Source organism: Hemibagrus wyckioides, linkage group LG17 (assembly GCF_019097595.1).
Source record: "Hemibagrus wyckioides isolate EC202008001 linkage group LG17, SWU_Hwy_1.0, whole genome shotgun sequence".
In the NCBI taxonomy this organism is placed as follows: domain Eukaryota; kingdom Metazoa; phylum Chordata; class Actinopteri; order Siluriformes; family Bagridae; genus Hemibagrus; species Hemibagrus wyckioides.
This window is the reverse complement of record NC_080726.1, coordinates 16443543-16504490: the sequence shown is the minus strand read 5'-3', so window position 1 is coordinate 16504490 and position 60948 is coordinate 16443543. Positions and strand designations below refer to the sequence as shown.

Below are 60948 nucleotides of genomic sequence, written 5' to 3'. Positions count from 1 at the left end.
CAAATTCTGAACACAACTGAACCAAAAAATCTCAATATCAAACCACTGGAATTTTAGCTGTGTGCCAGCTTGTACCGTTATATTACAAGCAATTTATATTACTGTGTGCCTGCTTGTACACTATATTAAATATATAATTAATCTATATAATAAAACACAGCCCCTGCCTGTAATAGTTTCCAGTTATAAATACTTAATTACGTTGCCTACAGTGATTATTTTTACTGACTCACTTTTTATAATTTAGACTATTAGCCATTGCTACGTTGTCTTATTGATTCAGTTGTTCATAACTACTGACTACTACTACGTAACTACTTTTTGCTTATGGCAGAAGTTTTCAATGCAGTCAGATTGCTCAAAGTAGTTAATCATTAACGAGATGATGAGTGCAGATGGGTTTAAAAAGGCATTTGTACTTTACATCTTTGCAGTAGTGATGGACTTCATCATGGTGGTCAGTCAGGTCCAGATAAGGAGAAGGCTGCTGTTAGCCACCTTCCTCTTTCTGTCTGTCTATGGACAAACTTCAGGACCGTAAGTATCATACAACTTTACATTGTTGTCATAAACTCTGTCAGATTGCAGAGCTTACTGCGTAAGCTACTGTGCATTAATATTCTTTAAAATATATATTAAATAATTGTTAAATTATTCCTAGGAAAATGTTAGAAACCATGTATTTTTTTCGTATTTGTGTTTTGGATTAGAAAATTTATTTATGAAAGCAGATAAGATTAATATAGGTAGCAGAATACCTGAAAGAACCCACAATAGATAACATTCTACAGAGCTCCAGTAACTAGTGCGAACAAGGACTGTGTTAACAAAAATGACACACAGTTTTTAAATGTTAAATTAATTGCCATTAACAATTTAGTAAATATCCATTATGACATGCTTGTAGATTAGTATAACTTTATTTCAGAACATAAAAGCAGCTAAACATTCAGGGTACTGAAGAATAAAAACAACAGAAGATCAATGACACTGAACAGATTTTACTGCATTTTTACGGCATTTGACTTGAGCACCAGCAATTAAGCCCCAGTAGCTGACAACAATGAATCACGAAAAAAAAAAAACAGTATGCCAGTGTACTATTATTATTAGTGTTATTATTAGTTCAGGGACATTAAAGAAACATTGACAGTTTATGTTTCAAGCTCTTACACAACAACACCATTACACATTGGTACTTATGAACATCTAAAGTATATCTTAATACTGAAAAGTATATTTTAATACTGAAAAAAAGGCTTTCCTTTTCAGGTGTTTTAGACAGTCATGCTGTGTGATATTAGTTTCTCTCATAACTAGTTGGCTGCATGATTTTATATATTAGTGAATTTTTAAACATTACACAGATCTTACACAGCAATAACAATGACTGCAAACTGCAGATAGGTACATAGGTCAGTGTACCTTAATGCACTTTGTATATAGTTTTGCAACAGTATTGATTGTTGAGCTGTGTATGGTTAAGTTAGCTAAGATTTTACTCAAACTATTGATGTAATCAGGCTACAGTAGTTAACTTATATAACTCGTTTATATTTTTAACGGATTACATATGAACAAATTGAAAAATAAATATTAATGTTTGTCTTTAGATATTTCATGGTAACATTTCCTGCAGTAATAGAGTCTGGCTCTCATGTAACATTCTGTGCGAGTCTTCTGAAGCCTAATGAGACTCTGCAAATGGATGTTTATCTGGTTGATGGCAACCAGAGTAGGACTCTTTTTCAAGAGACAGTGGAAAAGGATCTTCACCACTGCTTTAATTTTGAGGTCAGCAATTATATATCTACACATTATTAACTGAAGTATGTAGACAACTGACCATCACACCCGTATGTGCTTTTTGAACATCTGAAGACTTTCCAGTACATTTTCAAGTGTGGCTGTGGGAATTTGGCCATTTAGTCACAAGCACATTAGTGAGATTGGGCTCTGAACCAGTTCTTCTTGGCAACACTTTGGGGTGTGATGGCCAAGTGTCCATGCACACACACACACACACTATGCAAATAAAATAATGCATTATTAATGATTAAGGTGGTGGTTTATTATGGAATACATCTTCACAGGCTCCACAGGTTGAGGGTGAATCAGTGCAAAAGATCAGAGTAGAGGTCAAAGGGGAAAGTTTTAAGATGACAGAGGAAAGGAGAGTGATGTTTAAATCCTATGATACATTGACTTTTATCCAGACTGATAAACCCATCTACAATCCAGGCCAAACAGGTGACTAATTCCTACAATATGCCTCACAAGTTTCATGGTAACTTTATAAAGGTTAGTGATAATACAGCTCAAAACATCACATTACTTTTGTTTTTTAACAGTGAATTTCAGAGTTGTCACTATGGATTCTAATTTTGTCCCACTTAAACAAAAGGTAAGAGGAGAGTTTTACAGTCAGTTTACAAAACAACAGACCATTGTTGCTCCTGTCTCTGTGTAGCTTTTTTCAGTTATGCAAAATATGAAAGAATAAAGCACAGCTTTCTTGCTTGTAATGTGTTGGATCACATTGTCATAATGGGTTAAATTTAATGTGGTTTGATTACAACATTTTAAGCATTGCCTTTAACTCCACAGTACAGCACAGTGTTCCTTCAGGTAATATGGAATCCTACTCAACATTACATATTTTATGACAGCTTTGTTCATTTGTATGGTCTTGTCTATAAGTGTTTCTTATAAATATATATCTTTTGTGGAACCAAACAGGATAATCATAGGAACAGGATTGGTCAGTGGACAAATGTGTCCTCGCCAGGTCTGATACTGCAGCTTTCTCATGAGCTAAATGCTGAAGCTCCACAGGGAGAATATCAGTTACATGCTGAGATTGGAGACAGATTGATCACACACCAATTTAAAGTGGAAAAGTATGGTAAGTGACATTACTAATAACACAGTATGGTTTAATTTTTATTTTGCTTATAAAGATGTAATCATACCTAAGTCACTGTAATTATAATCTGCATCTGATTAGTTTTACCCAAGTTCGAGGTTACATTAAAAGCACCAGAAGAACACAGCGTTGATGAAGAAGAAGTGAAGCTAGAAGTTTGTGGAAAGTAAGTTTCACAGTAGTTCACATAGCTGAGTATTTAGCACACGTGTGATATTTATCTTTCATGCTGTATGTCATACATCGGATTCATGTGCATTGAACTGAAACTCTATGAAATGAAGGTACACTTATGGACAACCAGTATCTGGTCAAGCAGTGGTTCAGGTGTGCCGGCAATTTAGGCAGCATTATTATGAGCCACGGATGATTTCACCCTGTCTGAGTATGGAGGTATGTGTGTTACATTCAATTAAAAATCATTTCTTTCTACCTCTAGTGCTAATAATTCACGCCATTTGTTATTGGGTGTTCACATAGATGGATTTGACTGGCTGTGCACTTCTTGTCATCAATATATCAACCTTCATGAATAATGAATTTGAATACAGATTTGATGATCAACTTCAACTTTCTGTTACACTTACAGAGGAAGGAACAGGTGAGTCAGTAACAGATCCCTAAAACAAAGATAAGAAAGAAGCCAGAGCTATTAATAGACTGATTCTATGTTATACTTTGAATCTATTATTATACTTTAACACAGTTTTAGTTCATATTTCATAATAACATACTGTATTTTGTTTCTTTTTGCTTAGATAATTCCATACTAAAATCTGATAGGATAAGACTTACTTTCGAAATTGGTAAAGTGGAAATCCTTGATTCACCAAAAAACTTTGAACGGGAAAAAGCTATAGAAGGAAGTGTAAGTTTTTCTGTGTTGTTTTTTTTTATTTGCTTTAAAATTGTTTACAATGTTTGACAGGACTATGATAATAATTATTTTTTCCCTAATTAGATTAAAGTTACTACCTACAGTGGAACACCAATTCCAAACAAGAAGGTGTATCTTTCAGAAGGTGAACGGTGGTCACGAACGCAACTACTCAATCTTACTACAGATAGTAATGGTATGGCAAACTTCTCAGTCCCTTCACCTGAACATCCTGAAACAGAAATATTATTGAGGGTAGGTTATGACAAAATAACTTAAAAAAGGAAAAGAAAAGAAAGAACAAGATATCAATCTTTAGTACACCATCATGCAGTAAAGCAAATTTTTATTGATATTATTGTTCCTTTTTCACTGTTATCTAGGCAAGTGTCTATCCAGAGGAAAAATACCACCCATACAAAACACCATTCTTTTCAACTGCAGAAAAACATATACAGCTGCTCCAACCTGCTACACCTTACAGTCCAGTTTTCAGTGAACTCTCAATAGAGAGCTCAGAGGAACCATTTAAATGTGGTGCTGAAATTCCCATAACCATTAACTACTATATTGTTGGGGAAACTGCTGAAAATTACAGCATTGATATTATATACATGGTAAGTACATGCCTTATTTTTTTATTTATTTATTTTTTTAGACAGCTACATTGCTATCTGCCACCCGCATTATCTATCTTGCAGTAACTCTAAATAAAACACACTGGACAATTATTATATTTTTTCTCTCTCTGGTTCAGGTCTTATCTAAAGGAGCCATAGTCCATCATGGGCATGAGACTGTTGAAGTGGAAGAGTCTACGGGTGTCAGAAAAGGAAAAGTCTCATTTAACCTATCTGTTCATGTTGAGCTAGCTCCTGTAGTGCAGGTTGTAGTGTACTCTGTCCTGCCCAGTGAGAACATCATTGCTGCTAGCAAGAACTTTGAAATTGAAAAATGTTTCAGAAATAAGGTAATGTTAGCACCATCATTATGAACTTTTTTATAATCATTCAATTATTATGATTGCCCTGTTTAAACTTTTTTCATCATGGACTCCAGGTTTCGCTACAGTTCTCTCCCTCCAAGGCAGTTCCAGGTGAGAAGAACAATCTTGATGTTTCAGCTCATCCTGGATCATTGTGTGGCCTCAGTGCAATAGATCAGAGTGTGTTCCTCTTGGAATCTGGAAACCGCCTAAACGCTGACAAGGTAAAATTAGGATGTAATGAACTTGTACTGTCTAATTTCTAATGTCTAATTTTAATAAAACTCTTTAGGAACTATTTGTCTAGGATAGAAATCCTGAAGGTCTCAACAGTTGTGATGTATAACAGTTAGGCTGCACATACTTATTTTTCATTGCAAGAAATCAGTGAAATCTGAGATCTCCAGTGGTTCATCTGGTATTCAATGTGTGAATAAAACAGACTGATTCTGTCTTGTCCTTCATGTTAACAAAATCTTCCATGCACTAAGCTTACATATTCAGGTAACAAAGTGAACTATCCATGTGTATTTTATGAGATATACAAAATCATATAAAATGAAATCATTTTTGATTATATGTTTTGTAGATATTTAATTTGTTGCCAGTGACATCGGCATCAGATTATCCCTATACAATTGAAGATCAGCTGGAGTGCTTGCATGTTAGACCCCAGCGGCATGTACAGGTTGACCATGTATACAATACATTAAAGGTAATGGACTGGGTGGTTTTAAAATTTTGAATGTTATGTCAAAATAATTTGAATATTATTAAATTAGGAATACAAATCTAGACTATGACAAGAGTGTTATAGCTTACTGGTTAAGGTGTTGGCCTACTGATCGGAAGGTTGTCGAGTCTCATGAGATAGAAAAACATAAGTGGCTCTGGATAAGGGCATCTGCCAAATGTCAAAATTGTAAATGTATAGTAAAAATGCCATGTGTATTTTGTTTAATACTTGAATAGTACATTTGTTTGAAACTAAGTGCTTTTGGTTCACTGATCAGTGGCGTACTACATGGATGGCACTATGATGTATTATTACCTAACAGGGAGTGGGGCTGAAGATGGCAACAAATTTGGCTGTTAGACAACCTCATTGTTTGATGTACAAGGGCAAACAGTATCATCGTGAACGGATATATGGTATGCCCAGGATCTTATTTATATATTATCATTTGATAAATAGTGAATTTTTTATTCCTTTACATTTTAAGAACTATTATAAGAGTTCCAAAAATATACTTTTTCTTATATATGTTAGATAAACTGTAGTAGAATTAAATCCAGTACTCCAGTACATGGTAATTATAGGATAAGATATCTTTAATACCGATAGAATAAGATACACATAATGAGTTGTTTACATACATAGTTCTCATAGATATACCATCTGTTGTATGAATTCTGTTAATTGTTCATATTTTTGGATACAGGAATTGCATACAGGAATTTCGCTCATCCAGTTGCATTAGCAGATTTTCATCAAAGATATGAACCCATCAAGACAGTTCGTAAATTCTTTCCAGAAACTTGGATATGGCAACTTCTTGAAGTTGGGTTAGTGAATCAACATATTACATTTTTGTTTTACTTTTAGCATGTTTGTTTGTGTGCTGTACTGCTTAGAAAACTAATCAACTATAATAAACTGAAAAATGCTTTCATTTCATGATGTATGAAGATTAGTGTAATTTTTTTCCCACAGAGACTCTGGATCAGTACCGCTTCCTGTCACTGTTCCTGACACTATCACCACTTGGGAGACAGAGGCTTTCTGTGTGTCCTCTAGGGGTCTGGGTTTGGCTCCTCCTGTTCAGCTCACTGTGTTTCAGCCCTTCTTCCTGGAGCTCTCATTGCCCTACTCCATTATCCGGGGAGAGGTTTTTGAGCTGAAGGCCACTGTCTTCAGTTATCTTTCTAAATGCATTATGGTACTGTAAAACCAAGATATAATTTTCACAAATATTGTGACTTTTGAGATGCACAGTAAATGAATCACCTGTTCCTCACTGACAGGTTAAAGTGACTCCAGCCCCTTCCTTAGATTACACTCTGGAACCATCTTCTGATGGCGAGTATTCATCCTGCCTGTGTGAAAATGGAAGAAAGACCTTCAAATGGACTCTAATTCCCTCTGTGCTTGGTCAGACTTAAAACCTTTTCAGCTGAGACATATGTTTGTTTCTTCATTATATATTTATTACATTACATTTTTAAGAATTGATGAGCTTGTTATTATGCTACAGGAGTCTTGAATGTGACAGTGAGTGCAGAGGCAGAACAATCCCAGACCGTGTGTGATAATGAGATTGTAAGTGTTCCAGAGAGAGGCCGTATTGACACAGTTATACGAAGCCTCATTGTGCAGGTCAGCAACTTGAAAATCATCTTATCCGAAAATATATGCTTATTTTAATTGTTTCTAAGATTCAGTAACACTTTATTCTCATATAGGCTGAAGGAACCGAAAATACAAAGAGCCAAAGCTGGTTATTATGCCCACAAGGTTAGAGTTACATATAAAAACAACCGTTTTATTTCTCATTGTTCACAATTGCATAAAACTGGTGCCAACAGTACCACTAGGTAAATATAGAGATGTCCTTCCTTTTACTTACAGGCAACAGTGTTTCAGAGGAATTGGAGCTGACTCTTCCTGAGGATGTAATAGATGGATCAGCACGAGCTTCTGTTTCAGTGCTTGGTAAGAGATAAAAATTGCAGTTTAAACGTCATTTCTAATTAATAAAGATTGCTGGGGTTCAAACGCATTATTGGAAGCAGGGAAAAAAGAAGTAAGAAACAAAACACAATAACACAAATAGTGTAAAGGTATTTAAAATAATAGAATAATCCACCTTCCTGAGTCTCTCGTTATAGTTGCTTTGTTTCTTATCTTTATACAGCTCAAAAAGCTTAAACAAATAGCAAATGCAATATCCAAAATGTTTTAAATTAGGAGATTTTTGTATTATTACTATTATTATTATTTTTGTCAAATAATTTATTTAGGGATGCAGCTATGCATACCTTTCCACTTGCAACTGGCAACCATCAAGATTAAAGTCACAAAATATTTCTCCATGAGTGTTTTTGCGGTAACATCTTTGTAAAAGAGATTGCTTTGGCTGTGAAATATTTTAGACTATTTAATAACAAATCAATTCTTAATTCTAATCAACTGAAGCGATCTATATCAAAGAGATAACATTCTGTAAATCCAGCAAGCCTTTTCCAACACAGACTAGCAAAATGCAGTTGACTTTAGAATTAGCTTGATCTGGTCTATTATAATGATGGCTAAATATACTGCTCTAAAAAAATTAAAAGAACACTGTGAAAACACATCAGATCTGTCACAACCAGACTCGGAGGCAGAGAGAGAATCCAAACTGTCACTTTAATGACACACGCAGGCAGACAAATAAATAAGCAGGCTGAACGTAGCTAAAGCAACAGGTAAGGCAGGTTAAACAAGAAAGCAGATGGAGGGAACAGAACACTTACGGCACATGAGCTAACCAGTCTTAATACTCGCCGCTGCCCTCAGTGAGTGAGCGCTTTAAATAAACTAGTGGAATAGATGGCAGGTGGTGCTGATTAAAAGTCTGGTGATAGTGAGCACGGGGGTGCGGTTGAGGTAGGTGAGCCCGTGACAAAATCTCAATGGGGGAAATATATAATGCTGGACATTTATACTGATATGGAATGGGTAATGTGTTAGGAATGAATGGATGCCACATCGTTTGATGGAAATTATCAACCTACAGGGGGCTGAATTCAAAGACACCCCAAAAATCAAAGAGAAAAAATTATGCAGCAGGCTAGTCCATTTTGCTGAAATTTGGACCGAATGGACCGAAACATAATGTCCCAGAGGTATTGAATTTAGGTCAGGCGAGCATGGGGGCCATTCAGTGGTATCAATTCCATCATCCTCCAGGAAGTACCTGCATACTCTCGCCACATGAGGCCGGGCATTGTTGTGTACCAGGAGGAACCAAAGACCCACTGCACCAGCATAGGGTCTGACAATGGGTCCAAGGATACCTAATGGCAGTCATGGTTCCATTGTCTAACCTGTAGACAAAGTTTTGTTTGTTTGTGGGTCCCTCCATAGATATGCCTCCCCAGACCATCACTGACCCACCATCAAACCGTTTATGCTGAACAATGTTACAGGCAGCTTAACGTTCTCCACAGATTCTCCAGACCCTTGCATGTCTGTCATTTGTACTCAGGGTGAACCTGCGCTCATCTGTAAAAAGCACAGTGAACCAGAGGCAGACCTGCCAAGTCTGGTGTTTAATGGCAAATGGCAATCGAGCTTCATGGTGCAGTGAGCACAGGGCCTGCTAGAGGATGTTGGGCTCTCAGGCCAGTGTTTCTGATTGTTTAGCATGTTTCCTCCATTTTCCACTTCTGGTAATGGCAAGTGTTGATGTGCCATCCTGTAGGAGTTGGACTGCCTGTGCAACCTCTGTAGGGTCCAGGTATCACCTCATGCTACCAGTAGTGACACTGACCCTAGCCAAATCCAAAACTAGTGAAAAACAGTTTGAAAAGATGGCCTCCACCTATAAAACCATTTCTGTTTTGGAGGTTGTCTCATTGTTGCACATCTACTGTACCTGTTGTTAATTTCATTAACACCAAAGCAGCCGAAACTGATTAACAACCCCCTCTGCTACTTAACTGGCCAGAGCAATATCCCAGGAGTTTAATTGACTTGATGCTATACTCTGATTAAAAAGTGTTCCTTTAATTTTTTTTTTGAGTAGTGTATTTTGTTTTATAAACATCTCTTTCATAGACAGAAATGGCTTGGTATTGGTTACTGCCATCCACTGAACTTGGTGAATCCCAATTAATCCATTTGGACTAAGCTGTATTGATTAATTGAGCAAATCATGCGAATGAACACTGTACATTATTCATAATCACACTCTCCGATGTTTATAATAACTTATAAACACACTCTCCTCTGTTTATGGTTATTCACACTCTCCCGTGTCACCCAAATGAGGATGGGTTCCCTTTTGAGTCTGGTTCCTCAATGTTTCTTCCTCTCACCATCTAAGGGAGATTTTCGTTGCCACAGTTGCTTCAGGCTTGCTTGAAAGGGATTAGGGATTGATACAAATACATTTAAATATAAATCTAATATTAATCTTGAACTTTTTGTCTAACATTAATCTTGAACTTTTGTACTATATTTCTTATGTTCTGTAAAGCTACTTTAAGACCATGATCATTGTTAAATATACAAATAAAATAAAATTTAATTTAATTGAATGTTTTGGATACAGCTAACATTCACCATAGCATCATACATTTTGCAACCTAAAATGTGATCGCTTTTATATTCATTCAGTAGAGTGGAGTCTAGCTTCCAGCATTAGTTTCAGTCAGGTAGTCTGAGTATAATCCTGTAGTGTGTTCACCACTGCTAAATCCCACTCCTGCATGAAACACAGATCTTCAGGAAGCTTAAATGGCAAGCTGTCAGCACTCTCCACTAAAGTGAGCTCATTAATCTTGTTTAAACAATCAGAAGCTGTCACTGACAGAACATGGTCTAAGCTTCTAAGACTAAGCTTCTTATAGTCCCAAAGGCAGCGCATAAAACATTCAGCGATATCTTGTTTGTTTTAAATTGTTTGTGAATATTTTTTTTGTCAGGCACAGCATTTTTCGTAAATAGAATATTTTTGTGTTCATTTGTAGGAGACATACTTGGCCGTGCATTAAAAAATCTGGATGGACTGTTAAGGATGCCATATGGCTGTGGAGAACAAAACATCGCTATCCTTGCCCCCAATATCTACATTCTTCAGTATCTAGAGAACACTGAGCAGCTCACCACGGATGTCCGTGAGAAGGCTAATGGTTTCCTTAAGAGTGGTCAGTGATATTATGTTTCTCTTTTTAATCTTTACAGGCCAATACTAGCCATTATGAATAGATTTTTTTCTGAATAAATCAGAATTAGTAATTTGTCTTTAAACAGGTTACCAGAGGCAGTTAAACTATAAGCATTTTAGTGGTGGATATAGCACATTTGGCAGTGGAGAGGAGAACACATGGTAAGAATATGTGGCACACAGGTAGCATTAATGATGCAAATGTTTAAAAATGCAAAGCTTATGAATATACTTTCTGAATATCATGGGAACTGTTCCACAAAAATATTTTAATTTTGGACACAAATAAATCTCCACCCCCAGGTTAACTGCGTTTGTCTTAAAGACTTTTGGCAAAGCACAACATTTCATCTTTATTGATCCAGACATCATTAACAGTGCAAAGCAATGGCTCATAAGTATGCAGAGATCAGATGGCTGTTTTATACAACATGGAAAATTGTTCAATAATAGAATGAAGGTATGTCTTGTACTAAGGCTCTACATATTAAAAACATATTTATGTATACATTTACTAAATTCCTATTTTATATGTAAATCATTTTCATGTATTACAGGGTGGTGTAAATGATGAAGTGACCATTACTGCCTACATCACTGCAGCATTCCTTGAATTGGGCATTACAGTAAGAGTATGATACAGTTTAACATTTTGCTTTCAAATGACACTCTGTAGGCAGGCATGGTAAAAATAAAGTCACAATAAAGCTGAATAAAATCAATAATAAAACTTATGAAACTGAACTTTTCTTGAAACTTTCCAAACTATTGTGGTTCTTATTTAGTATTATTTATGCTTGTTTTGCAGGATCCTGTTGTGAATAAAGGGCTGTTGTGCCTAAAATCTTCTATTCATAACCTGACAAACACCTACACCACTGCGCTCTTGGCCTACACTTTCAGTCTGGCTGGAGAGAAGGAAATTCGGGAGCAGCTACTAAAAGATTTGGATAATGTTGCTATTGTTGGAGGTATGGAATAAGTAGAATAATTTGTAACATATAAATTTAAAATAGTTGCATAGCAGGACAAACATAATAATACACTCTGTAATATTTGAGGCATCATAACCTAATTCAGTTAGTAAGTTGGTATACTGTAAAAGATAAGGAAATATTGAAAACCTACATACAGATACACTTAAAATTATTCCACCCCCACAAGATACTAAGGGTTGAACATGAAAAATCATGTTTTTCTGAAGACCTGCAATATCTAAAATGACCTCTGTTTGAAGTTGAATGATCAAGTAAATCAATGATAATTGATAATTCATTTACTTAATCATTTAAAATTATATGATTCAATAGTTCTGAGTAGAAGGACATTTCTTTGGTTGGGTGTGGTGATCAGTGGTCTTGTGTCCAAATACAGCCATCAAGATAGCTAAAAACTTGTGACTGCAGCTATGACACTTGCTTAATAGGAGGACAGAATAGGATTACACAAATCCACATTATGATAGTGACAATAACAAAATGTAGACATATGGGATGTAAAAGAAGAGTGCTTTATTGATTTGTGGCAGCAGAGAGAATGTCTTATGAATGTCTCATTAAAGAGATATTCACATCTTACAGCTTAGAGGTATATAGTTAGCTATCTAGCAAGCAGGCGATCAGTTCTTCAAGCTTCTTGCTGTTATGCTATTAGTGTGAAACATGCTTTTGTTTGAGGTACAAAGCATAAGAGGAATGCCACCTATAAGCATGCACATCTATCAAGTCAGTCTTAATTACACTATATTGCCAAAAGACACCCCTCTAAATCATTGAATTCAACTGTTGTTTTTCAGTGGCTGGGCTTGGCCCCTTAGTTCCAGTGAAAGGAACTCTTATTGCTTCAGCATACCAAGACATTTTGGACAATTTCATGCTCCCAACTTCGTGGTAACAGTTTGGGGAGGACCCTTTCCTGTTCCAACATGACTTTGCACCAGTGCACAAAGCAAGGTCCATAAAGACATGGATGAGCGAGTTTGGTGTGGAGGAACTTGACTAGCCTGCACAGAGTCCTGACCTCAACCCAATAGAACACCTTTGGGATGATTTAGAGCAGAGACTGGGAGCCAGGCCAACTGGGATATCTATCTTTACATGAACAGCAATTTATAATCGAGTTGGCCCGCCCTTTGCAGCTATAACAGCTATAACTTCAACTCTTTTGGGAACTCTTTACACAAGGTTTAGGAGTGTGTTTATGGAAATTTTAGCCCATTCCACTAGAAGTGGATTTGTGAGGGCAGGCACTGATGTTGGACAAGAAGGCCTGGCTCACAGACTCCGCTGTAATTCATCGCAAAGGTGTTCTATTGGGTTGAGGTCAGGACTTGCAGACAGGCAGAGCAGTCAAGTTACTCCACACCAAACTCATTCATCCATGTCTTTAGGACCTTGCTTTGTGCACTGGTGTGCAGTCATGATGGAACAGGAGTGGGCCATCCCCAAACTGTTCCCACAAATTTGGGAGCATTAAATTGTCTAAAATGTCATGGTATGATGAAGCGTTAAGAGTTCCTTTCACTGGAACTAAGGGGCCAACCCCAATCCCTGAAAAACAACACTTGAATTCAATGCTTTGATGGGGTGTCCCAAAACTTTTGGCAATATAGTGTATCTTGTGTCTCTTTTATTTTAGATGGTCATCTTCACTGGTCTCAGTCAGCATTAGATGAGTCCGGGTCATTGTCAGTGGAAATCAGTTCCTATGTGCTGCTAGCAGTTCTTACCACAGGCCAACTTACTGCTGCCAATTTGGGCTATGCTAATAGGATAGTCAGCTGGCTGGTGAAGCAGCAAAATCCCTATGGAGGCTTTTCCTCCACCCAGGTACTCTAATTTGCATTTCTTTATTTAATTTCACTTCCAGCTTCACTGTCTTTTAACTTGCATCAACCAGCTCATAAAATACAGCCAAAACCATACCTCTAAACCCCACACAAAACACCAAACAACAGCTAAAATGTAGACCAAAAACTTTTGGGATCCCACTAAATATTAAGAATTCACTGCTAAATATTCAGCAGAGCAATGACTGTGGAGGTAAAGACTTTAAGTCTAGTCCTTCCACCAGTTGAGCTTATGTGTGGCCTAAAATTGGCCTTTTCCTCTTGTAAATGTCAGAAAGAAAATAACTACACAGGGTAATGTATGTGGCCTGGTTCCCTGAGAAGGGAAAGATATGCTGCACCATAGCTGACACTGTAGGAATGCTCCTTTGCGGAAGTTGTGTCTGAACCTCTGTGTGAAATCCCACTGATTTATCGGATTGTGTAAGTCATGTGACGAAGTTGAGCGAGAGGAGCAAGACCATGAAAAGGCATCTACGTCACATTACACCAGCTTCTATTTGTCTGAAGGAAGCGCAAGTGGACGCCTGGAGTGTGAAAAGTGTGACGTAGCATCTCTTTCCTGAGTTTTAGTAGGAAGTGTTTCAGCACTCGAAACACGGCCCCCATATTCAGGCAATTTGTGTGCCAAGAGAGACAGGAGCCCTCCCAAATGCCATGGGCAGGGTGGGCATCCAGGACTGCTTCCCAATCCAAGAGGGAGGTGTTCGTCAAAAGATTATCTTGCGATAATGACATGCCTTAAGAGTGGGACCCAAGGTGAGAAACTGGGGTCTGTTCACAAAAGAAGGGTATGAAGCTTGTGACATGTAACCCATGTGACCATAAAAATCAAGTCATGTCAAGGAGCTTTTATTGTGATTTCAACCACATATACCTGACACAGTACATAGTGAAAGGAAACAACGATTCTCCAGGACCCTGGTACTACATAAAAAAAAATACAACATATAATTACAACAGACAACAACACAAAGCTAGGACTGGAGTTTGCCCTAGCTACACTACCAGTCAAAAGTATAGACACACCTTCTAATTCAATGTTTTTTGTTTAGTGACTTATTTTCTACATTCTAGAACAATACTGGAGATTTCAAAACTATGAAATAACACACATGGATTTATGTAATCCATATGTAATGACAACAAAAAACAACAGTCAGTTGTTATTTTAAGATACGAAGGTCAGGTGTTCTGGAATAGTTCTTGCAAGAATAGTATTGTCAAGTGCATTTGCAAAACCCATCAAGCACCATGATGAAACTGGCTCACATGAAGACCATCCCAGTAAAGCAAGACCAAAACTTACCTCTGCTGCAGAGGAGAAGTTCATTTAGAGTTACCAGCCTTAGAATATCACCAATTAACAGCACCTCACATTAGAGCCGTTATGAAGGCTTTACAGAGCATAAGTAGCAGACATATCAATATCAATATCGACTGTTCAAAGGACATTATTGTGTATTTCGGCCACCTTCAGCATTGTTTTACGTTTAAAGAAATAAACATCAGGAAAGCCCATGGAATTAGAAGATGTGTCCAAACTTTTGACTGGTAGTGTGCATAAATTGTAATGTGTGCAACTAGGTGCAAACAGAGCAAAGACAAGACAGTGCAATAACTGGAAGTGCGAAAAACAACACATGACAGGGGACACTGTGCTGAATAAGAACATGTGCAGTGAAACAGAATGTAATGATGTTCAAACTTGAGAAACTGCAAAAACCAATGAAAAAAATGACAATGTGGGTTGTGCAAAAATGATGTCTGCAGGGGTGAAAAAACCCTGCTCCTGAGCCAGAGTTGAAATGGTCTCCGGTGTAGCAGACCCAGAGGAATAGCTTTGGCCACTGCCACTATGAACCAAGCTTCCTCTTTACCCAGGCAGCAGAGAGACATTGGCCTAGCCAGATGTCCATTACAGCAGAAAGGATGGAATCCCCCCAAGTGAGAGACATATGTGCCTGCATTGTGGCTGAATCTCAGACTATCCCCAACAAGGTGGTTCTCTGAGAGGGAGAAAGCACACACTTCCCTGGGTTGAGGATGAGGCCTAGGGACAGCAGGCTAGCACATGTGGGCTAGCACAGCATCTCACAGCCTAGCTGCCATGTCCCACCACTGAGCCAAAATGTGCCAGTCATCTGGATAATTGAGTACATGGAGGCCATGGGGTGCAATGATGCCAGAGCAGCCTCCATGGACTTGTGAGATTGAGCAATAAGACTAAACCAAAAGGGAGAACCTGGCACTGGTATGTTTCCCCCCCAAAAGCAAACCTTGGCAGCCCTACTGTGCTTTGGCAAGATGTCTATGTAAAGATAGGCATCCTACATCCTATTGTTGCAAACCAATCCTTGGACCTGATCTGCGGCACAGTGACCTTGAGTGTTAGCATCTCGAACTTGGGCTGCAGTGCTAGCTTTCTTTTCCTTCCTCAGCAGGCCAGGCTGGGGCTGGTGGCTACTGTTTGATAGGCCTAGCTTCATGCTATGGTGAGGGAAGAATAGGCATTTAGGAGAAATTGGAGCATCTAAAAGAAAGGTTTTGTCCTTTTTTTTATCCTTTGCCTTTCTGTGACAACCCATGCAGCCATAGGATGGTCAATTGTCCATCTGCTTTGTGGCACAGAGGGCTTAATCTGTGTCTTGGCGGAGTTCAGACCTTATTGTTGAGCCCCTCACTGCAGATGACCTTCTTCAGCAGGGCAACCTGGTATGCCTTCAAAACCACCATTGTGTGCAGCGCTGCCCTGGCTTGACCTGCAGCCATGTAGGCCTTCCCTATGAGTGCCAGACTTTCACCAAGAGGCCAATGTAGGGGAGAGATAGCTTGAAAGCATCTCTTCAGCCCTAGGTGTCGCCGCATACCCGTGTCCGTCTAAGTACACAATGGCTAAATAGATAGCAGTGGCCTAATAAAGATTATTCCACGACCTCGACACCTCAGTAATATGACAAAGATGCCCTTTTATGGTATTGTTGCATTCTCTGCTTCATCGCATGACATACCTGAGCTTGTCAGCATTTTTGTCACTCATTTTAGAGTAGGACCTTCCTTTTTTAATATCATTGTTTTCCTCCTCTTTTAATTAGGACACAGTCGTGGCTCTCCATGCTCTGGCTTTGTACTCCACTAAAGTGTTCAGCTCAGAAGGCTCTAGCACCGTAACTGTAAAGTCAGCTGGACACAGTCACAACTTTGATGTGAACCAGAACAACAAGTTACTGTACCAAGAAAGATCATTGCAAGATGTTCCTGGCAGATACAGCATAGACGTGACGGGCTCCGCCTGCGTGTCAGTGCAGGTCAGTGTTTCTAATGCTTCCTGTCATACAAGCCTTTATTTGACTGACTGCCCAGGTTCCCCAACAAATATTTTATCCAAGTATATTCAATATATGTTTTTATTTGATTGCTTTTTAAATCAAATCTCTGCTTGCAGACAGTACTTTTCTACAATGTCCCCACACCTACTGAAATCAGTACACTTGACGTTACAGCGAATACTGAGGGAAACTGCACAAAATCATTTGGTCACAGTTTGACCATCAGGTTCTCTGTCCAGTAAGTATAAATACATGCTAAATCCTTGAAGTAATATGAAAAAAGAACAGTGCCTGATTCATGTGATATAGAAACTGATTTTTACTGATTATGTACAGTCATTCAAATCTAACATTAAAATACTACAAAATCATATCAAGTAAAAATGATATACACTTAGCAATATTATACATCCATAACACAACCAAATAATTTCTTTTTTTATTATTATTATTTTATTATGTTTATATCATGGTGATTCCATGTTCATTTCATCTACATTATAGGAAATTTTGATGTAAAAAATGCTGATACTTCTGTCATGGAAATTGTATTATCGTTTCTTGAATTTGAATTTAGCAGTATAAAGTGTGAACAGTTTATTATCAAGAGTATCACCATATTTCATTGGATTGCAATAAATATTTTGGCAGAATTTGCAGAATTGTAGCTATGATACAAGAACGTTCATAGTAATCCAGCAGAATTTGTTTTCATTTTACCCAGCCATGAGAACATTTACTATTTGCTATTATTATTATTATTGGTTATTGGCTATTATTGTTTATTTGTGTTTGTTATAGTAATTGATACTTAGTTCTTGTTGTCTGTGTTCAATTTTCAGATATAATGGGGAACTAAACAGCACTAACATGGTCATAGTGGACATAAAACTGTTATCAGGTTTCACAGCAGATCCTGGTGAAGTAAGGAGTTAAAAAAGTTCAGGTTTCTGGTGTGTGTGTGTGTGTGTGTGTGTGTGTGTGTATTTGACATTGCCTTTATAGATGTGGTTAAATTTTTCCCTTTTACTAATGTATAATAAGTACTATGTTGTTTTCTTAGCTACAAAACCAGATTATGGTTGAACGAGTTGATTCCAAGGATGAGCATATTATCATGTATATAAAAGAGGTAAGATGAAAATGCAGTCTGAATCTGTATGAAACCTGTATGGTGCAGTATGAATCTGTATGGTTCAACTATATTACACAAGTGTATTGCACCTGTATATGCACTCCAACAATGTATGCTTAATTTATTACACACTCAAAATAAGATACGATGTAATATGTTTACAATATAAAATCTGGTGTATCTCCAACAGCTTGAAAGGAATATTCCTATCAACTATCATCTACACATTAAACAAATGCTGCCTGTCAAAAATCTCAAGCCAGCTGTGATCAAAGTTTATGATTACTACCAAACAAGTAAGATTTTCCTAGGTTGTATGATTTAAACATTGTTATTGTGAGTATATTGCTTCCATTTACTTATTCTTTCATTTAGATGACCAGTCTGAAACGAAGTACACCTCCCCCTGTGTCTAAGCTTCCAGATCTGCATTAAAGATTCAGAAAACCTCTGGATATCTTCTTTGTGCTGTGTTTTTCCTTTAAAAGCAAAATGAAATTTTGCATATATGTATATGTATGTGTGTATGTTCCATCTAAACACACAGAATACACACAGAATACAATCATGTACTTATGTACTCATGGTTTAGACAATATTTTAGCAATTTTCCCTTAGTAAGAGCATTCACAATAGGAACATTTAAAATATAAGCTCTTGTTGAGTCGGTCATTTAGTTCAATCCATGATCTTCAGCTGGTTTTTTTTTTTTGGTCCACTTGATAGTAAAGCTGAATTCTCCTGCATCTAAACAAATGTACACAGTGCCTTGCTTTGTATTCATCTCCCCTGAAATTTTGTCTTCTGAATAAAATAAATTTTCTCTTGAAATAAAGTCTTGCCACAAATCTTTCGTTTGACTGGGTCATTCTAACATATTCAAGGTCTTGGATTTGACCCACTCTGATTTAGCAGTGTGTTTAAGGTTATTGTCCAATCCACCTTTGTCCTGGTGTTGCTCCTGTAAAAATTATTATGGGTATAACTTCTAGTGGAAGCAGTAGTGCAGTGTTGACTGGGTCACTTTGGTGGCAGTATGTGCCATTTATCTCATGAGTTGTATGTGATAAAAATACTGTTTGTTGTTTTACTTCCAAGTTGTGCAATTTGGAAAGTTTAGTCTGATGCCTTCTATTTTCTAATGTTCAAAAATTTGTTGTAGGCTGTAGTTGTTACACAAGGGTGCAATTATTTTCTCTACATTTTTACTTTGCAAAGAGCTACACTCCTTAGCAGAATGTCAACTGTGCATTCAGTCACCCATGTACTGTATGTTGGATGGTGAAACCATCAGTGTCAGTTTGTCTAGAAATTTTTCAGTTAAAAAGGTACAGTAGCTAACATGATTGCACAATTAATTTGGTAACATTTGGTAAGTTTACTAATTAATTAAGTAAATAATAATTAAATTCATATATTTAATATTTAGACACACTTTAAATCAAATGAAGTTGTAATTTTCTTAGACTGGGAAGTGTCACTGTGTTTTTTATATTTAATCCTAATGTTAGTATTTATAACAGTTGAGCTCAGCTCTGGGTACCCGGTGTTGGGCAGATGAGAAACAGATATTTAATAATGACATTATCCATGAATTCCACTGGACTGTTATGCAGGACTCAGATACAGTAGTTTAAGATTGTTAAGATTATGGACTTACGTATATTCATATATGATAACATATCTGCCTTGCGGTTCTTTGACCTAGGTTCATATACTAAGGTAAAATTAAACCTAGTGAAAAAGAAAGCCCATCTGGTTTGACAGGGATTTTGTTGTTTCTACACTTGATGTACTCTAGGTTCATGTGGTCATTGATGATAAGGAATGTGTTTCCTACCCCTTTGAGGCAATACAGCTACTCCTCTAATGATACTTATTAAAAGTTCATGGTTACCCATGTCATAGTTTCAACTTTGGTTTAATTTCCATGAGAAGAAGTCACAGGTGCACATTTTTGCACATCATGTGACATTTATTTTCAACTCAATTTATGGGAATAAAGTGATCTCCAGTATAAAACAAAGCATAGGATTTGGGTGGTGGAGTGTAGGTACTGTTGGTACTGTGAAATGGTCCTTTAGACTTTGGAATACCTGGGTGGCCTCCTCCCTTATGCCTTAGATTTACTTTACCTTTGAGGACTAAAATACCAGTGCATGTAGGCAGTTTATTAAGAACAGCAAACAGACTCAAAATGCTAGGCAATACTCAAAAACAAAACAGGTGCAGACAATATAGACACATAAGGGAAACAACCAGTAATAAGGCACAAATGAAGATAGGATAGGAATCAAAACAAAACACACACATGAAAACATGGAACAATATGGAAACGAGCGCCATAGTGCTGTGGGCTGTTACACACACTGCAGATTTTGTTTTACAATATGTAATGGTGATTTGTGACAAGTAAATGGGATATATATTCATGATCACACTGTGGTTCAAGAACTCCATGAGGATCTCTGTGCTAAAGGCCTGAAGTAAAAAATACTTCGCCTCTGTAAGGAAACCCCTGAAGCAGAGCATGCGGGATCCATAAACAGATTTATTAAAGAAAGCAAACAATCCAAATCATAATCTGAAAGACAGAGTCAAAGAACAGAGCAAAAACCAAACCGGGTAGACAAAACACTCAGGCAAACAAATTAAAAAAACCACAAAGACGCAAATCGAAAACGAGAAAGCAAACAAGGTCAGAAACAGAAATAGTATGGCTTGGTAGTGAATTTGAGAGAACAATAGTTCACGCCTACGTTCACGGCTTGAACGCAGCTTAAATGTCCATAGAAACCTGGAAGTGTGGTAGAACTCGGGTAAGGGTTGCGGTTTGCTGGGGACATAGCACATTGTGATGTTACAGAGCCCCCCTCTCTTAGAACATCTTGTAGCGTCTCCAGGTCGGCTCACTTGCTCATGGGGTCAGTTGCATCCTTCTCAAAAACTCAATTAACCATTATGCAGCTCACAACTGACCTATTTCGCTTATAGTTATTTCATTTTGACTCAACCGACATGCTGTAACTCATGGGAGCCAGGCTCCAGGATGTCTGATGGCTCTGGATAACCAATGACCCCCCCCACCCCACCCCGCCAACAAGACTGGAGCCAAAGGAGGAATCCTGCCTCCATGAATGTTGGAGTTCTACAGACCATCAGTACTGATAGCCCAGCCTCACACCCCTGGAACTCCCCATCAACTTGTGACCTTAACATGCAAATCACCCTGTGCCTAGCAGTTTTACTGCCGTTAAAAGTCAACAAGATATCCCTAATCTAAACCGAATCAATGCCTTGACCGGGGGATGACCAAAGTTCTGACTGAAGACACACACACACACACACACATACACATACACACACACACACACACACACACACCCACACACCCAGATAGGATTATATGTTTTAATTGCCTATACCCAGTTTCCTCTCCTCTCATACTGTCTCTTTCGTGTCTACTATCAAAATGATCCTCTTTTACTTTTATAAGCAATAGTGTATGCCATATGGTCATTCAAGTACATAACATGAGCCTAAAGTCTATACTTTAATTGAAACTTTATCCATTCCCCGACTTCGCCATAAAGTATGCAAATGAGTGACCGAGCGGAGACAAAGAAACTCTTTCCCTCCAAAAATTTCAGGTATTGGATTGGTCACTCTGAAAAACTGGGCGTGACCAAGGGATCAATAAAAACCCTAAGCACCCATCTATCGTTGCTCAGCTTTTTGCTCTGCTCAGCTGATTTCAGCTCAGCTCAGCTTGGCTCAGCCCCACGGGGGCCAACCCCCTCTCCGCTCTGTGGTCGGGGGGCCCCTGTGCGCCTTTTCTTCCCGGCACGACCTCTTCAATCGTCGCCCGACTCGACTCCGATCTTTCTTCGGGACAAGACTTTCACTTTCTTCTGAGACTTTGCCGACTTTGCCAGCTTCAATTGAAGAACTTTGTTTGCACCACCGAAACCCTTTTCATTCCAGTGGAATGCTTACTCCGAGGACTTCGAATCTCCGAACCTCCTTGATCCACTACATCAGGACTCTTATCAACGAACCAATGCAAATAAAAGTTACTAATTATTTTAGATCCGCAATTTTAAGCTGAAGCCCCTTTATTAAGGCGAATCCTAATTACCCTGACGATTCTCACACGGGTGTAACCAAAACTCGATTTGAAACTTGCCATATTTGATCTCTTCTCTATTTCCTTATCTCCTTCTCTCTCTCTCTCGTTCTGATTTCCTCCGTATTCCCTTCCTTACTCTCTATCTCTCTTTACCTTCTTATTCTCTCTCTATAGGCCTTATTCTGTCTTTTATGTGCGTGTGTCGTAGTTAGTATGTGTTGTGTGTTTGTTTTATTAAATGCATTTTATTCACAAGTGATTGTCTCTGTGCTTTGCTCACAATTTCGGGGTCCCTGAACATTGCTCTTGCTATGTGCTAAATTACAACTAGTACTTTATATTTAGTTATTCTTTCTTGGCCCGGAAGATAACTTTCCCTGGAATTAATACATAATTATACTGTCTGTTCGGTGGATGAACAAATCAAATAATTGTGTTATTGATTCCCTAACAGTTAATTCTAAATCCCCCATTTGAATATTTATAATTAATTATAACCAGTTATAATTACACTTAAATATTTAAATTTTGAGCTAAATTCGTTACAATCTCCTGGTGTTCTATGTTGTGGTGTGGTGTTGTGGTGTTCTACCCTGGTGTCTGGGTGACGGATTGTCAGGATGTAGCCTGTGAAACTCCTCAGTGACTGATGGATCTAGCATGTCGGTGGCTTGGACCCATTACTATTCTTCAGGGCTGTACCCCTCCCAGCCAGAAGGCATTCTGGACCAGGGTTATGGTTCACTGTATACAAGGATGGCCTGAGCTGGGCGCTGTGTGGGTCCATTGAATCAACTGCTGATGTAGCCTGGAATGTATTGCTTATCACGGGGGCAGCCAGGTGGTGGAGGTTCAGACTGTTGGGCTCGTTGTATTTCTTCCATTAATTCCATTGGATTGGGGCGAGCACAATGGACAGTGGTAAGATGGTGTCTGGACTTGTGGGTTGGTATATCAGGTCATGATGGCGAGAGAGGGCATCAGCCTTACTATTTTTCACACTGGGTCAATAAGTCACCGTGAAAAGGAATCAAGTGAAGAACAATGCCCACCTAGTTTGGCATGGGTTGATTTGTTTGGTGTGCTTTCTGTACTCAAGATTTTTGTGGTCCATGATGACTTGAAATGGGTGCCCGCTCCAACCAATGTTGCCACTCCCCCAGAGCTTTCCTTGCTTCTGTGGGCATTTATTACCTAGAGTAGAACACACAGAGGTGAAGCTTTCTGGCTTCACCATGGTTGCTTTGATCCATCTCCACTCCACCTTGTGAAATAACATAGCTGAGAAATGGTGTCTCTGTGGAACTTACACTTTTCCACTTTAACTTACAGTTGGTGCTGAGCAAGGCGTGAGAGGACCGAGCGTACATGGAGAATGCGTTCTTCCATGGTGGAGGAGTAAATCAGGATGTTATCAATGTAGGTGATCACATAGTGGTTGAGCATGTCTTTGAAGATGTCATTGATGAAAGACTGGATACAGTGGAGCCAAGCTGTCTGAGAGAGCGCACACGTGCATCTTCAAGAGGTGGTATGCCAACAACGCATCCAAGCCACCACAGATGCCCTCACTGACAATTCCAGGTTGAGGAGCGAGTATGGGTCTCTACCTGCCACCTCAGGTTGAAACTCCCCTGTCACAAGTTAAGCCCAAGATTTGTTGGTCAGTTTATGGTCACCCGACAGATTAATCCAGTCACATATCGACTCCTGCCAACATACCCTGAGTATAATCGCCAAGGAAGGAACTTAGTCCATAAATCCTCCATGTGGGTAATCCACGATGTCGTGATGGGAAATTAAATGTGACAACTTGAGAGAGACATTTAATGAATAAAATTAAATAAAGGATTATAGACACACATTATTTTATTAAATAATGAACTTAAATAAAGAGAATGGTTCTCAGTTAGAATAGATAAAAGGACTAGCTGGTGTCAGAACCCGGAGCCAACCCTCTAGGTGGACACTTCAGGGTGGACTTGGAGCCTTTTTCACTTACCAATATTATCAAAAGTCTAATAGAAATAAAGAACTCCTCCAGGCTTGGATGAGAAAAAGCAACCGGTTTTATTTAGAAAAAATCAACAACAAGTGGCACTCAAATACATAGATTCATGAATCAGTGCGGTCAAGTAAGCCCCCCTTCACAAACCCCCCAGTATATATACCTTCCAGCCCAGCTACCTAAACTTTCTGGGGTCAATTTTTTCTATGGATTGTTTTGACGTTCACTAATTTTTTTCCCCTAAAAAACAGCCCCACCTTTCTGTGGCCTTCATACAGCCTATGGGTCACAAGTTTTAATTTTAACACGTATTAGTTGTTGATCTGTCTGAACTTCAGAACTTATTTAGATCAAAAACACATTTATTTCGTTACACCTTTAATTTATTACTTATAATTTAACCTACATAACCCACATGTTCCATATGTTTGTGTACTTGTTTGTTGTACCTGTGTGGTTCATGGTGACTGCCTGACAGTTACTTAGAATCCTGAGGATTTTTACCATTATTTAAGGAAAGGGTGCTACCCTTATTTTACTTCAGTTTTCACTATGTGATAATGATAATATGGTAAAAAGGTAAAAGGGGTAAAATGGCTCTGTGATCTTAGTTTAGTTTGATTTATGTTGAGTTTATTTATTTATTTATTTATTTATTTTAGTTTATTTTAATTTAGTTTAATTTAATTTTCTAAATCTTCTCCATTGCTTCAAGCCCTTTAAGGTCCGTATTTTTCCATAACACTTACTCTGTGTTTTCTCCCTATGTTTACATTTACATCAACCACTGCAATAATATTTTGCTTTGCTCGCTTCTCCTGGCGCTTCAATAACATCTTCTCCAAACACACTTCCGTCTCCAAACATCTTCTCCAAACACACTTCTGTCTTCTCCAAACACACTTCCTTTTACCATTTTTCCACTTACCTGGGTAAGCTACTTCTTATTTGCATAGGTAGTGTAATATAATTTCTGTACATTATATAAAGTTTATATTAACTTTAATTTTTCTAAAATTAATGTTTGAGTCAGTGTCATGTCAGATAAGACTGTTATGGTGTTCTTGCCCCTAAGCTCAAGGATTATGAATTTCGTCAACATGTTTTTTTGGTCTCAGTGGAGCCAGCTCCATGATATGGTATGAAATGCTAGCTTATGTCCTTGTGTTGTTTACGCCAAAGCCAGAAAGTTCGAGAATAATAACCCACTTACGATGACTCAGCCAGTTTTGCTCATCTCTATTTTTGTGGTTTTATATATATTTTTTCCTTTTTTTCCCCATACCGAACCAACTGGTTCTTTACATGGTTTTACCTCTAACAACCTACTCAGATTCTATGTCTATTTTTGTGCTAAGTTCATCTATTTACCATAAGTTTATCTGTTGACTAATGACGATTACAGGTGCTTAATACTGGAAGGATTATTAGATAATCAAATAATCAGTAGATTAGATACGATAATTAGGTAGGCAACATTGTTTATGAAAGTGAGAGTAGGTAATGATTAGTTATATTGGTAGTTATATTACCTTAAAATCATCAATTGATTAAGCAGTGAGTTTAATGATTAAACAATTTATCTCGATTTACCTAGTAAGTCTCTTTGTTTTTTTTTTATTGATTAAAACTGAATCGGATCTGTCTTAAAAATTAAAGGAAAGAAATCAAATTTATGAGTTGGTTAAGGTAATTTAACCTTCCGTTACTGATTAAAAGTCAAACTTAATTAATGATTAGATGTATGATGTATACATATAAGTTTCAGAAATTTCCCACACTAGTCAAAATATGAAGATGAACCTTTCAGTGTTAATTTTATTTTTCTAATTTGAGGAAAGACATAAAGTCAGAATCTGAAGGTAGATATAAAGACTTCCAGACTACTAACTCTGAGCTATCAAAGATGCAAAAGTGAAACCCTAAGGATGGAGATGGAGATTTCATTTTTTTAAAAAATGTATGTTCCGTAATGTTTTAATGTAAAAACCAGTACGTTGCACATTTTGGACTGGACCAGACCATATGAGTGAGAATAACTGGGGCAACTGATCACAGATGACCAGTTGAATTATGTGGTTCAGTGGTTCACCAGCACAAATCTAAAAGGTTCACAGCAATGGGTGATGGGTACAGATGATGTAAAAAAAATTAAACTGGATTAATCTATACCTGGCATTGAAAGTTGAACTTACCCCCTCTTTGCACAATTGAACCCAAAGTTCCGAAACTATTTTTAATTTCTGTTCCTATCCAATTTTTGATTTGTCTGGGTCAGCTTATTTGAGATCAAAGCTCCATACATTCTGGAAATTGTTTTTTTTTGTAGTGGTTTATCATAATGAAAGATTTGCTCCATATACACTATATTGCCAAAGGTTTTGGGACACCCCTCCAAATCATTGAATTCAGGTGTTGATTTTCAGTGGTTGGGCTTGGCTTCTCAGTTCCAGTGAAAGAACTCTTGATGCTTCAGCATACCAAGACATTTTGGACGATCTCATTCTCCCAACTTTGTGGGAACAGTTTGGGGATAGCCCCTTCCTTCCTGCGCACCAGTGCACAAAGAAAGGTCCATAAAGACATGGATGAGTGAGTTTGGTGTGAAGGAACTTGACAGCACAGCGTCCTGACCTAAACCCAGTAGAACACCTTTGGGATGAATTAGAGCATAGACTGTGAGCCAGGCCTTCTCATCCAACATCAGTGCCTGCCCTCACAAATGCGCTTATAGTGGAATGGTCAAAAATTTCCATAAATGCACTCTTAAACCTTGTGGAAAGACTTTCCAGAAGAGTTGAAGCTGTTGTAGCTGTAAAGGACAGGCCAACTCCATATTACATTCATGTGCATGTAAAGGCAGACATCCCAAAACTTTTGGCAATATAGTGTATGTAATAACTGGAATCTTCGGACAACTTTGTGCTTTCACCCTTAGACAACCTCATAATTGCAGATAACCAAAGAATTCTTTATTACTTGAATTAAATTTATTCTTTAATTGCTCAAATGACATTAAAAGTCCATCGTCAAAACAATGCTCCAATTTCCCTTTTCTGTCCATATCCTAAAACTTTTATTTTGCTGATCATTTTCCAAGATCTTTATATCAGAATTGCATCTAATAGCCTCAACTAAAGGTTCAATGATAAGAGAGAATGGAGCTGAGCTCAGAGGGCATCCAGTGGTTGTGGTTTATCATGGGAGATGGAGGTCCTGTTTGAGGATTATTGATGAACACAATAATCCAACCAGCAAGTTAATTCTTTCTGTTTCCATGAAACTTGAGGGTCATGAAGGTGTAGCCAGGGGAACCCCAGAGTGATGGAGAGGAGAGGACAAGCAGGGTTATTTCCTTAATGTGATGCGTGTGTGTTATTAGGGGCAGTTGGTATACGATGTAGCCATCTAGACCTGGCTTTTCTGGGCATGACGTTCATCAGTGACCTGCCTGGCCATGGTAAAATACATATTGTAAATAATGGGATAGTGCACATAATATCACCGTAATACTGTCAGTGTTCATTGTGTCAGCTCTACTCCTTACTGAAAGGGGAGGAGTTATAGAGTTTGATAGCCACTGGTTGGACCTCCTGTGGCATTCTGTGGTTGCTGAAAGTACTCTGATAAGACTACAGTGTTGCCTGCAGAGGGTGTGACACGTTGTCAAGGATACTGAGAAGTTTCCTCAGCATTCTCCTCTCAGACACCTCAGTCAGAGACTCCAGCTCCATTCCCATGCCAGAGCCACTTTCCTAATAAGCTTTTTGAGTCTGTTGGCATTGGCTGTCTTCACACTGCTACCCCAGCACATTATAGCATAGAAGATGATGCTGGCTACCACCAAGTAGTAGAACATCTGCAGCATGGTTCTGAAGACATTAAAGGACCTGAGTGTTCTGAGGAAGAACAGGTTGCTATGGCCTTTCTCATACAGTGCATCAGTGTTTTTTGTCCATTCCAGCTTGTTGTCTACATGGATGCCCAGATACTTACAGTTGTCCACAATGTACACCTCAGTGCCCATGATGCTGATTGGGCTTGGGGAGCCCTCTGCTTCCTAAAATCCACCACCAGCTCTTTTGTCTTTGTGCATGTTCAGTAGCTTATCACTGAGCAGGTATGGTGTTGAAAACATTGGAGAAGTCAAAAAATTACTGTCAGTGTTGCCTGCCTCCTCAGGTGGGTGTAAGCTCAGCAGGAAGATGATATCATCCTCTATTCCAGTACAGGGCTGATAATTGAACTGCAGGGGTCCAGAAATGGTTCAACTGTTGTTCTTAGCTGCTTCAGGACCAGCTTCTCCAGCAATGTCATGACGTGTGGTTAGAGCCACTGGCCTGTAGTCACAGTGCTTCCTTGGTTGTTTATTTTTGGGAACAGGAACCAGGGATGTTGTTTTCCACAGGGCAAGTACAGTCATTATGCTTAGGCTGAGGTTGAATATGTGCTGAAAAACTGCACATAGCTGAGTAGCACATCTTCTGAGTACCCTAAGTCCATCCTTCTGCAGCCTTGCCATGGTGAAGGCAACTGAACTCTCTCCTCACATCCTCTGTGCTGATGTTGATTGGAGACACAGGATATGGCCCTGATGTAGGAGGTGGGGGAGAGGTCTGTGGTGGAATGACAGGAGTCGATAAGGAGAGATGATGTACGGGTGGTGGTTGGGGGGTTCAGGGTTGAGGTATATGGTGGAATAATGGAGGTGTGAGAGAGGGAGTGTTGCATGGAGGAAGAGGGGTATTGTTGTACTTGGAGGTGGGTGAGTCACTGCTGGTGAACAGCTGGGCAGAAGCCACATTTTCAAACCTGTTAAAAAGCATATTTAAATCATTGGCCTCATTTAGGTCTCCATCACCTAGTCAGTCCTTCTTTCATGGCCAGAGATGGTTCTCACTTTCCACACCTCGCTCATGTTATTTTGAGCAAGTCTACTCTCCTGCTTTCTCCTATAACATTCCTTCCCTTCTTTGATTTTTCCCCTCAGTTCAATTTGTGCTCTTGTCATCTCCTCCTTGTCACCAGCAGTCTTCTTCCTATTTAGTGATGCCTTGATGTCTTTGGTCACTCAGGGTTTGTTATTTTGAAAGCAGTGTATTGTCTGGGTGGGGATTATATTATCCATAGAGAAATTAACATAATCTGTTATGCAACCAGTAAGTCTATTCACATCCTTGCCATGGGCATTACAGAGAATATGCCAGACTGTCACCTCAAAACAGCCCTGCAGTCTCCATAGCTTCCTGTGACCACCCCTGTACAGTTCTTTTAGTCACTGGTTGCCACTTGACTGCAGGTATATAGAGGGGTTTAAGGTGAGCCAGGTTGTAATCTGATCTGCCTGTGGGTAAGGGCTATGGAGCTGTATGCCTCCTTGACATTAACACACAACAAGTCCAAAGTTATTTCCTTTTGTTTTACTGTCCACAAACTGTTTAAAAGTGGGCAGGGTTGATTCCAGTGTGACATGGTTGAAATCCCCAGAGATAGCTATAAAGGCACTAGGGTGCAGGGTTTGAAATCTCGCTGTCACAGAGTTGAGGACATCAGCAGCCCATGAAGCATCAGTGGTAGGAGGAATGTAAACAGTAATAATAATGGTGTGGGAAAAATAATAATGCTCTGGGCAAATAATATGGATGGATAATATGCTCACAAATAGAGTCCGATATGTAATCATACAGCCATGTTTCCATGAAGCACATAACAGAGGCTTTTTTTCACTCTTTGTAAATGATGTTAACTCGTTCATCTTGGTAGCCAGTGATCTTACATTTCCCATGACGATAGAAGGTAGAAATGGTCTGCATCTCCTCTTTTTTAGCAGTCAGTTTTTCCCCACTATGCAGTCCCTTAGGGATTTCAGGTCCTTGTGCTGCTGTGTTGGAGACTCATCAGTTGATGCCTGATGTAAACAATGGAGCCCTGGCACATATACACAGAACAGGAATTCGGCATAATAAAAGTACGCCAAAAACAATAACAAAAAAAAAAATGTTCAAAAAAGGTGCATTGCTGCACCTTACTGAGCTTTTTATGGAAAACTGAAAAAGAAAATAGTACATAAAAATAAAGGAATCTGTTGTCAGTAGGTATTTTCTGACAGTAATTTTCTTAAAAACCAAGAAGTGTATATGACAATAATGCTATTTTCATCTAATTAATAGTTAAAATAAAACACAGTGTAAGGACGCACTCGAGGCAGGCGTAGTAGAATCCATATGCAGATCTTTATTCACAAAACGGCAGGCAAGAATCAGAATCGATATGGCTAAGCGAAAGGGTCAAAAACCGGAAAATCAAGAACTAGCGAACATAAACCAAAACCGCAAAACCGAGACTCGTAGAAAACAGTAACAGGCAAAGCTCATACACGTAGCAGGCAGTCAGGAACAATAAACAAGGCTTGGTACGTAATCCACTGGAGAGAACAATACTTCGCAGGGAACAATAGGCAGCGTGCTGCTTAAATACCCGAGTAAGACAGGAAGTGAGTTCGCAAATGTCAATATTCGGGTGATGGCTCCCTCTGGCGCTCTGGTTCTGCAAGCATCGTTACAGAACCCCCCCCCTCTAGGAACACCTCTAGGTGTTCGTCGACACGGGCGCCCCCGTGGACGAGGAGCAGGTCGATTCAGGAAGCTCAGATGGAATTCCTCAGTGAGCGAGGGGTCGAGAATGTCCTGTGCATTAACCCAACAACGTTCCTCTGGGCCGTAACCCTCCCAATCCACCAGATACTGAAGGCGGCCACCTTAACGACGGGAATTCAGGATGGTGCGCACCTGGTAGGCAAGGGAGCCATCAATGTCCAGTGGTGGGGGAGGTTCAGTGATAGAGGGGCCGGTGATTTGAGGCTCGTGGAAGGGCTTGAGTAAAGACACATGGAAGGTAGGCGAGATACGATACGATGCTGGAAGCTCAAGGCAGAAAGAAACTGGATTAACTTGGCGTAGAATTTTAAACGGGCCAACAAACTTGGGGCTTAACTTATGACAAGGAAGTTTTAGTTTTATATTCCTAGTAGAAAGCCACACCTTCTGACCCACTTGGTAAGCTGGGTGGGGACGCTGACGCCGGTTAGCTTGGTGCTCTTGTCGTCGGATCGCTCTCTGGAGACGAACATGGGCTCTTTCCCAGACCTCCTGACTACGTCTTGACCAGTCTTCAACTGTAGGCACATCCGAGGGTTCCCCGGACCAAGGAAAGAGCAGAGGTTGATAGCCTAATACACATTGGAAGGGAGTTAAGCCGGTCGAGGAGTGGCGCAACGAGTTTTGGGCATACTCAGCCCAGGGGAGAAACTCACTCCAACGGTGTTGCTCACGGATGCAGTATGTTCTTAGGAACCTCCCAATTTCTTGATTAAGCCGCTCCGCTTGGCCATTGGACTGGAGGTGATACCCAGAGCTCAGGCTGACATTGATCGCGAGTTGTTTGCAAAACTCCGACCACACACGAGATGTGAACTGTGGGCCGCGATCAGAAACAATGTCCTTGGGTAAACCATAGTGACGGAAGATGTTTTGGAAAATGGCTGTGGCTGTTTCCATGGCAGTAGGCAGACCTTTCATGGGGATTAACTTGCAGGACTTGGAAAAGCGGTCGATTACAACCATGACTGTGGTGAAACCTTGAGAGACAGGGAGGTCTGTGAGAAAGTCTACTGAGATGTGAGACCAGGGTCGACGTGGAACTGGCAGTGGTTGAAGTAGACCTTCTGGTAGCTGATGGCTCGTTCGGGACTGTGCGCAGACCGAGCAGGAATGGATAAACTCCTCGACATCGTGGTTGAGCGATGGCCACCAGAATCTTTGTCGTACCAGCTGAATGGTTCTACGGGTGCCAGGGTGTCCTGAACTCAGGCTCTCATGGGTCCATCGTAACACTTGTTGGCGGAAACCTGTGGGTACATAAACTTTGGTCGGTGGACATGTTGGGGGAGGAGCCTCTGTCGATTGAGCCCGTTCGATTTCACTCATCAGGTCCCACTGCACAGGAGCTACTTGGACAGATGGTGGAAGGATAGGCTCTGGGCTGGATGGTGGCTCCAGGGTTTCATGGATTTGAGACAGGGCATCTGCTTTCCCATTCTTAGACCCGGGGCGGTAGGAGACTGAAAACGTGAATCATGTAAAGAATAGAGCCCACCTAGCTTGCCGTGGGTTGAGACGCTTGGCTTCCCGAAGATAGGCCAGATTTCTGTGATCGGTAAGGACCAGGAACGGGTGGCGGGCCCCTTCGAGCCAGTGCCTCCATTCTTCCAGGGCAGCCTTTATCGATAGTAGTTCCCGGTTCCCTACGTCATAGTTAAATTCGGCCGGTGTGAGCTTTCGGGAGAAAAAGGCACAAGGATGCAGTTTTCCGGACTCAGGTTGACGTTGAGAAAGCACAGCCCCTATCCCACAGCTCGAAGCGTCCACCTCCACTACGAACGGCAGCTCAGGGTTAGGATGACGGAGTATCGGAGCGGAAGAAAAACTTTTAAGTTTCTGAAAAGCAGCTCTGGCATGATCAGTCCACTTTAATTTCTTGGGCTTGTCTTTCAGCAGTGAAGTCATTGGGCTAGCAATGGTACTGTAGTTCCTGATGAATCTCCTGTAAAAGTTCGCAAATCCAAGGAAGCATTGCAAACCCTTGATGGAGGTAGGTTCGGGCCAGGATGTAATGGCGGACACTTTCGATTGATCCATTTCCACTCCTTCATGCGAGATTACATATCCTAGAAATGTTACTGTGGAACGGTGAAACTCACATTTCTCCAGTTTCACATAGAGATTGTGGTTGGTGAGGCGTTGGAGGACAGCACGAACATGAGAAACGTGTTGATCTAGGCTGGCGGAATATATGAGGATGTCATCTATGTAAGCAATGACGAATTTGTTTAGCATATCCCTGAACACTTCATTGATAAGTGACTGGAAGACGGCGGGGGCATTTGTGAGTCCATATGGCATGACCAGATACTCGTAATGACCATGTGTTGTGTGAAACGCCGTCATCCATTCGTCACCCTCCTTTATCCGGATGAGACTGTAGGCACTGCGCAGGTCAAGCTTGGTGAAGATTTTGGCTCCTTGTAACTGTTCGAGGGCTGCGGGAACCAGGGGAAGAGGGTAAGGATACGGGACTGTGATTGCGTTCAGACCTCGGAAGTCAATGCAGGGTCGAAGGCCGCCGTCCTTCTTTTTTACAAAGAAGAACCCTGCCGCCGCTGGTGAGATAGACGGGCGGATGTATCCAGCTGCAAGGGCTTCCTCAATATATTCCTCCATAGCAAGCTTTTCAGGAAGTGACAGGGGGTAAATACGATTCTTAGGTGGCATGGTGTTTGGAAGAAGGTCAATGGCACAGTCCCAGGGTTGATGTGTGGGTAATCTGGCGGCCTTTTCTTTACTGAAGACCTCTTGGAAATCTTGGTATTCTTTAGGGAGTGTGACTTGGAGCGATGATTCGGGGCTTTCGATAGACGTGGAAAGGCATGGACGGGTTATCGGGTTGCAAAAACAGTTCTCTAGGCAAAAGGTAGACCACTTTTTTAATTCCCCCTCCTTCCATGAAATGGCCGGGTCATGAAGTTGAAGCCAGGGAAGGCCTAGGATGACAGGGTTTGATGGTGAGGAAATAACGAAAAATCTCAGTCTTTCTCTGTGAAATAATCCGATCTGAACCTCCATGAGAGGTGTATGGTGAGTAAGAAGGCCCTCCCCAATGGGCTGATCATTTATGGCAGTGACTTTTAACGGCGGAGTGCATGGGATAGTAGATAGGCCGAGCTCACGGACCAGGTTGCTGTCTATCAGGTTCACTGCTGATCCGGAGTCAACCAGTGCTGTGACGAAAAAACGAGAGTCATTGTGAAGGACGTAGGCAGGAAGAGAAACCTTAGAAACCAGCTTCACGACTTCTCTCTGGGATGTGGCAGGCTTCTCTGGGCATTGGAAGACTCTGTGACCTGGTTGTCCACAGTAGAAGCACAGCTGCATCTGCACACGGCGTTCGCGCTCAACCTCAGAAACACGAGACCTCCCCAGTTGCATAGGCTCGGTGACTTCCTCCTTCTGGCTGTGGTATTCCATAGTGCAACGTGGTGAGGAACGAGGTGTGGGGGTGCGAGTACGATGCTGGCGCCGCAGGTTGTCAAGGCGAATAGCAGTGGATATGTACTGGGAGAGTGTAACATCAGTGTCTCTGCATGCCATTTCCGCCTTCAGCTCTCTAGTAAGTCCTTCCTGAAACACCACTATTAATGCCGCCTCATTCCAGCCTGACTGAGCAGCGAGCATGCTGAACTTAATAGCAAAATCAGCAGCTGTATCAGTTCCTTGGCGTAATTCCAGTAATAGGACAGAAATGTCTTTACCTCCTGCTGGATACTCAAACACTTCCCTGATCAGATTCGCGAAGTAATCAGCTGAGGTCTTGACCTGAGGATCCGAATCCCACACAGCTGAAGCCCAATCCAGCGCTTTGCCCGTCAGTAGAGATAAAAGGAATGCGCATCTGATGCTATCGCTGCAGTATACCTCCGGCTGTTGAGCGAAAAAGCTGTCACACTGGCGCAGGAAACCCCGGCATCGATCCGCGGCACCGTCAAACTTTTCTGGCAGTGCGAAGCGTGGAAATTCATTGCGCGGAGGCGGAAGTGGAGCTGCGGCGGGAGATTGTCGTTGTCGTAGCAGCGCGTTGGTGGCTTTTAACACCTCCACCTGGTCCTGGTAGAACCGGATCATATGTCTTTGGCGAACTAAGGTTGCACGAGGATCCGCTGGATTCTCTGATGGCGAAGTATTCTGTAAGGACGCACTCGAGGCAGGCGTAGTAGAATCCATATGCAGATCTTTATTCACAAAACGGCAGGCAAGAATCGGAATCGATATGGCTAAGCGAAAGGGTCAAAAACCGGAAAATCAAGAACTAACGAACATAAACCAAAACCGCAAAACCGAGACTCGTAGAAAACAGTAACAGGCAAACATCATACACGTAGCAGGCAGTCAGGAACAATAAACAAGGCTTTGTACGTAATCCACTAGAGAGAACAATACTTCGCAGGGAACAATAGGCAGCGTGCTGCTTAAATACCCGAGTAAGACAGGAAGTGAGTTCGCAAATGTCAATATTCGGGTGATGGCTCCCTCTGGCGCTCTGGTTCTGCAAGCATCGTTACACACAGTATGCACCGAAATAGCGGTCAAATATAGATGGCAATTACACTGCCTGCATAAAAGTCATTATATTATATTACTTATGCTGTTTTTTATGATTGTGCTATATGCATAATTTTTTATATTTAATTTTATAACAGAAGTTTGCATTGAAGTCAGATTGCTTAAAGTGGTTAATCATTAACAAGAGGATGAATGCAGCTGGGCTGTCTTTATAAAGGCATGTGAACTCTACAGTTTTGCAGTGGAGATTTCATCATGGTGGTCAGTCGGGTCCACATAAGGATAAAGCTGCTGTTAGCTAGCTTCCTCTTTCTCTCTATTTATGGACAAACCTTAGGACCGTAAGTATTATGTAATTATAAAATATGAAATAGCAACATAAATAGAGATAAGAAACAGTACAGCTGGGATGGACCAGTAAGACATAAGAAGTTATGGTACTCCAGCAAAGTGCAACCAGTGAATGTGCAACAGCAAAGAGACTGTGCTCACAAAGCAAATCGCCACAAAACAACACACATTGCAAACCAAAATTCACTGGTCTCACACACTGAAAAACCTATCAAATTTAATACAACATGGCACAAAGGTTTTAACCCCAAAAAATTTTCAAAATTAAACCCATTTAACTGAGCTGGTCCCAGGAGTGAATCAGACCCTGAGGTTACTGTGGATTCAGCTGAGAGAAAGAAATGAAAAATGACAAAATTGTTGCTAAAAATTGTTATTATAATGTCATTTAAGATGTAGATACATTGATATTGCTGTGATAGGATTGCATACTTGAGCCACTTGGTGAAGAGACTGTGCCATCTAGTCTCAAGAAAGGCTCTTAGATCTGATCTTGTTCTCACTCCAAGGCTGTTAAAAATCTATATCATATATGGTGGGTCCGTTCATTTCACTGGTTCCGTAAGTTTTCACATTTTACTTGTCTTCTGACCTTGATTTAAAAAACATTGTAGTGCATCATTTTTTAAGTAATCAGCAGTTGTTATTGAAAGGTAGTGTGTTATATGAATGGTGATGAGAGTAATGGTATGTTAGACACATTTAAAACAGACCCAGATTTATAGTTCATGTGGTGGAGTTTGTAGTCTTTTGTGTTTCTGAGAAATGTAGTTCAGTGCTGTTGTTTGGTTGTAGTATGTAATTCCTACAGCTGTTACATAAACAGAAGACCTGAAAACCATTTTTAGGTGCATTTAGGAAATATTGTGAGGCATTGTGTGTTAGCACCATTTCAAACATATGAAGATGCATTTGTACAATTTTATAAGTACAGCATACTTATTTGCAAACTTTACCAATTTCACTAATATATTTATTACAATATGGGTTACATTGGGGTATAAATGCATGAATTTCTTTGATTTTTCATGAACAATTATAAATCTTTTCATTTGTTGCAATAGGTTCCTTCTTTTTTAGTATATGCTAGAGTACTGTTAGAGTATTTCTGCTCTTTATATTTCAAGCTCTATCACTGTTTTAAAAAATCATGGCCATTTTCTGTTAAAGTAAATTATCTAAAGATCAAGGTTGTTACTGTGTGGGTGATGCATTTATCCAAAACAGAGTAAAATAGATTAGTGACCGTATGTTTACTGTAAGTAAACACTGTGCGATAAATAGGACTTTTTAAGTCCAAATTCTGAACACTGAAACTGAACCAAAAAAACTCAACATCAAACCACTAAAATTTTAACTGTGTGCCAGCTTGTACCGTTATTTTACAAGCAATTTATATTACTGTGTGCCTGCTTGTACAATATATTAAATATATATATTTAATCTATATAATAAAACATAGCCCTTGCCTGTATAAGTATCCAGTTATAAATACTTAATTACATTGCCTACAGTGATTATTTTTACTGACTCACTTTTTGTATTTTAGACAATTAGCTGTTGCTATGTTGTTTTATTGACACAGTTGTCCGTAACTACTGAATCAATAGACAAAAGTTGTTATATTGCTCATCCTATTTAAAAACAATATTTAGTGTAATATATTGTCATCAATGATGTATTGATTGTGGCAAATAAAGGCAAGAAAATGTACTAGGTTTTATTTTATTTATATCTGCCTGTTGTATCACACATATCACATACCATTGTGAAACCTACAAAATGTTAATACATTTTTGCTTATGGCAGAAGTTTGCAATGCAGTCAGATTGCTCAAAGTGGTTAATCATTAATGAGTTTATGAGTGCAGATAGGTTTAAAAAGGCATTTGTAATTTACATGTTGGCAGTGGTGATGAACTTCATCATGGTGTTCAGTGAGGTCCACATAAGGAGAAGGCTGCTGTTAGCCACCTTCCTCTTTCTGTCTGTCTATGGACAAACTTCAGGACCATAAGTATCATACAACTTTACATTGTTGTGATAAACTCTGTCAGATTGCAGAGCTTACTGTGTGACTACTGTGTGTTAATATTTAAAATATATATATATAAAAACACTTAAATTGTTTCTAGGAAAATGTTAGAAATTGTGTATTTTATTTTACTATATTTGCATTTTGGATTTGACAATTAATTTAGAAAAGCAGCTAAAATTAATATAGGTAGCAAAATAGCTGAAAGAACACACAATACATAACTTTCTAAAGAGCTCCAGTAACTAGTGCGAACAAGGACTGTGTTAACAACAAAAATGACTGAAACAAACTGTTTGGTTTTTAAATGATAAATTAATTGGCATTAACAATTTACACATATAACATCCAACATTGTGTACACATATAACATACACAATAACATCCATTATGATACACATGTAGATTAATATAACTAAGGTCTGGGACCCCCGCCCTATGCGGGGCTCGACCCCAGACGCCCGTGGTGTGTGCGCGCACGCCGGCACACGGTGTAATGAGACCCATGCGCAGGATTCAGCGAAGCACTGCTTTTATTACATTTAAGACGCGACATAGGGAAACAAACGTAACACAAGACATAGCGTGGTTAACTAAACAAAACAAAACCTAGACCTTAGCTTGGACATGGAACCTAGCAAACAAAACCCCAACAGAAACCACGGTACAGATAACAATCATGGACAAGGACACAAACACAAGGATCCCTATTTATAGGGGTAGACATTAGGGCTAATGGGATACAGGTGACACAATCAGGATAGGAACAATAGGAAGGGCGTAACAAAAGACACACAAAGAAGCAGGCTTCCAAGGTCCAGCTGTTCCTGACAATAACTTTTTTAGAAAACATTTTCAGAACATTCAGGGTACAAAATAAATTACACATTACCTAAACAAATTCTTCAGTCAAATTCTTCACGCTGTCAACCACAATCAACACTGCTGGAGCAATAACAATAGAAGATCAATGACACTGAACAGCTTTTACTCTGAAGCCATTTGACTGAGCCCCACCAGTTAAAGCCCCAGCGGTTGACACAATGAATCACCAATTCATTACCTTTATTTGTCAATACCTAATTTCATCAGTTCAGGGGCATTGAAGAAATTGTTAATGTTTCAAGATCTTACACAACAACACCACTGCACATTGCTACTTATGTATATCTGTAGTATATCTTAATACTGAAAAAAGGGCCTTGGTTTTCAAGTGTTTTAGACAGTCATGCTGTGTTATACTATTTTGTCTAAGTTGTGTAAGTTTGGCTGCATGATATTATATATTAGTGAATTTTTAACTTACACAGATCACAATGACTGCGAACTGCAGATAGGTACATAGGTCAGTGTACCTTAATGCACTTTGTATATACTTTTGCAACAGTATTGATTGTTGAGCTGTGTATGGTTAAGTTAGCTAAGATTTTACTCAAACTACTGATGTAATCTGGCTACGGTAGTTACCTTATATAACTCGTTTATATTTTAACAGATTACATAAGAACAAATTGAAAAATAAACATTAATGTTTGTCTTTAGATATTTCATGGTAACATTTCCTGCAGTAATAGAGTCTGGCTCTCATGTAACATTCTGTGCGAGTCTTCTGAAGCCTAATGAGACTCTGCAAATGGATGTTTATCTGGTTGATGGCAACCAGAGTAGGACTCTTTTTCAAGAGACAGTGGAAAAGGATCTTCACTGCTTTAATTTTGAAGTCAGCAATTGTATCTCTACCTGAAGTATGTAGACAACTGACCATCACACCCGAATGTGCTTTTTGAACATCTGAAGGCTCTCCAGTAGCTTGGGTTTTTTTTGACAACACTTTGGGGTGTGATGGCCAGGTGTTGATGCACACACACACACATACACACACACTATGCATATAAAATAATGCATTATAAAAGATTGAGGAGGTGGTTTATTATGGAATTCATCTTCACAGGCTCCACAGGTTGAGGGTGAATCAGTGCAAAAGATCAGAGTAGAGGTCAAAGGGGAATGTTTTAAGATGACAGAAGAAAGGAGAGTAATGTTTAAATCCTATGATACATTGACTTTTATCCAGACCGATAAAGCCATCTACAATCCAGGCCAAACAGGTGACTAATTCCTACAGTATGCCTCACAAATTTCATTTTAACTTTATAAAGGTTAGTGATGATACAGCTCAAAACATCACATTACTCTTGTTTTTTAACAGTGAATTTCAGAGTTGTCACTATGGATTCTTATTTACTCCCACTTAAACAAAAGGTAAGAAGAGAGTTTTACTGTCAGTTTACAAAACAACAGACCATTGTTGCTCCCATCTCTGTGTAGCTTTTTTCAGTTATGCAAAATCTGTTTATGAAAGAATAAACCATAGCTTTCTTGCTTGTAATGTGTTGCATCACATTGTCATAATGTGTTAAATTTAATGTGGTTTGATTGTTTTATTTTAAAAATTACAACATTTTAAGCATTGCCTTTAACTCCACAGTACAGCACAGTGTTTCTTCAGGTAATATGGAATCCTACTCAACATTACATATTTTATGACAGCTTTGTTCATTTGTATGGTTTTGTCTATAAGTGTTTCTTATAAATATATATCTTTTGTGAAACCAAACAGGATAATCATGGGAACAGGATTGGTCAGTGGACAAATGTGTCCTCGCCAGGTCTGATACTGCAGCTTTCTCATGAGCTAAATGCTGAAGCTCCACAGGGAGAATATCAGTTACATGCTGAGATTGGAGACAGATTGATCACACACCAATTTAAAGTGGAAAAGTATAGTAATAGTATAGTAGTTTTTGCTTATAAAGATGTATTCATACCTAAGTCACTGTGATTATAATCTGCATCTGATTAGTTTTACCCAAGTTCGAGGTTACATTAAAAGCACCAGAAGAACACAGCATTGGTGAAGAGGAAGTAAAGCTAGAAGTTTGTGGAAAGTAAGTTTCTTTTTTTTTTTTTCCTCAAAAACTAGTTCACATAGCTGAGTATTTAGCACATGTGTATATGATCCCAGATAGCAAAACAGGTCTGGCCCAGATCTGGCCCACACAATGCATTTACACTCGGCCCTCATACCACAAAGAATGACGGCCCTTTGGTGGACCAAATCTGGTTTGCCAGAGGCGGGCCAGACATGGGCCAGCAATGGGCCACACCACATAAACCAAAACATAACTGGGCCACATCTGGCTTGCCATCATATAAACAGTGTCATCACTGCCAGACCTGGTCCGCATCTGGTTGACATACCACTTGCCATGGCAGAACTTAGCCAGCAGTGCTGGCTTAATGCCAGATCTGGCCCAGACATATCTGCTATGTGGGATGTTTGTCTTTCATGCTGAATGTCATACATCGGATTTATGTGCATTGTATTGAAACTCTATGAAATGAAGGTACACATATGGACAACCAGTATCTGGTCAAGCAGTGGTTAAGGTGTGCCGGCAATTTTGGCAGCATTATTATGAGTGTGTTACATTCAATTAAAAATCATTTCTATCTTTAGTGATAATTCACACCATTTGTTGTTGGGTTTTCACATATATGGGTCTGACTGGCTGTGCACTTCTTGTCATCAATATATCAACCTTCATGAATAATGAATTTGAATACAGATTTGATGATCAACTTCAACTTTCTGTTACACTTACAGAGGAAGGAACAGGTGAGTCAGTAACAGATCCCTAAAACAAAGATAAGAAATAGCTATTAATAGACTGATTCATTGTTATACTAATCTATTATTATACTTTAACACAATTTTTGTTTGTATTTCATAATATCATACTGCATTTTGTTTCCTTTTGCTTAGATAATTTCATAGTAAAATCTGATAGGATAAGACTTACTTTCCAAATTGGTAAAGTGGAAATCCTTGATTCACCAAAAAACTTTCAACGGGAAAAAGCTATTGAAGGAAGAGTACACATATGGACAACCAGTATCTGGTCAAGCAGTGGTTGAGGTGTGCTTCTGCCAGGTGTTTTTGTGTGTTGTTTTTTTTTTCCTTTAAAATTGTTTACAATGTTTGACAGGACTATGATAATAATTATTTTTTCCTTAATTAGATTAAAGTTACTACCTACAGTGGAACACCAATTCCAAACAAGAAGGTGTATCTTTCAGAAGGTGAACGGTGGTCACGAACGCAACTACTCAATCTTACTACAGATAGTAATGGTATGGCAAACTCCTCAGTCCCTTCACCTGAACATCCTAAAACAGAAATATTATTGAGGGTAGGTTATGACAAAATAACTCAAAAAAGGAAAAGAAAAGAAAGAACAAGATATCAATCTTTAGTACACCATCATGCAGTAAAGCAAATTTTTATTGATATTATTGTTCCTTTTTCACTGTTATCTAGGCAAGTGTCTATCCAGAGGAAAAATACCACCCATACAAAACACCATTCTTTTCAACTGCAGAAAAACGTATACAGCTGCTCCAACCTGCTACACCTTACAGTCCAGTTTTCAGTGAACTCTCAATAGAGAGCTCAGAGGAACCATTTAAATGTGGTGCTGAAATTCCCATAACCATTAACTACTATATTGTTGGGGAAACTGCTGAAAATTACAGCACTGATATTCTATACATGGTAAGTACATGCCATAATATTTTTTTTATTTTTCAGACAGCTGCATCGCTATCTGCCACCCGCATTATCTATCTTGCAGTAACTCTAAATAAAACACACTGGACAATTATTATATTTTTTCTCTCTCTGGTTCAGGTCTTATCTAAAGGAGCCATAGTCCATCATGGGCATGAGACTGTTGAAGTGGAAGAGTCTACGGGTGTCAGAAAAGGAAAAGTCTCATTTAACCTATCTGTTCATGTTGAGCTAGCTCCTGTAGTGCAGGTTGTAGTGTACTCTGTCCTGCCCAGTGAGAACATCATTTCTGCTAGCAAGAACTTTGAAATTGAAAAATGTTTCAGAAATAAGGTAATGTTAGCACCATCATTATGAACTTTTTTATAATCATTCAATTATTATGATTGCCCTGTTTAAACTTTTTTCATCATGGACTCCAGGTTTCGCTACAGTTCTCTCCCTCCAAGGCAGTTCCAGGTGAGAAGAACAATCTTGATGTTTCAGCTCATCCTGGATCATTGTGTGGCCTCAGTGCAATAGATCAGAGTGTGTTCCTCTTGGAATCTGGAAACCGCCTAAACGCTGACAAGGTAAAATTAGGATGTAATGAATTGTACTGTCTAATTTCTAATGTCTAATTTTAATAAAACTCTTTAGGAACTATTTGTCTAGGATAGAAATCCTGAAGGTCTCAACAGTTGTGATGTATAACAGTTAGGCTGCACATACTTATTTTTCATTGCAAGAAATCAGTGAAATCTGAGATCTCCAGTGGTTCATCTGGTATTCAATGTGTGAATAAAACAGACTGATTCTGTCTTGTCCTTCATGTTAATAAAATCTTCCATGCACTAAGCTTACATATTCAGGTTCAAGTGAACTACACATATGTATTTTATGAGATATACGAAATTATATGAAATGAAATCATTTTTGATTATATGTTTTGTAGATATTTAATTTGTTGCCAGTGACATTGGTATCAGATTATCCCTATCGTATACGGGTTGACCATGTATACGATACATTAAAGGTAATGGACTGGGTGGTTTTAAAATTTTGAATGTTATGTCAAAATAATTTGAATATTATTAAATTAGGAATACAAATCTAGACTATAACAAGAGTGTTATAGCTTACTGGTTAAGGTGTTGGCCTACTGATCGGAAGGTTGTTGAGTCCCATGAGATAGAAAAACATAAGTGGCTCTGGATAAGGGCATCTGCCAAATGTCAAAATTGTAAATGTATAGTAAAAATGCCATGTGTATTTTGTTTAATACTTGAATAGTACATTTGTTTGAAACTAAGTGCTTTTGGTTCACTGATCAGTGGTGTACTACATGGATGACACTATGATGTATTATTACCTAACAGGGAGTGGGGCTGAAGATGGCAACAAATTTGGCTGTTAGATAACCTCATTGTTTGCTGTACAAAGGCATGCAGTATCATTTTGAACATCTATATGGTACACCTAGGATCTTATTAAGTTCAAAAAATACATAATTTTACTTATATATGTTAGATAAACTGCAGTAGAATTAAATCTAGTACTCCAGTACATGGTAATGATAGGATAAGATACCCGTAATTCTGATAATATACACATAATGAGCTTTGTAAATACATAGTTCTCACAGATATACCATCTGTTGTATGAGTTCTGTTAATTTTTCATATTTTTGCTGATTTGAAGTTGCATACAGGACCAATTTTCCTGAACCAGTGGCATTAGTAGGATATCATGACAGATATGAACCCATCAAGACAGTTCGTAAATTCTTTCCAGAAACTTGGATATGGCAACTTCTTGAAGTTGGGTTAGTGAATAAACATATTACATTTTTGTTTTAAATTTGAACTATAATAACTATATGATGTATAAAGATTAGTGGGGGGTTTTTTTCACAGAGACTCTGGATCAGTACCGCTTCCTGTCACTGTTCCTGACACTATCACCACCTGGGAGACAGAGGCTTTCTGCGTATCATCTAGTGGTCTGGGTCTGGCTCCTCCTGTTCAGCTCACTGTGTTTCAGCCCTTCTTCCTGGAGCTCTCATTGCCCTACTCCATTATCCGGGTGGAGGTTTTTGAGCTGAAGGCCACTGTCTTCAATTATCTTTTGAAATGCATTATGGTACTGTAAAACCAAGATTTCATTTTCACAAATATTGTCACATTTGAGATGCACAGTAAATTTATCCACTGTGTCTCACTGACAGGTTAAAGTGACTCCAGCCTCTTCCCTAGAATACACTCTGGAGCCATCTTCTGATGACAAGTATTCATCCTGCCTGTGTGAAAATGGAAGAAAGACATTCAAACTCTAATTCCCTCTGTGCTTGGTGGGACTTTAAACCTTTTCAGCTGAGACATATGTTTAAATTTTTTCATATATTTATTGCATTATATTTTTGAGAATTGATGAACTTATTATGCTACAGGAGTCCTGAATGTTACAGTGAGTGCAGAGGCAGAACAATCTCAGACTGTGTGTGATAATGAGATTGTAAGAGTGTGTTCCAGAGAGAGGCCGTATTGACACAGTTACATGAAGCTTTATTGTACAGGTCAGCAATTGGAAAATCATCGTATCAGAAAATATATGCTTAGTCTAATTGCTTCTAATTGTTTCTAAGTCTAATCTATTCTCATATAGGCTGAAGGAACTGAAAAGACAAAGAGCCTAAGCTGGTTATTATGCCCACAAGGTTAGATTTACACATATAAACAGCTGATTTATTTCTCATTGTTCACAATTGCATAAAACTGGTGCCAACAGTACCACTAGGTAAATATAGAGATGTCCTTCCTTTCACTTACAGGCAACAGTGTTTCAGAGGAATTGGAGCTGACTCTTCCTGAGGATGTAATAGAGGGATCAGCACGAGCTTCTGTTTCAGTGCTTGGTAAAGAGATAAAACATTACAGAAAAAATTTGCAGTATAAATGTATATTTTAAATAAATAAAGAATGTTGGTGTTTAAATGCATTATTGGCAGTGCTAATTAACTAATCATTTATTTAGGGAATGCAGATATGCATACCTTTCCACTTGCAATAGTCAACCATTAAGACTAAAGTGACAAAATATTTCTCCATGAGTTTCTTGCAGTAACATCTTTGTAAAAGAGATTGCTTTGGCTGTGTATTATATTAGACTATATAATAAAGTAATTCTATATCCACTTATGTGGATGGCCTGGTGGATCCCTGGAAATAAGAGTGTGAAGAGCAGGAACTCATGTATATGAAATGATCGCCCTTTTTGATGTGGATCCATGCCCAACTTCAGGTTCAGTAGTGTCTGAAAACAAGTCCAGATTGTTCCATGCCATATCATGACAGCCTCTAATCAATTGAATGGATCTGTATTAAAGAGATAACATTCTGTAAAGCCAGCAAGCCTTATCCAGCACAGACTTGCACAATGCAGTTGACTTTAGAATTAGCTTGATCTGGTCTGATATATAATGATGGCAAAATATTTTGTTTTATAAACATCTCTTTCAGAGACATGAATGGGTTGGTATTTCTTACTGCTATCCATGAGGTTGACGGAGAAATGTCTCTTCTCCTAATGTCTCCTTCATCTGTAACTTTGGGCATTAAGGTGCAGGAGAAAATGTACGCTTTGTTTTGGATACAGCCAACATTCACCATAACATCATACATTTTGCAACCTAAAATGTGATTGCTTTTATATTCAGTCAGCAGAGTGGAGTCTAGCTCCCAGCTTCAGTTTCAATAAGGTAGTCTAAATATAATCCTCTGTATTCAATCGTGTCTGTATAGTGTATTCCCCGCTGCTAAGTCCCACTCCAGCATAACACACAGATCTTCAGGAAACTTAGATGGCAAGCTGTCAGCACTCTCCACTAAAGTGGAGATACAAATAAATTCCCACCACCAGATTAACTGCTTTCGTGTTGAGCACTTTTGGCAAAGCAAAACATTTCATCTTTATTGATCCAGACATCATTAACAGTGCAAAGCAATGGCTCATAGTTATGCAGAGATCAGATGGCTGTTTTATACAACAGGGAAATTTGTTCAATAATAGAATGAAGGTATGTCTTTTTCTAAGGCTGTCCATATTAAAAAACATATTTACATATACATTTACTAAATTTCTATTTTATGTGTGAATCATTTTCATATATTACAGGGTGGTGTAAATGATGAAGTGACCATTACTGCTAGGGCTGGGTATCGAATTCGATACTTTTTAATCACCGACCGAATTGCCTCGATACTATAGAGTATCGAAAAATGTCTTTTTGTTCTGTATGAAATTTTGATACCTAAGGGTTTAATCTTGTCAGTGAGCCAATAAGCATGCAGCATGCTTGTCATGCCTAAATCAACCGCTGGCTGTAGCGAGGCCACCGGTTATGCCCAGAGACGCAGTTCACACATGAGGCTGTTGTGTGCAATCATCCTAACCCCGACGTGTTTAAAACATGTGGAAAAGGTCGAAAGTGTGGCTGTATTTCACCAAGCTCTATGACAACAGCATGCGATGCAACATTTGGAACAAAATAATTGCTGCCAAGACCGGCAACATGTCAAATCTGATGAAGCACTTAATCGTGCACGGAATAAACATAAGAGCAGAAAGTTGCTCCATCTTCGACTGCAAGAAGACAGCCAATGCAGTCATCCTCTCTGTGTTTTTCTGCCCCGGAGCCTTCTTCGACATGCCCACTACACGGGCTCTCCTCCAAAACTACCGATGAAGACAGCAGCGTTATGACTGGGACTCCGACAGGTAAGCTTAACTTTTAGCAAACTAGCAAACAAAGTTGGCTAACTTGTAGTGCTACATGCATCTATTTATGTTTCTTTCTGTGCGCGGTGACTTCGTACTAACGTTATATAGTGACCAACGTAACGTTTGATTTTGTTTGGATGGCTATAGATAGATAGCTAAATCTATGCTAAAAATGTTAGGTTAATAGAAACAGATCACGTTTAACTCACATTAAAGTATTTATGTTGTTAAAGCGTGCTTATCCTTAAGGTTGACTGCATTGACAGTTTTATTTTCTCCCTCTCCCCTTACATTAATGTTATAGCCTCTGCTCCTGCTGACCCAGGAATTAGGAGACAATTAAGTGTTAATCCGTTCACACTGGCAGAAAAAGGAAAAATGAAGAAGAAAAGCAAGATGAATGCCACAGAGCAGTCACAAACTTTATTGTTAAAGGTAAATTTTCTACCTCTGCGGACATTATTAGTCAGGAGCGAGCTTGTCTGTCTCCTGAAAAAGCAGACGTTAATTTTTTTTGAAGAAGATGAGTTATTTAAAGATCTTAAGCAGTAGTAAGCAACAGGTATTGACTTAAAACTGTGTATTGGGGTCAGGGTTGTGTATTGTGTTGGTTATATTTTGTTCATTTGTGCTTTTTTGTTTCCTTGTGGAGTGGCTCAGGAGAGTCTTTGAATCTGTATAATAAGAAAAAGTCAACAACCTGACAAAAAATAAAACCAAGTTTCTCTGAGGTAATGTGTAATATACTTTTGTTAAAATGGATTTCATTTAAATAAAATGATAAATTGGTATCGAAAAAAGTATCGTTCAGGAACCGGTATCAAAGTCAAGGTATTGATATCGGAAATTTTTGAACGATACACAGCCCTAATTACTGCCTACATCACTGCAGCATTCCTTGAATTGGGCATTACAGTAAGAGCATGATACAATTTTACATTTTGCTTTCAAAATGACACTCAAAAGTAGGGAGGCATGGTAAAAATAAAGTCACAATAAAGCTGAATGAAAGCCATAATAAAACTTATGAAACTGAAAGTTTTCTTAACTTTCCAAACTATTGTGGTTCTTATTTAGTATTATTTATGCTTGTATTGCAGGATCCTGTTGTGAATAAAGGGCTGTTGTGCCTAAAATCTTCTATTCATAACCTGACAAACACCTACACCACTGTGCTCTTGGCCTACACTTTCAGTCTGTCTGGAGAGAAGGAAATTCGGGAGCAGCTACTAAAAGATTTGGATAATGTTGCTATTGTTGAGGTATGGAATAAGTAGAATAATTTGTAACATAAATATAAAATAGTGGCATAGCAGGACAAACATAATACGCTCTGTAATATTTGAGGCGTCATAACCTAATTTATTTAGTATGTTAGTATACTGTAAAGGATAAGGAAATATCAAAAACCTACATACAGTTGTACTTAAAATTATTCAACCCTCACAAGATTCTAAGGGTTTGAAAATTCATGCTTTTCTGAAGATGTGCAGTATCTAAAATGACCTCTGTTTCAAGTTGATTGACCAAATAAATCAGTGATAATTGATTTTCTTTATCATTTAAAATTATATGATACAATATTTCCAAGTAGAAGAAAATTTCTTTGGTTGGGAGTGAAGATTAGTGGTCTTGTGTCCAAAGACTGACATCAAGCTAAAATGCAGCTATAACACCTGCTTAATTAGAGGACAGAATAGGATTGCACAAATCCACATTATGATAGGGACACTGGCAAAACATAGACATATGGGATGTAAAAGAGTGGTTTATTGATTTGTGGAAGACATTGTCTCTAGAATGTCTCATTAAAGAGATATTCATGTCTTACAGCTTAGATGTATATAGCTAGCTATCTAGCAAGCAGGTGATCTGTTCAAGCTTATTTGCTATTATATTATTATATGCTATTAGTGTGAATCATACTTTCTGTTTGAGGTACAAAGCACAAGTGGAATGCCACCTATAAGTGTGACAGGGTGGTGAAAATGAATACTACATATCTAAGAATCGACTACGCCACCCTGGAATTTATGACCAGGGAACACTACACACCCTTAACTATGTAAAAAAAGGGCACAGGTTCAACATTCTTACAAGGGATGGGCAAGAGATGTGGATACAAAAATATAAGCTTTATTATCACAAACAAATAACCTTTATAAATAAAAAAACCAAAGCAATATCTAGCTTAAAATGATCATGATTCCAATTGCTGTTGATCATACCGGGCAACACAGGCAAAAACTTAACGAAACCAGCATGGACGCCACACCGTATAGAGGCCCAGAGGTGATACTAATGAGAACGTACTAGATAATACAGCCGTCCGCCACACCAAAGCAGAGCCGGTAACCATATGAACAGTGTAAAACGCGAGGATGATGCCGACAGTTTGGGAACAAGAGTTCAGTCAAATAGGCAGCCTAACAACACACAAGCTGTAAATTAGATTACTTCACATATGACTATGATTGATACAAAGATGCTAACATTAACAAACATAGAAAAATACTAATCTATGCTGCTATAATGCTTACCTTACAGGTACATACGAAGTAACTGACCCATGATAAGGCAAACCATGATGTGACTAGACAAACTGCAAACAACCATACGCAGGCAAGCACATGAGAAGGGCGCACACCTGACTGATGCAAACCAGCCCTTTATACACACCTGTGGCTGCTAATAGGCTACCAATACTGTGGCATCACTACTGGGAGGGTCTAACTACCCTGCAACATAAGCATGCAGAGCCATCAAGTCAGTCTTAATTATCTTGTGTCTCTTTTATTTTAGATGGTTGTCTTCACTGGTCTCAGTCAGCATTAGACGAGTCCGACTCATTGTCAGTGGAAATCAGCTCCTATGTGCTGCTAGCAGTTCTCACTACAGGCCAACTCACTACAGCTGACTTGGGCTATGCTAATAGGATAGTCAGCTGGCTGGTGAAGCAGCAAAATCCCTATGGAGGCTTTTCCTCCTCCCAGGTACTCCAATTTTCATTTCTCTATTTAATTTCACTTCCAGCTTCACTGTCTCAAATTTTAACTTGCATCAACCAGCTCATAAAATACAGCCAAAACCATACTTCCAAACCCCACACAAAACACCAAACAACAGCTAAAATGTAGACCAAAAACTTTTGGGATCCCACTAAATATTAAGAATTCACTGCTAAATATTCAGCAGAGCAATGACTGTGGAGTTAAAGACTCTTACAAGTCTAGTCCTTCCATCAGTTGAGCTTATGTGTGGCCTAAAATTGGCCTTTTCCTCTTGTAAATGTCAGAAAGAGATTAGTCATTTTAATGATCATTTTTTATATTAAGTCTGTTATTATTACTCAAGCTTTGATTAAATACAAGTACAGTAAAAATTGGCATCATAAAAATACAAGCATTTAAAATATAGTTTACACATGAACAAAAAAATACTGCTATCTTTTTCTACACAGATGGGGTTTACAGTTTTGTTGGGTATATCATTATACTAAGATGTTGAGCCTTGATTTAAGAGTAGGACCTTCCTGTTTTTAATATAATTGTTTCTCCTGTTTTAATCAGGACACAGTGTTCAGCTCAGAAGGCTCTAGCACAATAACTGTAAAGTCAGCACCTGGACACAGTTACACCTTTGATATGAACCAGAACAAGAAGTTACTGTACCAAGAAAGATCATTGCAGGATGTTCCTGGCAAATACAGCATTGACGTGAAGCGCTCCATCTGTGTGTCAGTGCAGGTCAGTTCATCTAATGCCTCCTGTCTTATAAACCTTTATTTTTTTCACAGTCCTATGAATCTGCAAGTGATTGTAGAGGCACTGACTGCCCAGGCTCCCCAGCAAATACTTTTTATCCAAGTTTATTCAATATAAATTATTAATTTATTGTGTTTTGTTTATTATATCAAATTTCTGCTTGCAGACATCACTTTTCTACAATGTCCCCACACCTACTGAAATCAGTTCACTGAACATTACAGTGAATACTGAGGGAAACTGCACAAAATCATTTGATCACACTTTGACTATCAAGTTCTCTGTCCAGTAAGTATAAATACATGCTAAATCCTTGAAGTAATATGAAAAAAGAACAGTACATGATTCCTCAGGAGATTTAGAAACAGATTTCAAGTATTCTTAATGTTAGAATTTTCTGGTTCACTTTTTTGGGCCACAGTCATATGGAATAAAATCACTGTAAAAAAAAATAATCGTAAATAATTCAAAACATTTGTGTGTGATTTTAATTCACTCGTGTGTAATTTAAAACTATTGTATGTAACTCTGTGTTTTGTCAGAGTTGGATTCTAAAATCTACGTCCACGACAGTTTACAGATGTGTTTGTTAGAGTACAACTCCAAAATGTACGACTATGACAGTTTACGGACACAAGCTCTGTTACACGCATGACATGCGAAATTACACCCACGAAGTGTGGTGTGTGAAACGACTGTCAAAAATACGTCATCAAGGTCACAGGCATTACTATCCGAGGGAAGATGAATCAATTTGTGCGCCCCGCCACCATTTTATACCACTGGTGCCCTGAGAGCTAATCATTTTTTTTTATTGTTGGAAAAATCACAAATACAATAAGGCAATACAAGATCATAAGAAGATCCTTAAGAACAGAGCACCAATCAAAATGAAAATAAACTAAAAAAAAAAGAAAGAAAGAAAAAGAATGACACAGTAGGGTCTTCTAATAGTTTACATTTCTGCAATAAACTAAACAGTCTTCTTCCAGTTTTACATTTTAACAATCTTATAGATTTACAGTACATCCAAAATTCCTTTTGAAAAACAGAAAACAATGGCTTTGTTTTAAGGCACTTACATTTATGAATATAAAATTTGCCCTAAATGAAAATAATATTCAGTACAAATTGAGTATGTACAGTACATCTTCCATTAATAAACCAAAATTATATTGTTTTTTTAGAACATTGAGAAGACAGCTTACAGCTACTGTTAGCCACTCTAATGTATCAGACCAAAAGGCTCTATTGAATGAACAGTCAAAGAATAAATGTACAGTTGTTTCAATATCAACATCACAAAAGGTACAATTATTGTGATCAATATTAAATCTATATCTATGAAACTGTAAAGATGGATAGATATCATGCCTGAAACCTAACTGAAAATCTTCAAGGATATTGTTTTCCTGTAATTATACCTGTAAGCATAATTGAGCAGACACTACCTTTTCTAATATTTTAGGCATAAACAGATGGTTTGATATCAGTCTGTAATTTGATAATTCGTTAGGATCTAGTTCAGGTTTCTTAAGAAGAGGCTTAATAACTGCCAACCTGAGAGGTTTAGAGACGTGCCTTTAATATAACGAGGAATTAATAATGTTGAGAAGAGGCTCTGCAACTGTATGTATCACTTCTTTCAGTGATTTAGTTGGAATTGGACAGCTTTTTCAGCATCTGAGACCAGTAGAGCAGAGAGAGCAACTGAACGCAAACATGAGGACAGATATGCTACTGGACGATAAAGACCACCATGCTCTTGGGCCAAGACTCCCACTGCTGTGCCCAGAGAGATGAAATTGAATGATGTAGTCAGGCAGCCCTGAGCTGGAACAGAGCTCAAGGATTATTTGAGGTTAATGGAAAAAGTTAATCATTTTCTTAGTCCATTCAACAGTATCAGACATGTCTTTGAGATAGCACTGGTGCAACACTTTCATGGTGTGAGCAGTCAAGCATATACTGGCAGCAGAAATTAATCAGTCCCAGAAAAAGGAGAATATCTTTCTTTGTTTTGGGTGGATAGACCTCCATAATGACTCTCAGGTGATCAAGGGACATAGGTGTCCTAGGGAGATGAGAAACCCCAGGCTTGCAGAATTAGAGTTTTGAAAGCAAGGCCTTATAACCACACTGGGCCAGGTGTGTGAGGAGGACAAGTGAGCAGTCCCCAAAAGCAGAATGTCATCTGCATATTTCAGTAGAGACCACAAATATAAAATCAATTATTAGAAGTTTGCTTAGACTGGCCAATTCCACCCATTGCTACAATACATAAAGACACAAACAGACAGACAGACAACAGCATTATAGGAGTTTGGGCGGCCTGAACAGTAGGAGAAAGAAAAATTTTATGATAACACGTGCATGACCTCCTGGCAGAGAAGGGAATGGACTAGAACAGGGGTGTCCAATCTTATCCAGAAAGGGCCAGTGTGGGTGCAGGTTTTCATTCCAACCAAGCAGAAGCTATACCAGATTCCAACTGGCTAATTAGTAGATCTTGGCTTTCAGCAGACTCAGGTGTGGCTTCTGCTCAGTTGGAATGAAAACCTGCACCCACACCGGCCCTTTGTGGATAAGATTGGACACCCCTGGACTAGAACCTCCCAGCAAACCGGGGAAAGAACAAAACCTCCCGGCAGAACCAGGGAATTAACAGTATCTCTCAGCTGACTGGGGAACAAACTGAAAACTAAGAAGGAACTAATCAGCTCCTTTCAGTTATTCCTTACACAATTTATATACCAATAATTCTTAAACAGAATTACCCTGACAGAAACACTGCAAGTTAAGGTTATGAAATCCTAACTGAGATAACAGAATATAACTGCAGGAAGGCAGATGCAAAGAAGAGTTCTCTTACCTGCTCCTCCACCCAATTATATCCCAGACGAGCCGTGAGAAAGCTGTTAGAATTTTCAGGTTCACTCAGAGAAGAAGTCTGAGTCGTGCTGCTGCCAGTGCCACCACTGATATCAGGGAAGCTTTTTGCCAACGAACCACACAGAGACAGTGACTGAATAGCAAAATTCTTTTAAATTTACTGAGATGAACAAGGAGTATTTATACAGAAGAAAGGTGTAATATTCAGTGTTATCTATAGGTAAACAAAAGATGTCAGCAGAAACAGATGTGGTGGTTGACATGTTCACTGGTGTTTTGGCAAATTTATTATGAAAATCTTCTTCTGTAATCAGAAGAAGAAACTGTCAGCGAGGATCTATGTTCAGCACATGTTCATCAAAACAGAACAAAAAGAATTTCTAGGACAAAACAAAGTATATCACGGTCATAAGATGAGGTCATGAACAAATGGTACGCAGAGGTGTAAAGGGTACCTGAAAACCATACTTGAGTAAAGTACCTTATTTCAAAAATTACTCCATTACAAGTTGCGAGTAACTAATTCCCAAACAACTTGAGTAAAAGTTTTAAAGTATCATATCCTAACAGTACTTGAGCATTTCACTCATACTGAATGTAGGTTCAAAGAGGCACTAGTCCAAGAAATAACACCAAGAAATGAAAAACAATGAACAGTTGATTTGAGAGGGTTTATTTCCAACAATATTTTATTAAATCAAGATACAAGAACAGCCTCAACATAATAGCCTCTTAAGCATGGAAGAAACAGGCTTAAACATGGACTAAACAGTCATAGTCAAACTCGTGTCTTTAAAAAAGTCATAAGGAATTTTCAGTACAATAGACAACAGTAAGAGTCAGTTCAAATGTCGTGGAGCAAAGAGTACATATATTCAATAAAAGATGTAGTTGAATAAAGAGTAAAACCCAGCCAACATTGCAGAGTGGGGCCAATGTGGGCACCATATGGGCTTGAAACATGGGCCCTAAATGGGTTTGTCCGCGGGTTCCACGTGGGCCCTATCTAAATTAACCCATATGAATCTCATGTATATTCTGACTGGGGCAAATGTGGGGCCCAACTGGGCAACATACATGAGGCCCATATTGGTCCCACTTTGTGAATTTTTTCTCGGAAAACCATACTTCTATTTCTAAGTTTAACTGTCTGTGTCTGGAACTAAATGTGCTTCTCTGTTACCTATTAAGCAGCGCTAAAGCTGATAAGATGCCTGGGTTATGTCTGGCATATGTTTGTCTGGGTGACTATTCTTGGTGAAATTCCCCTTACTTTTGCACTTTTCAGCACAAAAACATCCCCTCTATTTCATCTCTCTCAGCACTAATTCTGCTTGATGATTATGAAAGTTACACATGTGCATTAATCAAAAGCTCAAAAACCTGATATTATAAAGGATATATATTTGATATATTTGCATTACTCAAAAGTTTACTACTATTCAGGAGCTAAATATTTTGATAGATATTTGGTATTTGATAGATAATGTAATTTCTCTGACACAAGCTCCTCAGAGTCTGATGCAGACAGCTGTAATGAGGAGCCGGAGGCTGCAGGGGTAGAATCCATATGCAGATCTTTATTAATAATAATCACACAGGCAGAAACGTAGACAAAAACCAAACGTGAGTCAAAAACCGGAAAACCACTGGGACGAGAAAACAAAACCAAAAGCACAAAACGAAGCGCGTAGTCAGAGAAACAGGCAGGGTCATGCATGGAAATCAATATCGGAGGCAAGGCAAGAATCAGACGTGGAAAGCAGGCAAGGATCATACACAAAATCTATCTCAAACACAGAAACGCTCGGTAGGTCACGTGAGGATGATACTTCGCGTTAAACAATGCGTGCGTGGGGTATTTATGTCCGTGGGAAACCAGTCAGTGAGTCACGTGAGCAATTAGTATTCCGGAGAGGGTTCGCGTTCGTGTTGGGATGTTACAACAGCATTATATCCTCATCCAGGTCGGGAGAAATCGCAAAGTGAGTTCACAAAGCGGTGGTTTGAGAGACAGCAGAGAGGACAAAAGGGATTCACGAAGCTGTGAAACCATGACCAACAGACGCAGGACTTGAGCCACACAGCGCAAGCACTTGGCTGGAAATACAAGCAAGATGAAACAAGGTGAAAATGAACAGCATAAATGTCACTGATTGCTTTCTCTCAAGAAGCAATTCAGTGGCATACCACTCATCATCGCCCACATCGAGCTTCTCAGAGTCTGATAAAAACAATAATTCCTCATTCGGGTCAGGAGAAATCACAAAACGAACTCTTGGAGCCAAAGCAGGGAAATCCGAGTCAGGACAGGGCAAGAGAAAGGGGATCACCATCTCTTGTTCTGCCTCCACAAACTCGACCTGCAAGACCCATGATCTAAGTTGGCACACTGCCTTAGCAGACACTGGACTCGAATCTCGAGAGCTGCGTTCCCATAGCATTAGCCATGACGCAGCATTGAGTTCCCTTGAAAGGGAACACAGTTTTTAGGCTGATGGTACCATAAGTCTGTGACCTACTGAACCAGTGTTAACATATTAATTGATAGAGACTTCAAAGCACTTTTGTATGCCACTCTAGGTAAGAGCATCTGCCAAATGCCAGAAATGTACAGTTTCTGGTTTCTTATACTTACACTTTCTTGCTTCTCTGGTGCCTTTTATCTGCAGCCCCAGAGGCTAACTGTCGGCTTGCTTTAAATCCTCTTTTAGCTTTACGGCATAGCGGGAATGGCCAGTAGCTTCTATACCATCAGGGGATGTTCCAAAACACAAGTCCACAGGAAGTCTCGCCTCACGCCCAAACATCAAGTAATAAGGCAAATATCCAGTGATATCACACTTAATACTGTTGTATGCATGCACCAAGTAACTCACTAGTTGACTCCAAGTGAGTTTCTTTTCATGACCCAGTGTACCAAGCATCAAGAGCAAGGTTCAACTGAATCTTTCAGGCTGTGGGTCTCCTTGTGGATGATAAGGGGTTGTCCGTGACTTACAAGTCCCCATCAAGTGCAGGAGTTCCCATATCAACTGGCTCTCGAAATCTCTCTTGAAGTCCATAATGTACAAAAAACTCGTCCATGAGGATCTATGCCACATTGTGGGCCTTCTGGCTTTTGGTTGGGAGAGCCTGAGCATATCATGTAAAATGGTCAGTGACTACCAGCACGTTATTAAAACCTCTGGAATGATGTAATGAAGCACCTCACTGAGGAGGGGTCTTGTAAGATGTGCACTCTCCACAATTTATAATGTACTCTGCAACATCCACAGACATCTTTGGCCAGAAAAATCTACTCCTGAGCAGGTCAATGGTCCTTTCCTGCCCAGGGTATCCTAAGTCATCATGCATAGCCTGCATAACCATTTCTCTGAACTCTCTTGGCAAGACAGTTGACAGACTTCATCTCCTGATGAGTGTTTGCTGAACCGGTACAACAACCCATCTTTCATGGATCATCTTTCTGAGCTTTCTTGAGATTCTGCCTAGACAGAAGATCAAGGGACTTTAACTCCAGGTGTGTTGGGAAAGCATACAGGTTTGGGACACAATGGGGGGAGGCCCCAGTTGAGCAACATAGACAGGTGAACTGTTAAGAGATGCTGGGTCTATCAGTAGGTACTGTAAATCTTGCCCACTACATAACTATGGTAAGGGTAGCTTGCACTGGAGTCACTCAAACCCCAAAGCAACAGACTGGAAACCGGGTGAATCAGTGCATCGGACAAGTTTTTCTCATATCATGGCTCGAAAATGATGATCACCTGCAAGCCACTGTCCAGCAAAGCAGTGCAGGGTTTTCCATTTATTTTCAATGGCACTATGCTAGGTGGGCCAACCAGACCATCAGGAATGCATGCATTCAATGGCTTTTTGACAGTATTGTTCTTCACTGTGCAATTCAAACTGCTAGCTGTGACATCACCTGACTGTTGGCTGTTCTTGGAAATTTTCAAGGCTTCAATGAGTTATTCTTCAATGTTTCAGGGTTTTCACTTGACTGCAAAATGCCCACATCAATAACAAAATTGTTGATATGAACCTCTGATTGATTTTTTTTCCAGAGAACTAGCAACTAGCAAGAATGTATGGCTGAAACTGCAGCTTGCGGCCCAGCCACCTTCTGTGTAAATTTCTTTTGTACTAACTCAGTGTCAGAACTGCCTTCACTAGGTGGCGTAGACGGGAAAGAGTCCTCAACCTGATCTGACATGACCTGAACTAACAGCATAGGCACTATTTTCACCAGCACACTAGACACTGTTGCCCCTATCCAATTAAAAAAGGGTCAGAGATAAAACACCTGCACTATGGTATAATAGTCATACTCACCCCCTCAAGAGAGCAACCTGTAACCTCGAGCAAAAGTGGAGAAAAACTAAATTAGAAGTTTTTAGAATTGTGTATAAAGACAGTATGTCCAGCTACAGACAGGCTCTAAAAGCTGCTAGGGCTGAGCATCTGAGCAAACTGATAGAATTAAAACAAAACAATCCCAGATTCTTATTAAGCACAGTGGCTAGACTAACAAAACAAATATCCGGAGAGTACTCTATCACAGTTTAATAGCGAGGACTTTCTCTCTTCGCCGAAAAAATTGTTAGTATTAGGAGTAAAATAATGGATGTTCAATCTTTGACAGCATCCTGTGATCTAGTCCAGCCTAAAGCTCTGCATTTAGATCTACTGTGCTTTATAGGTATAGGACAGGAAGAACTAGATTGCTGAAAGAAGTGATACATGCAGCTGGAGAACCTCTTCTCAACATTATTAACTCCTTGGTTTATTTAGGTCATGTCCCAAAACCTCTCAAATTAGCAGTTATTAAGCCTGTTCTTAAGAAACCTAATCTAGACCCCAATGAATTATCAAACTGCAGACCGATTTCAAACCTTCCGTTTATATCTAAAATATTAGAAAAGGTGGTGTCTGCTCAACTATACTCCTTACTACAGGAAAACAATATGCTTGAAGAATTTCAGTCAGGTTTCAGGCCCTTTCATAGTACAGAAACTGTGCTAATAAAAATCACAAATGACTTGTTTTTAGCTTTGGACCAAGGCTGCATTTCAAAATTAGTCTTACTTGATCTTAGTGCTACATTCGTAGATCGCTTACAAAATCACATAGGTATTCAGGGACAGGCATTAAAATGGTTTAGATCCTACCGGTCTGATCGATATCATTTTGTAGATTTAATTGGATAACTGTCCATTGTAATGCCAGTAAAATACGAGGTCCCACAAGGGTCAGTTTTAGGACCTCTGCTGTTCTCAATATACACTACCAGTCAAAAGTTTGGACACATCTTCTAATTCCATGGTCTTTCCTGATGTTTATTACTTTCTACATTGTAAAACGTTGTTTGAAAACAGTCTTCAAGCAATGTAAGCATCGTTTTACCTTCAGGGGCAAACTGGCCGTCAGGACATTTCCTGGTGGCCTGGCGGTCGTTCTGACCTGCCGACATGCAGTCGATCACCTTGACGTGCGATAGACTGGTATGCAGCTAGGAATAAATTGATGGACCTCTCAATCTACGAATCAGGAAATCACAGAGTGAAAATGACATTGGCTATTTCCAGAGGCAGGTAATAGGTGTGTTCGACTTGAAGCAGCGCTGTGCAGACCCAGCTGGTACAGAATGTCAAAGTACCACGAGACTGACTTAAGAGTGTGGGCTCGAATATGGGGAGCAGGTCAGTCACAATTACATTTACATCATCATTTGGCAGATGGACGCTTTCATCCAAAGCAACTTACAATAGATCAAATCAAACCAACAAACAAGCAACAATATGTAGGTGCTGTGCTGTGACAAGTCTTGTTTAGTCTAACACAGTATATGTATCATGTTTTTTATAAGAAGTAAAAAGAATAAAAAATAGATAGAATATAGAGTACTAGTGTTAGTACTAGTGAATAGAGGGTGTAAGTGTTAGAGTTTCAGATTTTTTAGAGTCAATAAAAATTAATGACCTGCACACACGTATCTACAGCATGGCTATCACCTAATAAATCCACTTTGTGCAAGCTATTGGTGTTCACAAATTTTTTTTTTAAATATATACTGATAGATGTTTTAAAAGAGCATGTTGCAACATGTTAGAAATACATTACATAGGGATACAGTATTTTCTAGTGCCAAATTTGACCAGAAATTTCTTTTTTTTTTGGTGTACTAGTGCTAATTACTTACTGTTTACTCTTACTGGTCTGTTCTTATGCTATTGACTGAACATTGTTATCTGTTACTTACACTGTCATAGCTTTTGTTAAGTTTGTGTTTCTGTTACTTTTGATATACTGTATTTGATCATTGGAAATACATAAAATATATATTTCAACATTTGAATGTGTATCTCTTATTATCCCTTTTTTAAAAGTGTAAGCCAATTTTATATTTATTTGTGGTTTGGTTGTATAGATGTATTCCTAGTGAGTTTTTGAGGGTTCATTTAGGCCTGTTTATTCATTGATAATTTGTCTGGTAGTCTACCTATTACATCAACTAATAGGGGTAGCCTACAAGATTAGAAGTCTGGTGGATTACATGAATAGGGTGGCGGTGACGGCAGCAGCAAAGGTGGCCCGGGATGGAGTCAAATTCCCGGCCTGAATTACTGTCTCAGTCCGCCACTGGCTCCAATTCTACAACAAACAGATCCGAACATTCCGTTCATTGCAGAGGTGGATGCTTCTAACAGTGGAATTTGTGCTGTATTTGAGCAACATGGCAACCCCAGCTAACTCTTCCTCTGTGCCTTTTTTTCTGGCAAATTAACCAGTGCAGAAAAATCTAAATACCAGAAAACAGAGCAGAAGTCATATACAAATATCAGGACAATAGCGGGTAAAGCACAGTTTGGTAAGTCTCACTGAAAACAATAATTCGCATTCTGCTTCTGTAGCATGCATGCTGCTTAAATGTCCTGAATAAACCTGAAAGTGTCCTTCTTTGACAGTGTTAGAACTCGGGTGACTGCTCCCGCTGACATTCTGCTGGGAGTGCCACCAGACAAGATGTTACAAAGTGTGTGGGCGACCCTACCTGGAGTGGGGTCCAAGATGTCATCTGCGTTGGCCCATGACCATTCTTCTGGACCATTACCCTCCCAATCCACAAAATACTGAAGCCGTCCAGGAGGGTGTGTACTAGATAGGCCGGG

The 60948-nt window shown here is 39.1% G+C and overlaps 2 protein-coding genes across 4 annotated transcripts; both read left to right on the top strand.

The window, feature by feature from the left end:
• Window positions 1-380: 380 nt before the first annotated feature.
• LOC131368320 (alpha-2-macroglobulin-like) lies at window positions 381-18868 on the top strand. Of its 3 annotated transcripts, none has more exons than XM_058414352.1 (34): window positions 381-537; window positions 1614-1794; window positions 2094-2250; window positions 2352-2404; window positions 2608-2628; window positions 2740-2905; window positions 3008-3092; window positions 3211-3319; window positions 3407-3527; window positions 3685-3794; window positions 3888-4058; window positions 4187-4420; window positions 4561-4773; window positions 4863-5012; window positions 5378-5503; window positions 5847-5940; window positions 6231-6354; window positions 6503-6728; window positions 6814-6940; window positions 7044-7165; window positions 7252-7303; window positions 7418-7501; window positions 10525-10701; window positions 10808-10883; window positions 11025-11181; window positions 11279-11347; window positions 11530-11692; window positions 13359-13549; window positions 16665-16877; window positions 17015-17136; window positions 17741-17822; window positions 17962-18030; window positions 18224-18329; window positions 18409-18868. In XM_058414352.1, exons 1-34 carry the CDS (start codon window positions 383-385, stop codon window positions 18447-18449), a joined length of 4347 nt encoding a protein of 1448 aa, XP_058270335.1. In that variant the 5' UTR covers window positions 381-382; the 3' UTR covers window positions 18450-18868. The 3 variants fall into 3 exon arrangements, with proteins under 3 accessions (XP_058270335.1, XP_058270334.1, XP_058270336.1); XM_058414351.1 differs by having other exon boundaries at window positions 11279-11353; XM_058414353.1 differs by lacking the exons at window positions 13359-13549; window positions 17015-17136; window positions 17741-17822; ... (1 more) ...; window positions 18224-18329; window positions 18409-18868 and having other exon boundaries at window positions 11279-11353; window positions 16665-16842.
• Window positions 18869-37613: 18745 nt separating this feature from the next.
• On the top strand, window positions 37614-52268 carry LOC131367732 (murinoglobulin-2-like). The gene is given in 34 exon segments (XM_058413205.1): window positions 37614-37710; window positions 39275-39449; window positions 39681-39837; window positions 39939-39991; window positions 40218-40238; window positions 40350-40515; window positions 40593-40677; window positions 41137-41179; window positions 41610-41708; window positions 41812-41982; window positions 42111-42344; window positions 42480-42692; window positions 42782-42931; window positions 43294-43374; window positions 43718-43811; window positions 44040-44163; window positions 44255-44480; window positions 44566-44665; window positions 44668-44688; window positions 44788-44870; window positions 44872-44913; window positions 45003-45054; window positions 45169-45294; window positions 45459-45468; window positions 46257-46413; window positions 46512-46552; window positions 46987-47114; window positions 47422-47552; window positions 48218-48379; window positions 48951-48957; window positions 49920-50110; window positions 50687-50863; window positions 51048-51169; window positions 51424-52268. Coding segments are annotated over 34 exon segments (3744 nt in total). The 5' UTR covers window positions 37614-37621; the 3' UTR covers window positions 51437-52268.
• The last annotated feature ends 8680 nt before the right edge of the window (window positions 52269-60948 follow it).

Excerpts from the sequence above, each read along its gene's own strand:
- LOC131368320 (XM_058414351.1), top strand. The coding sequence starts at position 383 with ATGATGAGTGCAGATGGGTTTAAAAAGGCATTTGTACTTTACATCTTT. Across the intron at positions 538-1,613 it reads TATGGACAAACTTCAGGACC|ATATTTCATGGTAACATTTC; the intron begins GTAAGTATCATA and ends GTTTGTCTTTAG. Across the intron at positions 18,330-18,408 it reads TTATGATTACTACCAAACAA|ATGACCAGTCTGAAACGAAG; the intron begins GTAAGATTTTCC and ends TCTTTCATTTAG.